At 43.7% G+C, this 52,106-nt stretch overlaps 3 protein-coding genes across 3 annotated transcripts; 2 read left to right on the top strand and 1 right to left on the bottom strand.

Annotated features, from left to right (window-relative positions):
* The first annotated feature begins 7,316 nt into the window (after window positions 1-7,316).
* On the top strand, window positions 7,317-30,319 carry TDRKH (tudor and KH domain containing). Its single transcript, XM_060007285.1, has 13 exons — window positions 7,317-7,321; window positions 24,141-24,247; window positions 24,860-25,049; window positions 25,769-25,908; window positions 26,019-26,340; window positions 27,225-27,385; window positions 27,574-27,746; window positions 27,977-28,041; window positions 28,320-28,471; window positions 28,703-28,804; window positions 29,066-29,162; window positions 29,367-29,454; window positions 29,628-30,319. The coding sequence occupies exons 2-12, from the start codon at window positions 24,185-24,187 to the stop codon at window positions 29,417-29,419; spliced, it is 1,518 nt and encodes a 505-aa protein (XP_059863268.1). The 5' UTR covers window positions 7,317-7,321; window positions 24,141-24,184; the 3' UTR covers window positions 29,420-29,454; window positions 29,628-30,319.
* A 1,862-nt stretch (window positions 30,320-32,181) lies between these two features.
* Window positions 32,182-38,060, bottom strand: OAZ3 (ornithine decarboxylase antizyme 3). The gene is given in 7 exon segments (XM_060010878.1): window positions 32,182-32,324; window positions 32,982-33,067; window positions 33,557-33,732; window positions 34,483-34,557; window positions 34,559-34,619; window positions 34,914-35,080; window positions 37,971-38,060. Coding segments are annotated over 7 exon segments (798 nt in total).
* Window positions 38,054-44,617, top strand: MRPL9 (mitochondrial ribosomal protein L9). The gene is made up of 7 exons (XM_060030009.1): window positions 38,054-38,199; window positions 38,359-38,515; window positions 38,984-39,108; window positions 39,314-39,364; window positions 41,313-41,414; window positions 43,896-43,979; window positions 44,093-44,617. The coding sequence occupies exons 1-7, from the start codon at window positions 38,059-38,061 to the stop codon at window positions 44,216-44,218; spliced, it is 786 nt and encodes a 261-aa protein (XP_059885992.1). The 5' UTR covers window positions 38,054-38,058; the 3' UTR covers window positions 44,219-44,617.
* Window positions 44,618-52,106: the final 7,489 nt, after the last annotated feature.

The following is a 52,106-nucleotide window of genomic DNA, read 5'->3' as shown; positions in this document are numbered from 1 at the left end:
GCCCTTGATGGAGAAAGCAAGAGCACTCCTAGAAAATGACTAACAAAAGCAAGAATCTGCAGCTGTCAAAGGGGAGAGACCCAGAACACAGCAGGACTAGGTTTGAAGGAACAAGGTGGGAGGGGCACTGCAAGCTGTAGTGAAAAGTGGAGGGAAGAAGCAGCAGCAGGAAGCACCTGCCTTTCCACCGTCCTTCAGCAGTTTCCCCTGGTTCCGTGTTCAGTGCAGCCCCGGTGGGAAGCTGTCTTTGGATAGAGGTCGCTGTCTTATGGAGACCCCAGATGCAGAGGCAGAGTGGGAGGAGGAGATGCTGACTGCCTCTGAGTGTACTCCAAAGAAAGGCCAAAGCAGAGCTAGAAAAAGTAGAGATGCTGAGAGCTCAAGGGACAGGGCAGCAGCGTCAGCATCACCGGAAGGGGAGGAGTGAAGGGAGAGGAAAGGAGCAGGGAGGAGGGGCCGAGAAGTGGAGAGTCACGAGGTCCCTAGGAGTCAGTCCCTCTCCCTCTCCCTCTCCCTCTCCCTCTCCCTCTCCCTCTCCCTCTCCCTCTCCCTCTCCCTCTCCCTCTCCCTCTCCCTCTCCCTCTCCCTCTCCCTCTCCCTCTCCCTCTCCCTCTCCCTCTCCCTCTCCCTCTCCCTCTCCCTCTCCCTCTCCCTCTCCCTCTCCCTCTCCCTCTCCCTCTCCCTCTCTCCCCCTCTCCCCCTCTCCCCCTCTCTCCCTCCCTCTCTCTCTCTCTCTCTCTCTCTCTCTCTCTCTCTCTCTCTCTCAGCATCTGCACAGCGTCCTTAGTTCCCCTCCACCCTCAAGAGCCCCCACCCACCCCTCACCCAACAATATGCAAAGCGTCATCAGCTTCCTAGCCATTCCTGCTGCCCTTGTCCTTGCCCTGAGGAGACTCATTAGGAAATTCCCAGCCCAAACTGTCCCTGACAGGTGAGAGAAGCTGGCACCATATGGGGGCAGCCAGACTTCACCAGCAGGCAAGCTCTTCGGTGGGGCAGAGGTGGGAATCTGGGGGCAGGGGGCTGTGGGCAGAGGTGAATGTGAGAGAGAACCCGGCAGTTTGGAGAGCGAGGCTGGAGAATCACACAATCTTGAGCATCCGGAGCCTCCAACCTTGCTCCTGGCACCGTGCACACACAATTCCCTTAGCATTGCAGCAACCTCCCCTCTCCAGTTTATTAGACAGCCCAAAGGTTGTCTAATAACCTTGGGGCACAGCCCTCTCCCTCATTTCTAAAATCTTCCACCAGTAGCTTGTGAGATTGGGACTTGTGGGGGTCAGGTGCTAGAGGTTCTCATACTAGTTGCCCACACTGCAATTCAGAAAAGGGCAGAAGCAGCATTGCTGTTCAGAGAAATCTACTCTGGGAAGCCCCCGAGGCAGTGGGGAATGGATGACATGTGTCTGGATTGGGAGATGCTGCTGCCTGAGTCCCACAGCCGCCAGAGCAGCCCAACAGAAACAGAATGTGAGTTGCTTATGTGATTTCAAGTTTTCTAGTATCACATTAAAAAAGCAAAAGAAACAGATACAATTAAGTTTAATACTCTATTTTATTTAACCCAGTGTACCCAAACTATGATCATTTCAACATGTTATCTATATAAAAATGAGTAATGAAATATTTTACATTATTTTTTCATATTAGGTCTTTGAAATCTAGTGTATATTTTACACTTACAACACATTCCAATTTGATAACTAAATTCTCACCAGAAATATCTGATCTGTAGTTAGGTTTCATAAAATTCACTGTTGAGAAAGTCAATTCACACATCCAAGTTGCTCCATATTAAAAGTTTTCCAATAACTAAATCAAGTATTGGTTTTAACATTTAAATTAATTGAAATTAAATAAATTTTAAATTCTACTCCTCAGTCACACTAGCCATCTTTCAAGTACTCAGTAGTCACATGTAGCCAGTGGCTACAATATTGGACAGCAGAGCTCCAGACACTGTAACTCTGGGTGTAGACTAGGGCCTCCTCAGCAGAGGTGGGCAAAGTGTCCCTTGAGAAGCACATTCAACCTAGAGGAAATGCCTGTGGGGTTCCCCTACTACCACCCCTTGCTCTCCTGACATGGCCTTTCCAGAACACCTTCAGAGAGGGACGCTAGTTACCGTAACAAGGTTACTGCAATGAGCACTTCCACAGCTTGTCCAATCATCAGAAAGCCAGCCCCTTACCCCATGTGCCCGGAAAGGCTGCCCTTAGCTCAAGGGTGTGTGTGTGTGTGTGTGTGTGTGTGTGTGTGTATGTGTGTGGACAAGTGTGTGACGGCAACCAGGGACGCAGGCGGGTGGTGTGTGCACATGTGCAGGGATGTTATGGTCCACATCAGAGGCAATCCAATGGCAGCTCTCCCCTGGAGGGACAGTCGTGGAGATAGAAGAAAAATAACATTTATTCTGTGTTAGTTGATTACATGTATGTTTTCTTATTTAATCCTCACATCAACCCTATTAAGACAGGGAATCTTGGCTGATGGAACTAAAGGTCAAATAGATTAACTTGCTCGGGTACACAGAGCTGGTTAGTAAGGGAGCTGCTTCTGGACTCAGGGCTAACTCAAAATCCAAATGCTTTCCACCACACTGCCATACTGCTCAGTCACTGTCTGCTCTTATAACCCCCTTCCCCAGGGTCTCTCAGCTGCAGGAACTGACCTGTGAGAAAGGTAGAATCCAGGGGTCATCCCCAGCCCCACCCACTCTGAACAACTCTTTTAAGGGGAATGGGGTCAGTTGTTGGTCCTCACCTTCCTTCAGTAACTCTAATGCACCTGATTCAGGAAGCTGAGGATTGGTTGTTAGTTTTTAATCTTTCTTCTCAGTCTCCCCCAGCATCCGTCTCTCAGAGAGAGGCAGGAGACTCTGGGTAGGACTTTTGCTCTTAGCAGTGAGTGTGGTGATGATTCAGGCCGGCGAGCACGTGAGATCAGAGGACTCCTGCGTCCTCTTCCTCCAAACTGCTTTGTAAAGGGGAGTTAAGGAAGGAGACTTAGAGCTGGATGTTGGTGGCCAGAGAAGCTGAGGAGAATGTCTCTCTCCTAGGACACCCTGCCACAATTCATCAATCTGATGGAAAGACGAAAGAGTAGCACCAGTATAATTTCTGATACTAAGGCCCACATTCCCAGTTGCTGGTTTCTGGTGAAGAGACTTGAGTGACGGGGGAAGAAGGGGTGATTCCTACAATGGACAAAGGGAGTGTGCTGTTTTCCAAAACCTCAGATAGCTGAATATCATTTGAATAGTTTACACGTTATCCAGGAAGGGAACTCTGTAAGCAGCCAAGGCTCTAAACAAGGCTACTGCGTTTGAGAACCCCTCCCTGCCCAGCCCTTTAGCTAAAGTCTACTTTCCTGCTTTGGCTTACCGAGTGGAAACACCTGCCCACTGCACTCTCCGGACAACCCACACTCTATGTCAATTAGTTTCACCTACTGCCACCTGCACCTTGTTCAGAACACCCTTCAGGGAAACAGAACTGGACTCTTCAGAGCGGGAGATGAGAATAAAGAAATCACAATTCACCCAATCCTAGTCTCTCACAACTCAATCTTTGAATCCTGGTTTGGGCTCTTAGAGGGGGAATGAGATGACAAATCCCAAATACACAGTGACTTGAGAGTGATCATCTCACCTAAAGTTATCCTTTCTACTCCCCAGTCTCCCTACCCAACCAACTAAAAGTCCACCCTCCTTCAGAAAATTTCCAGGAAAAGTGATTACACCTGGCTTTTCACTGCTCTGATTAAGAAATTAATCCTGTGGTTTAATTTTTAATTTTAATCCCTCTTTTTGGACTTCCACTTCATTTCCTCTTCTTTGCTCACCAGCTCCCATTGGAGCTGGAAGATGATGAGCCCATAAAGTAGGCCTGTGCTTTTTATTTATTTATTTATTTTTGCGGTACGCGGGCCTCTCACTGTTGTGGCCTCTCCCGTTGCGGAGCACAGGCTCCGGACGCGCAGGCTCAGCGGCCATGGCTCACGGGCCCAGCTGCTCCACGGCATGTGGGATCTTCCCGGACCGGGGCACGAACCCTTGTCCCCTGACATCGGCAGGCGGACTCTCAACCACTGCGCCACCAGGGAAGCCCGGGCCTGTGCTTTTTATAGCAACAATGGACACTCTTCCTTAGGTCTGAACTACTCTTTACCTTTTTAAAAGTAAAAATAGCTATAGCAATCAAGGCACTCAAATACCTAGAAATAATCTTAGAAACTATATATGTAAATTTTACATGACAAAAACTTTAAAACGCTACTGATGGGACATTAATGACTTACACATGTTTATAGGAAGATTCTATATCATAAATATAAAAATTCTCCCTTATGTAATCTAAAAATATGTGATTCCACAAAATAACATTAACAGTATACTCAGAAAGGAAATTGTGGTATATTCCCAAAATATAATACTACACGGTGATGAGAATGAATGGACTAAAACTATACACAATAATATAGCTGAATGTCACAAAAATAATGTTGAACAAAAGAAACCAGACACAAAAGAGTACTTACTGTGTGATTCTCTTTGTATAAAAAACAAAACAAGCAAAACTAGTTTCTGCTACTAGGAGTCAGAAGCAAGTTTACCCTTGAGGAGAGTAGTGACTGGGAAGGGATAATGTTCTGCTTTTTTGATCTGGGTGTTGGTTACACAAATGTGTTCCATTTTTTAAAATTCATCAACATGTATGCTTTTCATCTGTGCACTTTTCTGTGTATATATTGTACATCAAATTTTTAAATTGTGGTAAAAATAACACATAATGTACATCAATTTTAAAAAACAGTATGGTACTAGAACACGAATAGAGAGATCAATGGAACATGAAAAACCCAGAAATAGACCCAAATACATGACAATTTGGATCTTAAGGGTTGGACAAGACAAAACTGGATCACTATTTCACACCTTAACACCAAAATAAATTCCAGGTGAATCAAATATTTACATATGCAAAAAGACACTATAAAAATATTTAAAGAAAACATAGGATAATTTCTTAATAATCTTAGGTCATAGGACGCTTTTCTAAATATGATATGAAACCCAGAAGTTATCAAAGAAAATGCTGACAAATTCAGCTACATAAAAATAAAAAATACTTGCATAACAAAAAAGTCACCATGAAAGTAAAAAGACATACGACAAACTGGGAAAGGGGAAAAATATTTTCAACTTACATATGAACAAAAGGCAAATATTAAAAGTCCTGACAACCAAATAGAAATATGAACAAAGTGTATGAACAATTTACAGAAAAATAGAAAGCAATTGTCACTTAAGCATATTAAAAGATGCTCAACCTTATAAGAGAAATGAAAATTTAAATTGCAGTGAGATGCCATTTACACTATCAGACTGTCAAAAATCAAAAGGTTTGATAACAGGCTGTATAAGCTTGCTGATGGGAGAGAAGATTGGTAAAACTTGCATGGAAGGCAATTTGGCAATACTAACCAAAATCCTTTTCAAACATTGTTGGTGGAATGAAAATGAGAAAAATCTTTGTGGGAGAAAGAGAATTTGTGAAATTGTATCTATCCAACTGAAGAAACAATACAAACACTTCTCAGTGTTTGCAGCCCTAAGTATTTATTGTACTGATATACAAGAGCCAAACAAAATATACTTGGGTATCAATATAATGTTAAAGGGACTGATTGAATATATCTTAATACATCCCTCAGGCTTACTATGAAACTTAACTATTAGGCAGTTACCTACGTGCTGCTATGGACAGATATCTAGACCATATAAAAAGAAACTGCAAAATAGTAATGTATAACATGTTACCGACTGGGTAATATATATAAATATATTTAATGTATACATGTTTACTATAGAATATCCTGTGAAAAATCCACAAGAATCTGGTAAAACCGGTTGTTTCTTAGGGAAGACAGACCTTTTATTCCTTTGTAGAATGTGCATGTACTACTTACTCAAAACACATATATATTTTTCAAATTAACACAAAACGAGAAACTGAGGCCCACTGGCATGTCCTTAGCTGACCAGAGATATAATCTTGCATTCACTCAACAAACATTTACTGCGTGCGTATCATGCGCCAGGCATTGTGACAGAAGCTGGTGCGAAAAATCCCCGCATTACAAGGAGCGCTCAACCCCTGTCAAGGGTCAGCCCCTAGTGCGTAGCGGGGCCTGGAGGCCGGGAGGGGCCAAGGGCCAGCTCGCGAGGCTTCCGGCGGCTCGGAGTCCGTAGCAGGGTCCAACCGTCTCTAACGGTCCAAGGACCCAGACAGCGGCTGGAATGCACTCTTCCAAAGCAAACCGCCGTCTGCAGAAACCCTCCCCTTTTCTCGCCCCCACAGAAACGGCCCGGTGGCTTGTGCCTTCGCGCCTGTTGCCCCGACCCGTCTCCCTTTAATCCCCAGGAAAGGGGGGGCCCCTGATGACCGCCCTACCCACAGCTCCCTTACCACGGGGTGCTCCGAACTCGGGTCCCTCTCCTGCTGCAGTGTCGGTGCTCCTCGTCTGTTCATTCCTCGACAGAGAAGTAGAGTGAGCCCCTCACTCTCTGCCGCGCAATTCCTTCCCCTTGGCTTTCTCTCCATCTCTACGAAGCCTATTTAATGTTTTCCCGCAAAAAAAAAAAAATGTTTTCTGTGTCTCCTGAGTCCCTGTCACAGTATGGGGACCGATCGAGGCAAAAGATCGCAGAAGAAACAAGTGGCGGATCATCGCCCATCAGGAGGCGGCTGCCCCAATGGTCAATGGGTTGTGGGGTCGCACTGGCTTTGTACAAAGGCACTAATTTTGTGCGAACGGTGATGCGGCTAAGTGATGCCACCCCCTCGCACCTTGGGAGCGCGATTTTTCCCCACAGGCTTAGGAGATGGAAGCCTCCTCGGTAATTGGCCTAGAGATTGGCAGGGAGTACTACGCGAGCCTCTAATTGGCTGTTTAATACTCAGCAGGTGCAATCTCAATTAACGATGTCGGCTTTCCCTGGAGCCTATTGGCTGACCTGGTGGGCCGGCTTTGAATTCCATCCGGGTAATTGGGTAGCAGCACGCAGCAGCGCCGTCGCTCAGGGGCAGCCCCCGCGAGGATTGGTTATGGGGGGGAAGACTGATTGGTCAGGCTGCGAGCCGGGCATTGATTGGTGCGGACGGGCTGCGGGGGCGGGGAAGTGGCGGCTGAAGCTAGGACCGCGGGGTTCCGAGTGGCGGTGCGAGTGAGAGGAGGCGACGGCGTCTGGCTTGAGGTGTGAGGCGAAGCGCGCGACGGCTGACTCGAGGAGCAGTAAAGGCGGGGACCGGGAGCGGAGGTTTGGGGAGTGAGGGAGGCTGGGCCAGGGGCGCCAGTGGCAACAAGGAGGCGGAAATGTGGGGCTTGGGGAAGGGAGGCGACCCCGGACGAGGCGAGGGTGTGGGGAAAGCTTTACCCCACCCCGAGGCTAGTAACCGTATCCAGGGGAAATGCGCTCGTCCTGGGATTAAGCCAAGACGGACCCTTGCACCAGTGCGGGAGGGTTTGCCCCAAGCCAATCACCGTCAGTTTATCAGTTTGCCTTTTATTTTCCACAGATTTTTCTTTAATTATCTCTGATAGGATGACTATTTACAGTCATCAGAGTAAGGGGGTTTTGTTTGTTTTTCCAACTTCCCTCTTTAGTTCTTAATACAGATAGAATCGTGGGTTTTGGCTCAAGACTCCCATGTCAGAGCTACTCTTTTTCTCAGCTTGCGAGAAGTGGGTGGAGGCTTTTTTCACGCACTGCTTTAAAAATAAATGTGGCAAGGATGAGAAAATCGAATGAGCTGCTTCAGTTCAACAAGCCGATCACCATGTTTTAGGTACTTTGTAAGTTCTGGTTGTTAGGAGATACTGGAGTGATAGATCCTTACCCCCATGGAGCTCACTTTGTGTTTTGAAATGCATATCAGATAGTTGTTAGCAACTGTTTAATACAAATGTCAGGAAACTTCAAAGTTAGCTTTTTCTGAAAAGCGTTGTCTAGCCATATTTCTCAACCTTGAAATGACCCACATGTCTCCTCTTTACCTGGTTTCCCCTAGGAGCTGTGCTCTTAAGTTCTAGTCTCTTCTTCACATTCAATTTGCAGTAATAAAATCAAACATAAGCTAGCATTTGGTACTATACAGTTATTCCCATTTTCATCATATTTCCCACTTTTATTTTTCTTAAGAGAAACTTAACAATATGAAAGGATATGTAAATTGTAAACAAAACTATACTTGATTAATATTAATCAAGTAGATTTTTTGTGAGACATCAGCTGATAACAAAATTAGCACAGAGTTCATTTGTAATATTTGAAGAGATGTTAGTAAAATTTAGGTTTTGGTTCAAATAGAAGTCACCCGATAAATTCATCCTTGTCATGGACATTCATCTTCCTGCCACCCACACTCCCTCCACCACCAAAACATCAGTATTCTATCTCAAATGCTACCATCTACTCAAATGAGAAACCTGGTAGCCAGCTCCTTGGCTCACCCTCTAACCTTTCCATAAATCAATTGCTGGGTCTTGTGTGTTCTACCTTTGAAAACTCTCTGAACTGTCTGTCTACTTCTTTCCATCTCTATCACTGACACCTGGACTAGCCTCTGAATTGGTCTCCCTACACCTGCTGTTGCTGCTTTCAGTTCATTCTCACTACAGACATAGCCATTAATCAAGAATTACAAGCAATGCATGTGTTATGAAGGAATGGTTGGTGTACTATGGAAACCAGTAGCAATGAAACCCAATTCAGTATAGCGGGTCATACTAGGGTCATTCTGTCCTCTCTCTGAGATGGAGAGAAATACATTTTGAGGTGTTCCAGGGACCCTTTGGAAAACCTCAAAGTTAGCTAGAGGTCAGACGAACTTTCTTTAGAATTTGATCTTCTGCGAAGTTTGTCAGAAATATCAAAAAGTTTTAAAACACTTGGTCAAGTAGGATCATAGGTCACTGTGGAACAATACTTATTCACTGAATCAAAGTGACAAAGATCTCAAAGGCAAATACAGGAATGTATTTCCATTCCTCATACCTTCTTTTTCCTGGAAACACTCCTCTTTCCTTGTATACTGAAATGTTTTGCTTATTCTAGTAGCTTAAATTACGTATATTAATTAGAAATCTCAGCTCTTTAAACCCTAATTTTTAATGAAAACTAAGAAGTAAGCAATTATTAACTGTCTTTTACATTAGCATTCTGTAGATTAGCAAGCTTATAAATAGTATTTATGGTTTCCAGAAAACACGTGCTTTTTTTTATAGTAAGTGTCTTAGTGTGGCACCAAACATATTAAATAGTTTCAGATATCTTTAGTTTCTTTGTAAAAGGAAGTCTGTGTTCAGTAACTAATGCTTCAGTATCTCATTTTATTTGGGAGTTATCTATTCAGTAGACTTACATCATTTAACTTAATTTAGCAAAACTCTAAAGTTTCAAATTATCGAAATCTAGAGAGTATTTTAAATAGACATTCCCAAAGATAATTATTCCTAAAGAGTTTACCTAAAAGTTCTTATCTCATTTACGTCTGTTTTATTTACTTAAAAGTTTCATCATATCAAGTTATATTCTTGCCAGCAAACTTTGCAACAGATATAATAAGGTCTTGTTTGATTTCCAGTAAACCTAGGTACAATAAAGGTATTATACTTAATGTTGATGATTCTAAAGGTATATATTGTTAATTAAACCAACAAGCTTAAGCTAACTTTAATACCTGATATTAATTCAATACTGAATATTTCCCAGATTGTTACCGGAAAACTGAGTTCACCTCTTGGTGGCTGTCAAGCCAAAAAACACAACCAAGCCAAAGATCGGGAGAAGGAAGGATTTATTTCTTGCAGCAAGTGAGGAGAACACTGAGGATCTTTTCTAAAGCAGTGTCTCCCCAAATAGCAAAATAGGGGAAGTTTTAAGTAAGGGTACATGCATATTCATGAAGGGGTTTGGGTGGTTGAGAGTCCAAGCTTTAGTTGATTGAAGTCGGGAGGGTCAGAAAAAGTCAACATCATCATCCCTTAGGTGCCAGTTGATCTGGTGGTTCAGTGCTTCAGGCTAATCTTTACCACTGAAACAGAACCAGGAGTCTTTACAACTGATATATTATCTTTGCCATCATTACTTCTCTTGCCTGAAAAGTCATTGTTTCTGCATTCTTTTGTTCCCTTAAAATCATTAATTACTGAGACCTGTTCAATGACAAGCATTGTGGCCAGGCTTGGATCACATAATGACTTGGGCCAAAAATGGCTTCTCTACTGTCCAGAAAACCATGCCTGGGGACCTCTTACCCTATCTGCTTACAAGATCATGTGAATCCGAAATTCCTTCCGGCCAGTTTCTTTTTTATTTCTAAGTATTTATATAAGTGCTTAATTTTCTTTAAGCCAGTTAAATAGAGTTCTTGTACAAATTAATTTTGGCAGTACAACACATCTACAACACACATAGATAGATAGAAACAGATACCCCATAGTTTTCATTCCAAAATTTCAACCATGAATCAGCGACAAAAATATTAAACCCATCAGTAACAAGCTGTTGGATTCAAATTGGGTTTCTGGCACATGGAACAAATCAAAGTCACCTGTTTAGATGGCTAAACCTTTTTACTAATACTTATGGAGACACAGTTAAGATTTTGTCATTGACAAGTTCCAAATTACCTACACCCTTCCTGAAACTTGCATTTTATCTTTTTTTTTTTAATTGAAGTATAGTTGATTTACAATGTTGTGTTAGTTTCTGGTGTACAGCAAAGTGATTCAGCTATACATATGTACACATATTCTTTTTTCATATTTTCCATTATAATTTATTATAGGATATTGAATATAGTTCCCTGTGCTATACAGTAGGACCTTGTTTATCTATTTTACATATAGTAGCTTGTATCTGCTAATCCCAAACTCCCAATTTATCCCTCCACTATCTGCTTTCCCCCTTGGTAACCATAGGTTTGTTTTCGAAGTCTGAGTCTGTTTCTGTTTTGTACATAAGCTCGTGTCATATTTTGGATTCCACATTTAAGTGATATCATATGTTATTTGTCTTTCTCTTTCTGACTGTCTTTACTTAGTATGATGATCTCTAGGTCCATCTATGTTGCTGCAAATGGCATTATTTCATTCTTTTTTATGGCTGAGCAGTATTCCATTGTGTATATGTACCACATCTTCACTCATCTGTCGATGGACATTTAGGTTGTTTCTGTGTCTTGGCTATTGTGAATAGTGCTGCCTGTATCTTTTTGAAGTATGGTTTTCTCCTGATATATGTCCAGGAGTGGGATTGCTGGGTCATATAGTAGTTCTGTTTTTAGTTTTTTAGGAACCCCCATACTGTTCTCCATAGTGGTTATACCAATTTACATTTCCAATAGCAGTGTAGGAGGGTTCCCTTTTCTCCACACCCTCTCCAGCATTTATTGTTTGTAGACTTTGTGATGATAGCCATTCTGACCAGTGTGAGGTGATACCTCATTGTAGTTTTGATTTGCATTTCTCTAATAATTAACAATGTTGAGCATCTTTTCATGTGCCTTTTGGCCATCTGTATGTCTTTGGAGAAATGCCTATTTAGATCTTCTGCCCATTTTTTGATTGGGATGTTTGTTTTTTTGATATTGAGCTGCATGAGCTGTTTGTAGTATAGTCTGAAGTCAGGGGTCCTGATTCCTCCAGCTCCTTTTTCTTTCTTAGGATTGCTTTGGCTATTCGGGGTCTTTTGTGTTTCCATACAAATTTAAAATTTTTTTGCTCTAGTGAAAAATGCCATTGGTAATTTGATAGGGATTACATTGAATCTGTAGATCGCTTTAGGCAGTATAGTCATTTTGACAATATTGATTTTTCCAATCCAAGAACATGGTATATTTTTCCATCTGTTTGTGTCATCCTTGATTTCTTTCATCAGCATCTTATAGTTTTCAGACTACAGGTCTTTTGCCTCCTTAGGTTTATTCCTAAGTATTTTATTCTTTTTGATGTGATGGTAAATGGGATTGTTTCCTTAATTTCTCTTTCTGATCTTTCATTACTAGTATATAGAAATGCAAGAGATTTCTGTGTATTAATTTTGTATCCTGCAACTTTACTGAATTCATTGATGAGCTCTAGTAGTTTTTGGGTAGCATCTTTAGGATTTTCTATGTATAGTATCATGGCATCTGCAAACAGTGACAGTTTTACTTCTTTTCCAACTTGGATTTCTTTTTTTTTTAATGTTTTATTTATTTATTTTTTACTTATTTTTGGCTGCATTGGGTCTTCATTGCTGCATACGGACTTTCTCTAGTTGAGACGAGCAGGGGCTGCTCTGCACTGTAGCGCGCAGGCTTCTCATTGCGGTGGCGTATCCTGTTGCAGAGCATGGGCTCTAGGCTCGCGGGCTTCAGTAGTTGTGGCACACGGGCTGAGTAGTTTTGGCTTTCGGGCTCTAGAGCACAGGCTCAGTAGTTGTGATGCATGGGCTTAGTTGCTCCACGGCATGTGGGATCCTCCTGGACAAGGGATCAAACCCGTGTCCCCTGCATTGGCAGTGGGTTCTTAACCACTGCGCCACCAGGGAAGTCCCAAATTTGGATTTCTTTTATTTCTTTTTTTTCTCTGATTGCCATGGCTAGGACTTCCAGAACTATGTTGAATAAAAGTGACAAGAGCGGACATCCCTTGTCTTGTTCCTGATCTTAGAGGAAATGCTTTCAGCTTTTCACCATTTATTACGATGTTAGCTATGGGTTTGTCACATATGGCCTTTATTATGTTGAGGTAGTTTCCCTCTATGCCCAGTTTCTGGAGAGTTTTTATCATAAATGGGTGTTTAATTTTATCAGAAGCGTTTTGTGCTTCTTTTTGAGATGATCATATGTTGGGTTTTTTTTTAACATCTTTACTGGAGTATAATTGCTTTACAATGGTGTTAGTTTCTGCTTTATAACAAAGTGAATCAGCTATACATATACATATATCCCCATATCCCCTCCCTCTTTCGTCTCCCTCCCACCCTCCCTATCCCACCCTTCTAGGTGGATCATATGGTTTTTAGTCTTCCATTTGTTAATGTGGTGTATCATACTGAACAATTTGCAGATATTGAAAAATCCTTGCATCCTTGGAATAAATCCCACTTGATCATGGTGTATGGTCCTTTTAATGTATTGTTGGATTCAGTTTGCTAGTATTTTGTTGAGAATTTTTGCATCTATGTTCATCAGTGATACTGGTCTGTCATTTTCTTTTTTTGTGGTAGCTATGTCTGGCTTTGGTATCAGGGTGATGGTGGCCTCATAGAATGAGTTTGGAGTGTTCCTTCCTCTGCATTTTTTGGAATAGTTTCAGAAGGATAGGTCTTAACTCTAAATGTTTGATAGAATTTGCCTGTGAAGCCATGTGGTCCTGGACTTTGTTCATTGAAAGTTTTTAAATTACTGATTCAATTTCAGTACTGGTAATTGGTCTGTTCATATTTTCTATTTCTTCCTGGTTCATACTTGGAAGACTATACCTTTCTAAGAATTTGTCCATTTCTTCTAGGTTGTCCGTGTGTTGGCATATGGTTGCTTGTAGTAGTCTCTTATGATACTTTGTATTTCTGTGGTGTCAGTTGTAACTTTTTTCATTTCTAATTTTATTGATTTGAGCTCTCTACCTTTTTTTCTTGATGAGTCTGGCTAAAGGTTTATCAATTTTGTTTATCTTTTCAAAGAACCAGCTTTTAGTTTCATTGATCTTTTCTGTTCATCTCTCTTTCATTTATTTCTGCCCTGATTTTTATGATTTCTCTCCTTCTACTAACTTTGGGTTTTGTTCTTCTTTCTCTAGTTGCTAGGTGTAAGGTTAGGTTGTTTGAGATTTTTCTTGTTTCCTGAGGTAGGATTGTATTGCTATAAACTTCTGTCTTAGAACTGCTTTTGCTGTGTCCCGATTTTGGAGCATCGTGTTTTCATTTTCATTTGTCTCTAGGTATTTTTTGATTACCTCTTTGATTTCTTCAGTGATCCATTGGTTGTTTAGTAACATATTGTTTAGCCTCCACTTGTTTGTTATTTACAGTTTTTTTTTTCTTGTAGCTGATTTCTAATCTCATAGCGTTGTGATTGTTGTGGTTGGAAAAGATGCTTGATACGATTTCAGTTTTCTTAAATTTACTGGGGCTTGCTTTGTGGCCCAGTATGTGATCTATCCTGGAGAATGTTCCATGTACACTTGAGAAGAATGTGTATTCTGCTGCTTTCAGATGGAATGTTCTATAAATATCAATTAAGTCCATCTGATCTAATGTATCATTTAAGGCCTGTGTTTCCTTATTGATTTTTTGTCTGGATGATCTGTCTATTGATATAAGTGAGTTGTTAAAGTCCCCTACTATTAGAGTATTACTGTCGATTTCTCCTTTTATGTCTCTTAACATTTGCTTCATATATTGAAGGGCTCTTATGTTGGGTGCATATATATTTACAATTGTTATATCTTCTCCTTGGATTGATTCCTTGATCATTATGTACTGTCCTTCTTTGTCTCTTTAAGTCTTTATTTTAAAGTCAGTTTTGTCTGATATGCATATTGGCTACTCCAGCTTTCTTTTGATTTCCATTTACATGGAATACCCTTTTTCATTCCCTCACTTTCAGTCTGTACATGTCCCGAGATCTGAAGTGGGTCTATCGTAGACAGCACATATACGGGTCTTGTTTTTGTATCCATTCAGCCAGTCTATGTCTTTTGGTTGGAGCATTTCATCCATTTACATTTAAAGTAATTATTGATATGTTTGTTCTTATTCCCATTTTGTTAATTGTTTTGGATTTGTTTTTGTAGGTCTTTTTTCTTTCTTTCCTCTTTTGTTCTCCTCTCGTAATTTAATGACTATCATTAGTGTTGTGTTTTGATTGCTTTCTTTTGTGTGTGTGTGTGTGTGTGTGTGTGTGTGTGTGTGTGTGTGTCTATTGTAGATTATTGGTTTGTGGTTACCATAAGATTTTGATATAGCAGTCTATATATATATATATATATATATATATATATATATACAAGATTGTTGTAAGTTGCTGGTTTCTTAATTTCAAATGCATTTCCAATATCCTGCTTTTGTACTTTCCTCTTCTCACGATTGCTGGTTTTGGTATCATATTTGTGTGTGGATGATTTCCTACATTTACTGTATGTTTGCCTTTACCAGTGAGCTTTCCCATTCATAATTTTCTTGTTTCTAGTTATGGCCTTTTCTTTTCCGCCTAGAGAAGTTCCTTTAGCATATGTTGTAAAGCTGGTTTGGTGGTGCTGAATTCTTTTAGCTTTTGCTTGTCCATAAAGCTTTTGATTTCTCCAAATCTGAAAAGAGCCTTGCTGGGTAGAGTATTCTTGGTTGTAGGTTTTTCCTTTTATCACATTAAATATATCGTGCCACTCCCTTCTGGCCTGCAGGGTTTCTGCTGAAAAATCAGCTGATAACCTTATGGGGATTCCCTTGTATGTTATTTGTTGCTTTTTTCTTGTTGGTTTTAATATTTTCTCTTTGTCTTTAATTTTTGTCAGTCTGGTTACTATGTGTCTTGGTGTGTTCCTCCTTGGGTTTATCCTATATGGGACTGTCTAGGCTTCCTGGACTTGTGTGTTTCCTTTCCCATGTTAGGGGAGTTTTTGGTTATTATCTCTTCAGATATTTTCTCAGTCCCTCTCTCTCTTTTTTTCTCCTTCTGGGACCCCTGTAATGTCAATGTTGGTGCATTTAACGTTGTCCCAGAGGTCTCTTAGACTGTCCTCATTTCTTTTCACTTTTTTTCTTTTTTCTGTTCTGTGGCAGTGATTTCCACCAATCTGTCTTCCAGCTCACTTATTCATTCTTCTGCCTCATTTATTCTGCTATTGATTCCTTCTAGTGTATTTTTCATTTCAGTAATTGTTCATCTCTGTTTGTTCTTTAAATTTTCTAGCTCTTTGTTAAATGTTTTATGTATCTTCTTGGTCTCTGCCTCCCTTCTTTTTCCAAGATTGTGGATCATCTTTACTATCATTACTCTCTTTTGTCTAACTTTCTGTGTTTGGCCTCTGTTCCTCAGGCTGCAGGATTATAGCTCCTCTTGCTTCTGGTGTCTGTCCCCCGGTGGGTGAGGTTGGTCCAGGGGCTTGTGCAGGCTTCCTGGTGGGAGGGACTGGTGCCTGCCCATTGGTGGATGGAGCTGGGTCTTGTCCCTTTGGTGAGCAGGGCCATGTCAAGGAGTGTGTTTAGAGGTGGCTGTGGGATCAGGACGACTTCAGGCAGCCTATCTGCTGATGGGTGGGGCTGTGCTCCCATCCTGTTAGTGTTTTGGCCTGAGGCGTCCTAGCACTGGAGCCTGCAGGCTATGGGATGGGGCCAGGTTTCAATGCCAAAATGGTGACCTCTGGGAGAGTTCACAATGATGAATATTCACTGGGGCCTCTGCCAACAGTGTCCTTGCCCCCATAGTCAGCCACAGCCAACCACTGCCTCCCCAGGAGACCCTCCAAGACCCACAGGTAGGTCTGGCCCAGGCTCCTGTGGAGTCACTGCTTTGCCCTGGGTCCCAGTGCATGTGAAACCTTGTGTGTGCCCTCCAAGAGTATTGTCTCTGCTTCCCCCATTCCTGTGGAGCTCCTGCACTCAAGCTCCACTGACATAGCCAAATGCACTAGGGGCTCCTCTTGATGCCATGCCCACAGGCTGGGGAACCTGACATGGGGCTCAGAACTCTCACTCCTGTGGGAGAACCTGTACGATATAATTATCTTCCAGTTTGTGGGTTGCCCACCTGGTGGGTATGGGATTTGATTCTATCGCGAAAGCATCCCTTCTACCATCTCATTGTGGCTTCTTCTTTGTCTTTGGATGTAGAATATCTTTTTGGTAGGTTTGAATCTTTTTTGTAGATGGTTGTTCAGCAGTTAGTTGTGATTTTGGTGTTCTTGTGAGATGAGGTAAGCTCAAGTCCCTTTGTTCCACCATCTTGTCTCCCCAACACCCTTTAGACTTTTTAATGATGGCCATTCTGCACAGTGTGAGGTAGTACATAATTGCAGTTTTGATTTGCGTGAAATTTGTGTTTTAAAAAGATGGTCCGGGGAATTCCCTGGCGGTCTGCGCTTCCATTGCAGGGGACCCCATTCGATCCCTGGTCAGGGAACTAAGATCCCACAAGCCACAGCAGCCCAGCCAAAAAAAGAAGAAAAAAAAAAAAAAAAAAGATGGTCCAGGTAAGAGTTCCTGGAGAAGATCAAATAGAATATTTGCATCTCAAAGGCATAGGAGGAGAAAGGCAAGTTCCTCCTAGGAGGACTTTGTTCCTTAAAGGCTAGAATTTTGTTTTTCAATACTTACAAGCCTCGGGAATTCCCTGGTGGTGCAGTGGTTAAGAATCCACCTGCCAGTGCAGGGGACACAGGTTCGAGCCCTGGTCCGGGAAGATCCAACATGCCGCGGAGCAACTAAGCCTGTGCGCCACAGCTACTGAGCCTGCGCTCTAGAGCCCACAAGCCACAACTGTTGAAGCCCGCAAACCACAACTACTGAAGCTCACGTGCCTAGAGCCTGTGCTCCGCAGCAAGAGAAGCCACTGCAATGAGAAGCCCGTGCACCACAACGAAGAGTAGCCCTCACTTGCTGCAACTAGAGAAAGCCCACGCACAGCAATGAAGACCCAATGCAGTCAAAAATAAATAAAAAATTAATTTAAAAAGAAACAAGCCTCTTAATAGGTGAGGCTGGGGAGTGGTGAAAGGTTTGGTGGGTTTTGTATTGTTTCTGGAGCCACATCTCTGTTCCTGTAAAGAGTAGAATTTTAAAACAAGGACAGTTGTTTTTAATTCCTCAAAGAATTGGGTGGCTACCTCAATGAAAGGACTGACATACCCATTCACCTCTGTTGGAATTTTACGTTCCCTCATTTAGCTTAGGGGACAAGGACCCCCCCAGTAAAATTCCTATCAGGCTCTGAATATCAGCTATGGTCAGTTTAGTCAGACCGGTGGCCTCCCATCTTGGTAATCCATTTACAAACACTTTTGAGGATCCTTCCTGGGTTTAAGAAATTCTTTAACTATGGCCTGCAGCCTCAGATGGTCCCATTTCTTTTTCTTTTTTTTTTTTTTGAAGTATAGTTGATTTACAGTGTTGTGCCTATCTCTACTGTACAGCAAAGTGGCTCAGCTTTACACATATATATTCTTTTTTTAATATTCTTTTCCATTATGGTTTATCCCAGAAGACATTGTTTATCCATTCTAAATGTAATAGTTTGCATCTACCAGCCCCAAATTCCCAGCCCATCCCTTTCCCTCCCTCTCTCTCCTGGCCTTGGCAACCGTGAGTCTGATCTCTATGTCTGTGAGTCTGTTTCTGTTTTGTAGATATGTTCATTTGTGCCATATTTTAGATTCCACATGTAAGTGATATCATATGGTATTTGTCTTTGTGTTTCTGACTTACTTCACTTAGTATGATAATCTCTCGGTCTGTCCATGTTGCTGCAGATAGCATTATTTCGTTCTTTTTTACGGCTGAGTTGTATTCCATTGTATATATGTACCATATCTTCTTTATCCATTCATCTGTCGACGGACATTTAGGTTATTTCCATGTCCTGGGTATTGTGAATAGTGCTGCTATGAACATAGGGATGATGCAAGTATCTTTTTGAATTATAGTTTTGTCTGGGTACATGCCCAGGAGTGGGATTGCTGGATCATATGGTAATGCTATTTTTAGTTTTCTGAGGAACCTCCATACTGTTTTCCATAGTGGCTGCACCAACTTACATTCCTCAGGTGGTCCCGTTTCTAAAGGTAACCATTTAATAGTGTCTTCAGAGTAGAAAGGCAATTCAGATAGAGGATTACTAGAATGAGTACTCAAAAGGAGGATAGAGGGGAGCAGTAGTTAAAGTTTTAGGTACCATTAATCTTTCATTAGCCTTCTACAACAATTCTTTCAATGAGGCTATTTTGAAATTTTGGAGCTTTTGGGGGCTTCTGCATATCAATTAAAATGGGTACAATAGTTTAAGATGAAAGCTCTCTAAAATTTTAACAATTTAGAAGTTTTTCCAATTCAGAGGATCCAAAGCTTCAAAAAGCTAGCCCTATACAAATATTTCTCCCTGCTAACCTAATTTGTAAAAGAGAAACTCTTACCACTGTTTCCAGTAGACCCTGCAGGCAGACATACAGGAGACTGCCAGCTTTAACTGCATGCAAAAAAATCAGTTTGGGAATGCAAAAAGAGAACCCAATCTTGGCCATTTCCTGGTGGGGTTTCCTCTAATTTCCAATTAAGTACTTGCAAGCATACATAAACCCAGCTGGTATTCCCATAGGTGGCTGTCTGTCTGCACAGGAGCTGTTTGGCCTTTGAGACACGATTTGCCATTATTAATTTGGTAACCTAAATCAGATATGAGATATGATCTGAACAGCATTATGGGGACAGTGTGGTGGATCAAAAGTGTGCTGCTTCTGAGTCTAGCTCCCCAAGAATGTTACGCTTTATGGTTGGGCAGGTACTTCTGCCAGTGGGGAGGTTTGGTCAATGCATGGTGCAGATACACAATGCACAGTAGAGAGAGGAAACCAAAGGGCAGAGAAAATTTTTTTTTATGTTTAAATTATCCTTGACTTGCCTTAGAATATGAAATTTTATTTCATCACATGTGATTTATTTTTTTATTTTTCTCCTTTTTTTTTTTTTTGCGGTACGCGGGCCTCTCACTGTTGTGGCCTCTCCCGTTGCAGAGCACAGGCTCCGGACGCGCAGGCCCAGCGGCCATGGCTCACGGGCCCAGCCACTCCGCGGCATATGGGATCCTCCCGGACCAGGGCACAAACCCACGTCCCCTGCATCGGCAGGCGGACCCTCAACCACTGTGCCACCAGGGAAGCCCACGTGTGATTTATTAAAGTGAAAAACAGAATGGTTGTAAGTGTATTGATGGACTAGGGAGTAAGACTATGAAGACGGAAGTGACGTGTCAGAGTGAGGATACTTAAGAGGGTACATCCTGTTCCCCTCGTAGGGGGTAGGTTTAGAATATAAGGCTGTGAAGATGGTAGGCAGAGATGAGATTATAAAGAAACTTTCATGCCACTGAGCTTACATATAGGCAGCAGAATTGCTGAAGAATAAGAGGATGTGTATTCATTCAACAAATTATTATTGACCAAATATTTATTGAGTGGCTACTGTGTGCTAAGTACTGAGGAACAAAACAAAACAAAAAAATTCCTGCCTTTGGGGAGTTAACTTTCTAATGGGGAGGCAATCAAAGTGAACACCTTCCAGATTATTATAATGAATGACTTTTAATCATAGTGAAATGGAAAACTGTGGAAGGATTTGAGCAGATGAATAGCATTATTTGACTTACTCCAGCTGTTGTGTTGGGAATAAACTGGACAACGGCAAAAGCAGGGACGTAATTAAGAAGCAGTTGCAATAATCTAGACAAGAGATAATGGTGGTTTAGAGCATATGGTGGTCATAGCAGTGGAGAGGTTAAAAAGTGGTCAGATTCTGGATCATTTGAAAGTAGAACAAATAGGATTTGCTGACAGGATGGATGTGCTGTTTGAGGGGAAGAAGAGTAAGATTTTTAGCCTGAGGAGCTGAAAGAATGGAGTTGCCATTAACTGAGATGGCAAAGACTACAGGAAGAGGGTGAGATCAGGAGCTAGGTGTTGCATCTGTTAGGTTTGAGATGCCTATTAAACATCAAATGGAGACATCTCATAGGCAGTTGGATATACAGACCTGGAGTTCATGGGAATGGTTCTAACTAGATCTGTGAATTTGGGGATTAAATCAGCATATAGATGAGGTTTAAAGCCAAGACTGACTGAGACTTGATGTAATCCCCAGAGAAGTGAGGTAGAACAAAGAGGGCAAAGGACAGAGCCCTGGGGCACTCCAGTGTTTAGAGGTTAGAAAAAGGAGCGGGAACCAGCAAAACAGACTGATGGAGCAGCCAGAAAGGGAGAAGGAAAACCAGGAGAGAGTGATGTGAAGCCAAGGGAAGAAAGTGTCAGAAGAGGGAGTCACCAGCTGTGCCAGACCCTGGGAGGGGTGGGGGCTAAAGGGAGGACTGAGAATTGATCATTGGATTCAGCAAGTCCAAGTCACTGGTGACCTTGACAAGAGCAGTAAGAGTGGATTCGAGAAGAGAAATCGAACACAGAAGTATTGACGCTCTTTGAGTTTTCTTATAAAAGGAAGGGAAGAAATGCATTGTATTTAGAGGAGTAAGTGGAATTGAGAAAGGATTTTCTTTAAGAAAGGAGAAGTAATAGCATGTTTGTCTGCTGATAGAAAGATTCAGTAGAGAGGAAAACATTAATGATGCAGGATAAGGAAGGAGAGCAACATTTATATGGAGCAGAGATAGTTCATCAATGACTACAGGAAAGAAGATAGAATATTTAGGCACAGATGGAGATAGGTGGGTCAGTTTGGAAGTTTGTTAATATTTTCTCTTTCTTAGTGAAATAGGAAGCAAAGACATCAGTTGAGAGGGAGGATGGAGAAGGAAGCACTAGAGGTTTGAGAAGAGGCAGTATGAAATAATTGGGAGGGTGAGAAAGTACATGGAATAAGGAAATAGAGTGAGGGACATATTGAAATATGCTAGGCAGGGCTCCCCTGGTGGCGCAGTGGTTGAGAACCCGCCTGCCAATGCAGGGGATATGGGTTCGAGCCCTGGTCCCGGAGGATCCCACATGCCGCGGAGCAACTGGGCCCGTGCACCACGACTGCTGAGCCTGCGCTCTAGAGCCCGCGAGCCACAACTACTGAGCCCACACGCCACAACTACTGAAGCCTGTGTGCCGTAACTACTGAAGCCTTCGCGCCTAGAGCCTGTGCTCCGCAACAGGAGAGGCCACCGCAATGGGAGGCCCGCATACTGCAACGAGGGGAGGCCTGTGTACCGCAACGAGGCGTGGCCCCCACTCACTGCAACTAGAGAGAGCCCATGCGCAGCAACGAAGACGCAACACAGCCAAAAATAAATAAATAAAATTAATTTAATAAATAAATTAAAAAAATATATATGCTAGGCAGCAAAATGAAGACACAGTGTCAGAGAGAGACTAACAGCAAGAAGGCCATTGCAGTGGTCTAAATGAGATTTGATGAGCTTCTGAATCAATTCAGGTACAATATTGGGCTCATTAGCATATAGGTAGTAGTTCAAGCTTCAAGTATGAATAAAATTGCCCAAAGAGAGCAGACTGACAATAGCAATGGATAGAGGCCACTGGAAGACAAGCTCAAAACTCAGAAGACTCCTCCAGGTAAACAGGAAGAACCATGGGAAAGAGGGCACAGAGGTAAGATTAGTTAAGGCTTATATGTGCCATCTAGGTTGATTACCTGGGAAGTTGTAGTTTTGATGAAGGAACAGGAGAGAACCCCATTTCACTGTTAGATGAGGAGTAAGTAGAAATACGGAGTACAGATAGTAAATAGACCACACTTGCAAGAAAGAAAAGTAGAAGTAGCAAAGCCTGAAACTGGGCCTGGAAAGCCATTCCTTGCAGAGAGAACAGCTTCTGGAAAGACCAGGAGGTATAGAAGTGCACATATAAGGAATTTTAAATAGTTTGATATGAAAACTAAATTTTTAAAAATATTTGATTCATTTCATTTTTTGTTCCTTTGTCTTTTAAAACTGATCAGTGTATAGTTCTCTTTGGCGGAATTGGGGAGGAAGAAGTAACCTATTTAGTTGTATGTATATGTGTCCCTTAGCTAACTTTAAAAAAAAAAAATACCGAGACTTTCACATGAAGTAGACTTTGAGACTGCTCAAGCTCTTGAAATGGGAAATTAGGCAGTAATATTCTTCTTAATATTGTAATGTGTTCCCATTCTCTACCTGTCATAAAATTTGTATGAAAGCTCCTTTTCCTTCATTTGCTTATTTTAGGAGGCAGCAGAAAATGTCCACTGAACGGACTTCTTGGACAAGTTTGTCCACTATTCAGAAAATAGCACTGGGCCTCGGGATCCCAGCCAGTGCAGTGGTTGCCTATATCCTATACCGCAGATATAGGGAAAGCAGAGGTATGTGAATCCATGACTGTACATACGGAAATGTTTAAACTATGTTCTGGCCTTGTTAAATTGAAATGAAAACTTTCCTTCCAGGCTGGGTATCATTTGTTGGGATGTAATTGGCTTTCTCTGAGGGATCTTTTTTTTTTTTAATAAATTCATTTATTTTTTATTTTTGGCTGCATTGGGTCTTCGTTGCTGCGCGCGGGCTTTCTCTAGTTGCGGCGAGCGGGGGCTACTCTTCGTTGTGGTGCACGGGCTTCTCATTGTGGTGGCTTCTCTTGTTGCAGAGCATGGGCTCTAGGTGCGTGGGCTCCAGTAGTTGTGACACATGGGCTTAGTTACTCCGCAGCGTGTGGGATCTTCCCGGACCAGGGCTCGAACCCGCATCCCCTGCATTGGCAGGTGGATTCTTAACCACTGCACCACCAGGGAAGTCCCTGTGAGGGATCTTTGGAACAAAGTTTTTTCTCTTCTATGTTAATGTGAAGCTAGTCTGTGAAATAAAGAACTCATTTTATCATTCTTTTGATCTCTTCCCTTCAGCAACACCAGCACTACAATGGGTTCTTTCTTTCTCCTTCTTTTATACCCATACACTTGTTTATATTTTCCTTCTATTGTTAGAAGGCTAACTGTCCAGTCCAGTTTCCCCACAGGTTGGACCTAGGGAGTAGGACCTAGAGAAATGATTCACATACAGACGAGAGAAATTCTGAACCTAGTGGGCTCCTCAGGCAACTTCTAGCCTTCATTCTTCTCCAGGAGTCGTGTCTTGGGGGAAGTAGTTTGCCCAGAATCCATCACTCCTTCCTTGCAGAACCAAATGACTTTCCGTGTTTTAGCATATGAAAACAGTAGCCCAGAGAGAATGCCCATCTTCTGGTCTTTCAGGACCTTTTAATTCCCACTCAGATGCTACTTCTCCTTCTCTTTATGGCTGAAATCCTCAGTTTATCTCTTGCATCCACATCTCTTTGATAGCTAGATTCAGGGGAGGGCAGGTAGTAGCTTTGGGTATTATCTAAGTATGATCTGACGATCTATGCAGAAGAGCGGCTGACATTTGTTGGGGAGGATGACATCGAGATAGAGATGCGAGTCCCCCAGGAGGCTGTGAAGCTCATCATTGGCCGGCAAGGAGCCAATATTAAACAGGTAACTGTGTGAGCAGGCAACGGCTTTCCCAGGGATTGATTCTGCTTTCCCTTCTTTGCCCCCATTCAATAAAACCCACTCACACCATGTATATTTTAAACAGAAAAAATACAGGAACTTATTAGGTAACTGCTATTTTCCTTCTAGAGATGAGTACTTCTCCCTAGAGAATGGGTGACTTAACTTGAAATGGGGATTTTTAATTGGATGATTCTCAGCCTGGTATAGCTTGAATCATTCCTTTCTACTATGGAATTATGAACTCTCATTAATTGACAGTAACTAATTAATTGCTCCCTGATTCTTTTTACCATCTCCTGTTGTTCAGTTGGAATGTCAGTGAAATAAAATAATTGATTCTCTAATCCAAATTAGGGGGAAAGAGTGTTCTAAACACAGAGAAACTGTTTTGGATTAACTGCTATTTGGGGTTACCTTTGTCTCTAATCTCCTTCCATAAGTACACGTAATTGAGGACTGCTTATAGCACCCTGATTTCACTGATTACTGTGTCCAGTTCCGTCTACCTCCAGGGTTAGGTTTAGAGTATCCTTAGCTGACCCAGATGAGAGCTCATCCAGAGTGTACTACCACATATCCTTTTCTCTGCAGCTACGAAAACAGACAGGTGCTCGGATCGATGTGGACACGGAGGATGTAGGAGATGAGCGGGTGCTGCTTATCAGTGGTTTTCCTGTTCAGGTGTGCAAGGCCAAAGCAGCAATTCATCAGATCCTGACTGAGAGTACCCCAGTGTCTGAGCAGCTCTCAGTTCCCCAGAGATCTGTGGGCAGAATCATAGGTACCACTGGACAGCTTCCTCTGCTGTTTCCTTTTTTGTTTACCTTTGCCTTTCTTTCACACCTTCCCAAGGGTTTCTCCTGACCTACTTCGCTTCACCTTGCTGAGAAAAAAAGGCAGGGACATTGAGACCAGAGCTTTACTTTTTTACAGAAGTAAAATCAGTGGTAAAGCAAAACTCATTATCTCAAGAAGTTGTATGATCTGAACCTTACAAATAGGTTCCAGAAGGGTTCAGGTAAATGTATTTACCTCAGATTTTTAAAGGGAAGCTAAGGATGCTCATTTTATCCCAAATCTTTCAAGACAGTGCTCTAGAAAGCACCTATTATGCCTTCCCATGGAGCATTCCTTACGCTGCTGGAAGAGGCAGAGAAATGTCCTGTTCCTGGTCCAGTGTTTCACACACCGTGTAGGGTATCTTCTAATGAAGTGGGGATGTAAAGTATGCCGAGTGGCCAAAAAATGCAAGTGACATGACCACATTAACCTAGCCAATGTGTAGAATTTAAATAAAATGGATAGAGCAAATAATCCAGTATTCCCCTTAGTATAGTGCAGATTTCAGTAGCTCCTGCTTTCCATTCACTATCTTCCATTCTGTTTAGTTTGAAAATGAGAACTGACTCTCCCCTCCTAGTATGTACAAAACAGTGGTGTCTCTAGTAGTTCAGGTTACTGAGGAGGGAAGGACAGGTTTTTATGTATTATTCAATGCAGGGAGAGGCGGCGAGACAATTCGTTCTATCTGTAAGGCCTCGGGAGCCAAAATAAACTGTGACAAAGAATCAGAGGGGACATTGCTACTATCAAGACTTATAAAAATCTCAGGAACACAGAAGGAGGTGGCAGCAGCTAAGGCAAGTAGCTGATAGATTTGAATTGTATCTAAGAGTGAGAAGAACACTTTACTCCATCCCAGGTCAATATCTGGCCACGTAGATATCATCCCTTGTCTTATTTTCCACAGCATTTGATACTGGAGAAAGTTTCAGAAGATGAAGAACTTAGGAAGAGAATTGCTCATTCTGCAGAAACCAGAGTCCCACGGAAGCAGCCAATCAGCGTAAGAAGAGAGGAAGTGACAGAGCCAGCTGGGGCTGGAAAGCCAGCTTTATGGAAAAACACTGGCACTAGCTTGGAGCAGGCTGCACCTCTGGCAGTTCCTCCCCGCAGAGGAGGTGGCGACACGTCTGTTGTAGGACCAGAAGAACGTTCCTGCAGGAAACCTAATGATGACAACCTTCAGAAGTTTGGAGCCCAGACCAGTCCAGAGACATCCATGTTTGAAAGTATGTAAGAAAGAGGGAACCCATGAGCCATATGGAAGATAGAAAAAGTGGCTTAGATAACCCAAAATAGGAAACAATAAAAAAAAATTTCTATTTTCTCGACTACACTTACAAGTCTTTAATCACAGATAGGACTTTCTGGCAATATTTTACTTGGGATTAGTACTAAGCACAAATACTTTTTTTCTGAATACAAACCAGCTAATAATTTTAGAAAACAATATAGAAATATGCTAGTTCACAGGAAACTAGTCTGTGAGTAATAGATCAAATAATTGAATTACATGGTATTCTTCCTCCAGACCTATTTATTTAAATAAGTAAAATACTGAGTCCAGTTTTTTTCCTGAATCATTACTGTTTTAAAAAATCTACCTCATTCAAGAAGAATAAAAAGGCTGTGGGCTGTTTCTTCTATGTATAGGTACTAGGATGGGCAGGGAAGACCAGGGCCCCTAAGAGGTTCATAGACTTGTCCAGGGTCACATAATGAGTCAGTGGTAGAAAGGGATCTGGAACAGGCCCACATCTGTCCATGTATCTTCTCCCTGGTCCATGCTGCAGCTAGCATATGGGGATTTCCCTTCATTATAACTGGTGGCTGATTTGAATATGTGGCAGATGACTAAGAATGTGACCGAACTCTTATTACTCAGATACATAGAAAGGAACAGAACATAGCTTAGTATTTTTCTTCAGGATGTTCTTGTATGATGCATCTAGTTGTCACTCTAGCCATTTTTAAATGGTGGTAGCCACTGGGTATTTGTACCTCTCACCCTCCTGATGCAGTCTTCCCATTTCAACCAGAGATGATTCTAGTAATGGTCACCATATTAGGTAATAATGATTCTGCAGCTTAACTTGCTTATCCCTGTGGTTAGTCCCCAGTCCAGACTTCAGTTTCCATGCTGATGAATTCCTAGAAGTCTATGTCTCTGCCTCTGAACATCCTAACCACTTCTGGATCCAAATCATTGGCTCCCGCAGCCTGCAACTGGATAAGCTTGTCAGGGAGATGACCCAGCACTATGAAAATAGTCTGGTGAGTTGCCATAGGGACAGGGCAGGGGTTTGATGGAAAGCGGGCATATCTTTTTCATTGTGACATATTCTCTTCCCTTTTCTGTGGAGCAGCGGCTTGTTCTTCCTTCCTTCTGGTATCCACGGTTTACTTTTTGGCCTACCCCTTCCTAACTCTGCCCTCTCCTGCCTCCTCATCCCCTTGTGTAGCCTGAAGACTTGACTGTGCATGTAGGAGACATTGTCGCAGCACCTTTACCTACAAATGGTTCCTGGTATCGAGCCCGAGTCCTTGGCACCTTGGAGAATGGGAACCTGGACCTCTACTTCGTTGACTTTGGAGATAATGGATATTGTCCACTGAGGGACCTCAGGGTGCTCAGGTCAGCGTGGGGGACAGGCTGGAGTCAGGCTGGAGTCTCACTTACTGACTCAGTCCTGGCCGTAGGGTGGTGAGCTGTTGGCACTTATCACCAGGGGGCGTTGGAAGAGAACCTCTTTACAGTGCTCAGATGATTATCATCTTCTGCAGGGCTAACTGCTGTCTAGAAGCCAGGAATATAAGAAGGCCCTTCTGGCACTAGGATTCTAATTTGAATTTCTTTCATTTTAGGAGTGACTTCCTAAGCCTTCCATTTCAAGCAATAGAGTGTAGTCTGGCACGGATAGCCCCCTCAGGTAAATTAGTCCTATTACCTATTGACTTTGCCTCCATATAGAATAACTTTCATAGAGCACGTGGGAGGGAGTCTCACATTCCCAGGCTTTTTGAGTTCTGGGGGCTCAGGTGCCTTTTCATCACCAGTGCTAGAAAGCAACGGTCAGAAACGTGCCTGGCAGTCAGACATCGGTGCCTTTTGAAGTAGACAAAGGTAGTTCCGGTTTTCCTCCAGGACATAATCCCACCCCCGTCAGCACTGACCCCTTCTTAGGCTCTCTCTACAATTTTTTATGAGGTGAACAATGGGAAGAGGAAGCTTTGGATGAGTTTGACAGACTCACTCACTGTGCTGGGTGGAAGCCCCTGGTGGCCAAGATCTCTAGCTACGTCCAGTCTGGGATCTCAACTTGGCCCAAGATCCACTTATACGACACTAGCAATGGGAAGGTAAGACTGGGGTTCACACGTTGCTCACTGTCTCTTCAGTGTATTTATAGCCTCATTTACTTTTTCTGTCCCAGAAACCCTTATTTGATGATATTCCTAACTCATAAGATCCTGCTTACTGAACCACCAAAGGAATTTTTTAAAGTATCAATCCTAGCTCTTCTGCCCTATTTCCTCTGATTTGCCCTTCCTTCAGAGAGAACATCGTTCCCTTTTCATCTTTCTTCTCAGAAACTTGATATTGGGTTAGAGTTAGTTCGTAAAGGATACGCAATTGAGCTTCCTGAAGACATGGAAGAAAACAGAGCTGTCCCAGTAACGTCGCCCAATGTGGTGAGTGAGCATTGTAGTCATTCAGGGTGCTGCTTTGGGGCAAATCTGGTGCCTTGAGACAAGAGGGCTTCTAGTCGTGCATGAGAGTTTGTAGAGCGTTCTCTTCTCTTAAGGACTCTGAGTTGCTCCACTAGTTGGTCAGAGAAGACCTTGTGTGCCTCAGCAGCCAAACCGGATTCTGTGAGCAAAATGATGGGGCGGCTTCTCCTTTCCCACCAGCCAAACACATTCTTCCTTTTTCTCTTGTTTTCATCCCTTCAGGCCACAGAAACAGATGTCTCTCTCCGCAGCACGGTCACTGAGACCAAGAAGAGTCCTGGAGAGATGGCGCATACCCTGTCCTGCCTCAGTTTATTAGGTACAAACAGCATTTTCTCCCTAGAGCATCTCTGGACGTTACCATTTCTTAATCAGCCTCTCCAACTAGGGAGGTTGTTAAGACTTACCTCTTAACCCAGGTGGTCATCGAGCACCAAGAAGCCCATTTTTTCCCCTGAGCCTCAGTGGCAGTGCCTGCTAAATTAGGGCAGTGTCTGACTTTATCCTCATTTCGCCTACATAGAAGCTGCCTCTGTGTCTGGTGATGATAACCTTGAAGATGACTACTTAGTCTGAAGTCACCTTCAGTTGCCTCAGCCATCCACTTTGCGGTAAGTAGAGCTATCATCTATCTGTAGCAACAGGAAAGTAATGAGGGTGACAACAGGGGCCTTGCCTCTTCCCCATAGCCCATCTTACCACTACTTCTCTGCAGCTGCTTTCCTGTAGCTTTACTTTCAGACTGAGCCCTTTCAAGCTTTTTGTGTCTTTGTGTCTTTGGCAGGATTTGGCATAAGATTTGGTGCCTGGAGAGAGGAGCCTGTGATAGAGATCAGTGCAGTTCTTCCTTCATTATATACACGATCTGGCTTGCTGTGGACCAAATGCATTTGCTCCTTCCACTGGACTACCGGAAAGTGTGAGGGGTGGAGGGAGACAAACACATGCCCCTACTCCCCTGCCACCCCTGTGCCACTTCCAGTGTTTGAGTCCTGCTGTGCTACTTCCAGCCTGCTCAGTGTGCAGCTAGCTCCCCTCGACCACTCACAAAGCACACTACTGCTAGGCTGTGTCCTTTGGAGGCTGGGAAACAGCCAGGGTTTGGTTATTGGAAATGATGATTCTGCAGACTCCTAACTCACCTCATCAGGTGACTGGTTAAGGAGAGTTTTTTAAGTGGTGAACTCAAAGACTGCAGTTGAGTCGGGAGGCAAAGGCAAAACTCAGCCTAATTGTATTGAAAAGCCTCAGGAAGTGGGAAGAGGATACGCCTCCCAGCCTCAACTGCTGATATGTTATTGGAGACAAGGTTTTTGAAACAGTGCTCCAACTATTTCCCAGTAAACTTTGGTTAAAATACAAGTAGACAAGGAGAGAGGTGACTCAGGAAATATTCTAAATTGCTGGTATAGTATCTATAATATATATGTATACACACGCAGCCATGGAGCTCATGGAGCTGTTCAAATCATTTGGGGTTCCTTTGCTGAATAAAGTTCTCAAGAAAATTATTTAAAACTAAATGCTGGTTGAATCACAAGGTGGAAACGAGTCTGTGGGTATCTTGTGAACTGAAATCTGGTGAAAATTGCCAAACACCTCACACAGAGGGGCCCATCTATGAAACATCTGTCCCTCTCACGCACAGATCATATTCTTGCCGTAAAGCAACTTCAGAATTAATCATTCACTAAGACCCCACCTAAAAGGAGTAGACTAGGATTCTAGAAACATGGGTTCTAGGGATAGATCTTTGCTGTGAACTTATGGGGCCTGTTTCCTTATAGCATCTCTCCGTTTCTGACAGTATTTTGAGGATCCAGTGAGAACTGTGAAGGTATTTGGAAGTAATGTGGGTGGTAGAATGATGACAAATGAACTTTTTTTTTTAAAGATCAGCAAGGTAAAGTAGAAGACTTAAAACTAGTATGTAAGGCTATCATATGCAGGATTTTTTAAATCTAGGAATTAATGACGTCCACCCCTATACACATGGTAACTATATTTTCCCATAGACACAATTTTCAAATTTTATTGTCTTAGAAAAGTCTCAGTACCAAGTAGCAGAAAGGCTTCCGTGAAGGAGCATCTCTGAGTAGCTTGGGTAGTCCCACAGGAATCAGTGAAGGGCTGCCATTGATATGACATTTCAGACCTTGGCTGCACTCACTCAGTGAAGCAGGCTCGGCCCTGGAATTGGAGCTGCTGTACAACAGGGTCATGAGGCCAGTTAGTCCCCAGTTTCCTCAGCCTTTACGCCTTTTTTTTTTTTTGGAATATTTATTTTTTTAATTGAAGTGTAGTTGATTTACACTGTTGTGCCAATCTCTGCTGTACAGCAGAGTGACTCAGTTATACACATATAGACATTCTTTTTTTATATATTCTTTGCTATTATGGTTTATCACAGGATATTGAATATAGTTCCCTGTGCTATCAGTAGGACCTTCTTATCAGCCTTTACTCTTGAGGGGTCCCCTGATAGAAATCATTCATAGGACTTCTTGCTCTGGAAAATGAGTAGTGTCTCATTCTTTTTTTTTTTTTTTTTTGCGGTACGCGGGCCTCTCACTGTTGTGGCCTCTCCCGTTGCAGAGCACAGGCTCCGGACGCACAGGCTCAGTGGCCATGGCTCACGGGCCCAGCCGCTCCGCGGCATGTGGGATCTTCCCAGACCGGGGCACGAACCCGTGTCCCCTGCATCGGCAGGCGGACTCGCAACCACTGCGCCACCAGGGAAGCCCGTGTCTCATTCTTAACTGTAGTTTGTTACTGTGTATGAAAGCCTGTTCCTTTAATATGGCCTTTAAGCCTTGTCAGTTTACATTGCATTCTGATGGGTTCCCTATTCCAGTATAACTCTCTACGTTTTCTGCTTCCTGGGATGCTCCTCCCCTTGAGCCAATGCCACAGGAACCATGTACCTTCTCTGATTTCCTCCACATCAAAGGAAAGGAAATAGCACTTGTCTCCAATTTGAACCAAAATATATGGGTGAAAGTCTCCCAGTAAGGCTTAAGTCTTCCTGAATTCCCTAGTGCTTGGTTTTGCTCCTGGCAGGTGCTCAGATGGTTAGAATAAATGGGGAAAGGCAAAAACTGAAAATCCTTGGGTCCTTTCTCTCTCTGGCTCAGGCCCCTTTGATCTTTTCAGTCATCAAATGTTTATCTATCTATCCTACAATGAATTCAGCTCTGTGAGACTCAAAGAAACAGTGAACATTTGAGGATTGCACTACCCTTTATTCCTAAGATGGAAGGTGTTCTGAATCACATCCTGGGCCCCTGGTTCTCATTTATCAAGGCTCCGAGCCCTTCACAGAGTAAGAATAAGCATGTTCAGGGAGTTTCACTGGGCAGGTGGCCTAGGTCCCTTTCAAGGGGATACACCATAAAGATGACATTGTTCCAGGGAGGAAGGGCCGGGTGATCTGGTCTGACCACTTCAAAGCCCATGTAGCTGAAGGCCCGTAGCAGGGCACCTGTGAAAAGAGAGAGGAAATTAGAACACTCTGAAACTCAGTACAGCTGTTCCCCCAGCCTTGGCTTCTTCCAGTAGGGAATGACTTGGGGGGTGTGGGAAACAGTGTAGTGCAGGCAGTGGGATGATGTGCTTTGGAGTCAAACAAACCTAGACTCTAACCTGGCTGGAGTTTACTATACCAGGAAGGTATAGTAAACTCTTGACCACCTTTGTCTTTTATCCAATGAAGTATAAACTCCTTGAGGGAGGAGGTGTAGTTTCTGTAATGTGTGCCTAGCATCTGGTTAATTATATTCCTATCCTCCTGGCCTAATGCCTGACCCTTTCACTCTATAGGTGTTTAATACACTTGAGATCCTTTCTGTTCTACCAGCCAGATCCCTTGAATGGCTTCTTTGTAATTTCACCAGTGCTCCTTCAGTCTAGATTCTGAAATCTACGTGCAGGGCCTTCCTGATAGTCTAGTTGTGACTTGAATGAACGGAATGCTAGATGCCTTAATTTCCTTGGCGTGGAGTAGGGGGTGGGTGTTGAATCCCTGAACTGCCTGAGCATGCCCTTTTTTAAAGAGTGAGGGGAAGAAGGTCTACCAAGGAAAAGTCACTTGTCAGCTGCTTCAGCACAAAGGGCCAGGAAGGACAGAGCAGATTCCCACCTCTGTCATTCCGGTTGTTTTGGAAGTTTACAAGCACAGAATCCACATTGGTCTTCTCCTCCACATACTCCAGTGTTGCAGTCAAACTAGGGACCAGAGGGAAAATGGTCAATGTAATGTTCAGCAAACTCAAAATCCAGAAAGATGCCTACTTGCAGCAGAAGAGATCTTATTAGTTTTTCCTGACCCAAGCCAGGAAATGAAAGTTGCTAAACTCGTTTTGATAGATTTTTTTCTCTGAAGCCAAGGGATTATACACTACTGGACTGACACCATGCCATGGAAGGGGCTTGGGGTGAAGGGGCCACTCTATAAAGACAAACAGCTAGAGAGCACTTCCTTTCAACTATTTATGCATTCCCACTTGTGTTTCTGAATCAGTTTAGCAACCTCCCATGGGCTGTTATCCTTTGAACCCCAGATCCTGGCTCAGCTCACAGGCTTGTTCAGTGGTTTGAATGTATCCAGCTCCTGAATAAGCCCTCACTGGTTAGCATGCCCACTACCTGATTATGACATAAGAGCGAAATCCCCTAACCTCTTTGCTCCCCTCTCCCCCATACAGGCTCAGTCACCTTTCCCGGCTGCCTTGATCCAAGGCCCGGTATGGGATATCTAGGAAGAGTCTGTGGTCACAAAGAAGGCCGTGCCAATGGGCAGAGGTCTGGGGGGTGAGGCGGAAGTGGAAGTCTAACTGCACCGGGTCCTGGTGAAGCAGGGGGTCGGTAGCCAGCACCGTCAGGTTCCCAGCCTAGAAAAGGAGTAAAAATGAGAGTAATATTCTCCTATTTCTGTGCTCACCTAACCCTCAAATCATATCTCAGGCCAGTTTGGGTGTGTCTGTGGAAGCAAGGCAGGGGCTGATGGAGAGCCTGGGAAAAGTGGAGCCAAGGTCTTACTCAATATCCCTCAGTCCTGGGACCTAACTCTGTTCCTATCATGGAGTTCTCTTCGATACAAATAATTTGGAATCTGGAGTCAATGGAGTATTACTGCCTGCTGACCTCGCTCAGTGTGCTCTAACGATTCAGAAACGTATTTACATCAGAGAGCTTAAAGCTGGGCCATCTATTTACTGTCTCACTGATAATACTCTTCTACTTTTCTCCATCATATGTTTTCTCTAAATTCTCCCATTTCTTATTTAAAATGCATAGCTCATACCTAGGCATGTTATTGAGATATGATACAAAGGCAAGGGCAGGAGTTCTGGGTTCTAGTCCCAGAACTTAGCATCTAAACAGCTTTATGTCTTAATACAGTCTATCTTTGTTTCCCCTTTCTCTTTTCCCATCCTGCTTTTCACCACCAGCCCTAAGACCTTGCCTTAAGATCTCTGGACCAGAGAATCCTTGTCTATAAAGTAGCTTTTACACATGAGCTCCGAGGTCTCATCTAGCTCTAACTTATGATTTATTTTCCAACTAGCTAATGTCCCTTTGCAAGATATCATTACCGCAAGGGGCTGCCATGTCACAGCACCAACTCCCAGTCCACTTACCGAATACAGTTCTTTAAGCTCGTCTTGATCACCCTGCTCGCTGCTTCTGCCCCTGTGAAGGCCTACTAGGGACTCAGGAGCACTGAAGACAGCAACGGGGTCGGAGTGTCAAGTGCTCCTGTTCCTTATAAGTGATGCTGATTGGGAAAAAGAGGTCCAAATTAGTTTATTTCTGAGTCTGAGATGGGGAAAGACTCTTAACTTCCAGGTACACAGGGTCAGGCTCTGGCACCATCTTCTGTATCTTATGTGAACCAACCCATCTGTTTCCATTTTCCCAAGCCAGCCAGATAGAAAACGTTTATGAAGCTCCATGCAGGCCTTCTACCCTATTTTGCTATTATCATCTTTTGCCACTTGGGAAGTTCTTTCGAATTCTTTTTTCTTTACAGTGTATATAAACAACTACAAGTAGAGATGAAAACAAGTACCTTTTATAACAAGGCAGCATCTTCTCCCGGAGGGTGATCCGGTATTTGTAACGGTAAAGGTAATAGGCGTATGGTGACCAGATCGGGTAGAGGTAGTTCCGTGTTTTTCCCCTCTTGATATAAGAAAGGGAGTAGATAAAGGGGCGCGACCTGTTACGAGGCAGTTTCTTAGTTCAGTGCCTCCCCGAGGCAAAGTGAGGTTCAGGGATGGGTGGCAGAGGTTTAGGCAACTGGTGCCATTGTGACACGGTGAGCACTATGACATGGACAAAGCGTTAGCCCTTACACCGCCTCAGGACTCCTCTCTGCTGCTCCCTACCCCGTCACCCTCTTAGGTAGCCCCAAGGCTCCTGTTCAACTAGTATGCACTTCACAGCTACACCAGAAGTTAAAATACTTTGGCTTCTGTAGTGGTTGGTAAACAGCCCTGGCTGACCACTTGTGCCCACACAATGTGGGCTCCTCTCTGGCATGTGCATGTGCAAACACACACTTCAGCAACTAAAGGGTTGGGGTCTGATACTGCAGGAAGCTTCTAAGGCCCTGATCCAGCATCTGACCTGACTGGTTGGTTCCTGGTTCCTATCAGTTAAATATTTTATCATCCCTACCTTTAATAAGCCAGTGGTGCTACCCATTGTTGAACTTTCTCATTGCCTTATAGGGTAGGAATTGCAAACTAAATGCCTGCAGGGACCTGGACAACTAATGGAAATTAGTGGAGCTGCTGGGTGGGACTGAAGCCAAATGAAAAGCTCACACCCTGGGCTTCCCTGGTGGCGCAGTGGTTGAGAGTCCGCCTGCCGATGCAGGGGACACGGGTTTGTGCCCCGGTCCGGGAGGATCCCACATGCCGCGGAGCGGCTGGGCCCGTGAGCCTGCGCGTCCGGAGCCTGTGCTCCGCAATGGGAGAGGCCACAACAGTGAGAGGCCTGCGTACCGGAAAAAAACAAAACAAAACAAAAAGCTCACACCCTAAAAAAAAGTGACACAATAGCTCCAAACAGCTGCCATGCAGGAATGCAGACTCAGTGGTACCAGATCATATGATTTTTCAACAGAAACTGGAAAGATTGATTTTTGTGATAAATTTCTCAAATTTTAAAAAGATATTGGCTACTAACTTAAAAAATAAAAATTGTTGATTAAAAAAATCAACATGGTGTGTAAAATTTGGTTCTGCGGCCACCAGTTTGAGACTTCTGCATATTCATTTATTCATCCATTTAACAAATATCTATTGAGGGCCTACTATGAGCTTAGGATACACAGTAAACAAAACAAAGATCCCCTGCCCCATGGAACTTCTAACAGTGAAAGAACAAACCTAAACACTAAGCACAAGAAAATGATTTCATATGTTAGATGATAGCTGCTATGGAGGAAAATAGAGTAGAATAAAGAAGGATCAGGAGTGTGAAGGAGGTGGCGCAGTTGCAGTAATAAATAGGGTGATCTAAATAGGCCTCATTGAAAAGGTGACATTTAATCAAAGACCTGAAGGGGGTGAGGGATTTAGGCCAAGCGAGCATCTGAGGGTAAAAGCATTCTGTGTCAAAGCAACAGCCAGTGGAAAAGCCCTAAAGAGAATGTGTCAAATGTTTTCCACAAACAGCCAGGAGTCCACTGTGGGTGGAGTAGTATAAGCTATAGGGAGAGTAGAAAAAGAAGAGAGCTAATGGGGCCAGGTCATTGTAGGGCCTTATAGACCATTGTCTGGCCTTTTTCTTTTACTCTGAGTAAAGGGGGAAGTCATTGCAGGTTTTGGGTAGAAGAGACATGATCTGACCTGTGTTTTTAGAAAGATTCTGACTGTTGTATTGTAAATAAACTGTAGAGCTTTAAACGATGTTTGTTAGGAGACTATTGCAGTAATCCAGGAGAAAGATAGTGTCTTATTCCAGGGTGGAGCACTGGAGGTGATGGGATGTGGCTGGATTCTGGAAATAGTATAAAGGTAGCACCTACAGGATTTCCTGGCGTAGGAGAGAAGTTGAGTCCAAGAACTGAAAGAATGGAGTTACCATCAACTGAGAGGGGAAAGGCTGCAGGTGAGGCACTATGGGGCAGGGTATAGAGATGGATTTAGTTTGGAGCATGTTAACTTTGAATTGTCCATTAGACATGTAAGGGGAAGATGACAGGCAGTTGGATATTCATGTCTGGAGTTTAGAAGACTAGGGTGAAGACAGAAATTTGAAGTCATTGGCGTATAAATGGTACGTTAAGCCATGAGACTGAATGGGATCACCAAGAGTGTGTACATTGAGAAGAGTAAAGATCCAAAAACTGAGTCCTGGGGGCCCTCTGAGAAGTGGGGAATAAAAGAGAAATCAGCAAAGGAGACTGTGAAGGAAAATAGTGAAGTAGGAAGGAAATAAAAACAAATTGGTGTCCTGGAAGCTAAGAAAGTGTAATTAGGAGGAGGGACTAATGGTCAAAGGCTGTTTATGTGTCAAATAACAGGATGTATAGAGCATCTTTCCATAAATCTCTTCTGCCAAACAGACCCTATTCACTCCATTTATATGGTTTACTCCCCAGTACTGAGACCCTCCACGGAGGGAACCGTCTCCCTTTTGATTTAGAATTCTTTAAACATGAGCCTAAATACTGCAGTGTCACGATTAAGGATTAGACGACTTCCTGGGGCTTGCAAGTTTTCCAGAGGATCCGATCCTTCCACCACTTTTAGGCAGGTTTGAAGTAAGGAAAAATGAGAGCAGCACCCTCTCCCCTCAGCATCCAGCTATCACAGAATGTCAGAATTGGAAGTGCCCTCAGAGAGCTATTAGAGCTCAGTCGAAGCCCCCATCTTAAAGACAAAGTGAAGCCAAGAGGGAAAGGGTGTCTTTCCCGGTGTCAGTGCACCTAACAGTCACTCCACTATGTGTCAGTGGCTATGGGTGTCCCTCCCCCGAAAAGAAATTGGGAGAAGGGAGTAGAGGCATGCTGAATCGTGGAGCATTCATCCCAGATCTCCGGTCTCGAGGCAGCCTAGTCGCAGCCCAATCCGGGCCCGGGCTTCCCCTGGGCTCAGCTCGGACAGAGCCGCGCCGGCTCAGGCGCGCCGCGGGCACCCGGTGGGGGCCTTTCCTGCCGCCGGCGCCGGGGGCCTTCTACGCCTCCATCCGCGCCCGAGAACATGGCGGCGGCTACAGGCAGGTCTCTGCTGCGGGCGGGCACTGAGCGGCTGGTGCGAGGAGGGGTTTGGGAGATCCTCCGGCCGCGACTTGAAGGGGGCACCTCCGGCTCGGAGCGCGACTTCAGCCTGTCTCACAGTCGGGTGAGGGCCGGGTGTGCGTTCTGGGGCTCCTTGACTGGGGCGTGTTGAGACCTGGTGGGGCCCCGGCCTGCGGGTGGTGGGCTCTCCTTGAGGGGCCGGCGGCCAGAGGAGGAGGCTTCTCTGTGGAGACTCGCTCACCCTCGCTCCCCCGGCCGCCAGGGCACGGTCATTGTGGAGCGCTGGTGGAAGGTGCCGCTAGCGGGAGAGGGCCGGAAGCCGCGCCTGCACCGGCGGCACCGCGTCTACAAGCTGGCGGAGGACACGAAACACCGGCCCAAAGACAACCTGGAGCTCATCCTCACGCAGTCGGTGGAGGGTAAGGCCCAGGCAGAGGTGCTTCCTGTCTCAGGCTGGTCCTGTTTGGCATCAGCTTTTTTCTGCCCTTTTACTAATTTGGGGGAATGACCAGTTCATATTTGAGAAGAGGAAGCCATAAAAAGTACTGTGATGGTGACATAGGGCTCCTACATAGAAAATCAGAACATGAATGCAGCAGCATCATTAACAGTGTGTGGGGAGAAAGAGACCTGACAGTATGTGCCACAGGTACTGAAATCCTGTGATGGGACAGTGCTTCACTTTGTACAGGGAATATTAAGTTTCTAAATCAGGTCCTAAAGAAATGAATTAGAAATCTCTTAAGTGTAGTCCTAGCGAATACTAATATTTCTTCTAGGAAGAATAAGCACTGTGAGAGAATAAGAGGTCTTTTTTCCTTTGATCATCTCCTTTTTTAGGGACTGCTCGATAATTCTGATCCAGTGTCTCTGTTCTCTGTTGGCAGAACTTGGAGTCCGAGGTGACCTGGTCTCAGTGAAAAAATCTGTAGGCCGTAATCGACTACTTCCTCAAGGACTGGCTGTATATGCGTCTCCTGAAAACAGGAAGCTGTTTGAAGAGGAGAAATTGGTGAGCCCGGAAGACGGCAGAGGGACTTGGAGGAATTAAAACCTTAAGATTATCTCTAGCAACTTCTTCTAGCCCCTACTTCATTTTCAGATGAAGTAGGGGCTAGAACAGGAATTCAGAAGCCCAGCCTATGCCAAGCATAGCAAGAGTTTGTTATTAGTTACCACAAACTCATTTTTCTTTCATCTGTAACTTTCTTTTCTAGCTGAGACAGGAAGGAAAATTAGAGAAGATCCAGACCAAGGAAGGTGAGACGGTGAGTAGAAACATAGAAAATCTTTATTTATGGGTCACCTACAAAGTCACCAACCTCTTCCTGAAAGACTTCTTGATTTCCTTGAAGTCTCCTGATTTTAAGCACAAGGTAGGGGCAAGGGAAGTGTTGTGGTTACCATAACTGGTATTGAGATATCCTAGGATATCCTGACCTGTTGGGTGAAGTGCTCTAGTTTATTGAGGGAGGCCCCAACCTGGGTACCAGGGGACCCATGGAAAAGTGAGATGAGGACTTTGCCTTCGGGGTTGTTTACAGACAAGTTGGAGAGAAAATAGACACATGAGAAAGTGATAAACTCAAGGCAGTAAATTATGAGTGACATGGACCAAAATGGATTAGGGTGATTGGGAAAGGATTTTTTTCAGATGGGATTGAATTAGGCCTTATGGGATTAGTAGGCTTTGGATAGACCAGGAGGGTGGGAAAGGTATTCTTAAGGGAGAAAAAGTAGATAGTTAAGGCACGTGTTATTGTTGTTTAATTTAAAAAAAAGTTTATGCAACTTTTAAAGGTTACACTTCATTTACAGTTATTATAAAATATTGGCTATAGTCTCCATGTCGTAGAATACATCCTTGTAGCCTGTCTTACACTCTATATCTGTGCATCTGTTTCTTTTTTGTTATATTCACTGGTTTGTTGTATTTTTTAGATTCCACATATAAGTTATCATACAATATTTGTCTTTCTCTGACTTATTTCACTTAGCATAATGCCCTCCAAGTCCATCCTTGTTGTTGCAGATGGCAAGATTTTGTTCTTCTTTATGGCTTAGTATTCCATTGTGTGTGTATGTGTATGCACATACATATTTTTTTGTGTGTGTGTATATACACATATATACTACACCTTCTTTATCAGTTCATCTGTTGATGGACACTTAGGTTGCTTCCATATCTTGGCAATTGTAAATAATGCGGCTGTGAACATTGGGGTGCACGTATCTTTTCAAATTAGTGTTTTTGGTTTTTTCAGACATATACCCAGGAGTGGAATTGCTAGGTCATATTTTTAGTTTTTTGAGAAACCGCTATACTGTTTTCCACAGTGGCTGCACAAACTTACATTCCCACCAACAGTATATGAGAGTTCCCTTTCTTCCACATCCTCTCCAACATTTGTTATTTGTGTTCTTTTTGATGATAGCCATTCTGACAGGTGTGAGGTGATATCTCAGTTCAAGCATGTTTTAAAATAGAAAGTAGACCAGTCTAGCTAAAACAGAGGACTTCTATTAGGAAATATATGACTGGAAAGAGGGTTGGGGCATAATTTACAAAACATCTTTAATCCTCAGCTAATGAATTTATACTTTGTTCTGTAAGCAGGGAGGAATTGTTATGGTGTAGGGGTGGGATTGAAGGGCCAGAATATTGTGTTAAAACAGTCTGTGAAAATCATTCCATCCTGAGATACACCAGCAGCCCCCATTGGTGAGCCTAACCTTGGTTTGGGGGGCGGTGTTTAAAAAGTTTTAAAATTTAAAAAAAATTTTTCTTTCTTTCGGCTGTGCCAGGTCTTAGTTGCAGCATGCAGACTTCTTAGTTGCAGCGTGCATGTGGGATCTAGTTCCCCGACCAGGGATTGAACCCGGGCCCCCTGCATTGGGAGCACGGAGTCTTACCCACTGGACCACTAGGGAAGTCCCTGATGAGCCTAACTTTGACATGGCCTGTTTCTCCTTGCTTAGGAATAGCCACATATAGGCAGCATTTCCTTTCAGAGCATCGCTAAAACGTCTTTCCATAATATCAGCCTTGAGACAATGAGAATTTTTATCTTTCGTATTCATCATCTCACCCATCTTGGCTATGAGGCAGAAATTGTGCATAGCCTCTCAGACTGTGTGCCCCTTGGCCTCTTGCTAACATGTTTCCTCTCCTTTGATTACAACTCTAACCTATCTTCTGTGTATAATTCCTCTCAGACAGTGAAATTTCTCAGAAGATGCCACCTGCAGGTAGGGATGAAGAACAATGTCAAATGGGAGCTAAACCCTGAAATAGTTGCCCGCCACTTCCTCAGAAATGTGAGTATTCCCAAACACTGCTGTACCCCTGAGGGTGGAAACTACCCTTGGGAAGAAGAAGCTACCCCAGGATTGATCCCTCTGTTAGGAAAGGGTATGATCATCCAGCTGGAGTTATGGAAAGCATTTTTTTTTTTAATTGAAGTATAGTTGATTTACAATGTTGTGTTAATTTTCTGCTGTACAGCAAAGTGATTCAGTTATACATATATATACATCCTTTTTCATATTTTTTTATTATGGTTTTTTACAGGATATTGAATATAGTTCCCTGTGCTGTACAGTAGGACTTCGTTTTTTATCCATTCTATACATAATAGTTTGCATCTGCTAATCCCAAACTCCCAATCCATCCCTCCCCCACCTGGCAACCACAAGTCATTTCCCTCCCACGCCCGTGTAAACCAATCAAGAACGCTTTCCCTAAGTTGGATAGCCTCATGTAAATCAATGCAACCTGCCCCTTGGCAACCACAAGCCTGTCCTCTACGTTTCTGAGTCTGTTTCTGTTTCATAGATCTTTTTTCTAATATAAATTTATTTATTTATTTATTTATTTATTTTTGGCTGCGTTGGGTCTTCGTTGCTGCACGTAGGCTTTCTCTAGTTGCGGTACGCAGGCTTCTGATTGCGGTGGCTTCTCTTGTTGTGGAGCACGGGCTCTAGGCACGCAGGCTTCAGTAGTTGTGGCACGCAGGCTCAGCTGTGGCTTATGGGCTCTAGAGTGCAGGCTCAGTAGTTGTGGCGCACGGACTTAGTTGCTCCGTGGCATGTGGGATCTTCCCGCACCAGGGCTCGAACCCATGTCCCCTGCATTGGCAGGTGGGTTCTTAACCACTGTGCCACCAGGGAAGTTCTGTTTCATACATCATTTATGTCATATTTTAGATTCCACATATAAGTGATATCATACGGCATTTGTCTTTTTTTATTTTTTTTGCGGTACACGGGCCTCTCACTGTTGTGGCCTCTCCCGTTGCGGAGCACAGCCTCTGGATGCGCAGGCTTAGCGGCCATGGCTCACGGGCCCAGCCGCTCCGTGGCATGTGGGATCCTCTCAGACCAGGGCATGAACCCGCGTCCTCCCCCATCAGCAGGTGGACTCTCAACCACTGCGCCACCAGGGAAGCCCTGGCATTTGTCTCAGTTCACTTAGTATGATAACCTCTAGGTCCATCTGTGTTGTTGCAAATGGCATTATTTCATTCTTTTTTATGGCTGAGTAAGTATTCCATTGTATATACGTACCACATCTTCTTTTTCCATTCATCTGTTGATGGGCATTTAGGTTGTTTCGATGTCTTGGCTATTGTGAATAGATCTGCCGTGAACAGAGGTGCATGTATCTTTTTGAATTATAGTTTTGTCCAGATACATGCCCAGGAGTGGGATTGCTGGATCATATGGTAGCTCTATTTTTAGTTTTTTAAGGAACCTCCGTACTGTTTTCCATAGTGGCTGTACCAATTTACATTCCCACCAACAGTGTAGAAAGGTTCCCTTTTCTCCACACCCTCTCCAGCATTTGTTATCTGTAGACTTTTTAATGATGGCCATTCTGACCAGTGTGAGGTGGTAGTTCATTGTACTTTTGATTTGCGTTTCTCTAATAATTAGCGATGATGAGCATCTTTTCATGTGCCTGTCAGCCATTAGTATGTCTCCTTTGAAGAAATGTCTATTTAGGTCTTCTGCTCATTTTTCTGATTAGGTTGTTTTTTTGTTGAGTTGTTTGAGCTGATAGTATATTTTGGAAATTAAGCCCTTGTCAGTAGCTTCATTTGCAAGTATTTTCTCCCAGTCCATAGGTTGTCTTTTCGTTTTGTTTATGGTTTCCTTTGCTGTGCAAAAGCTTGTAAACGGTCTCAATTGTTTACTTTTGCTTTTATTTCTATTGCTTTGGGATACTGACCTAGGAAAACACTGGTACGATTTATGTCAGAATGTTTTGCCTACATTCTCTTCCAGGAGTTTTATGTTGTCCTGTCTTAACATTTTAAGTCTTTAAGCCATTTTGAGTTTATTTTTGTGTATGGTGTGAGGAAGTGTTCTAACTTGGCTGATTTACATGTGGCTGTCCAACTTAGGGAAAGCGTTCTTGGTTTGCAGGGGTGTGGGAGGGAAATAACTAAGGATGGTCACATAGATTCTGAAGACTGATAGGAGAAGATGGTGGGATCATTTATTTTCTCTAGCTAGGGAAAACCTGGGGAAATGTGACTCACTGGAGAATTTTTACTTTTGTGGGTGAAGTGAGTTTGATCTCAAGCCCTGTGTCTCTTTGTGAATCCACCTCCCTTTCTGAGAAATTAGGACTGAGTTATTCTGCCACTATTTATGGCGGTTTGTGCCTTTCCATGGGATCAGCCAGGGTAAACCTCCCCGTTTTATTCACCCCTGTACAGGAAAATCTAGAGGTTGCCTGGAGTGGCAACCATGTAAACAGAGTTCCCTTTGGCTGTGATTGATTTTTTTTTGCAGCTTGGTGTTGTGGTTGCCCCACATGCATTAAAGTTACCAGAAGAGCCTATCACACAGAGGGGCGAGTACTGGTGTGAGGTGACGGTGAGTGTTTCACATCCTGTCTCCTTTTTCTCACTGGGTAGAAAGCTGGGATTGGATGGTGTTAGTTCGTATCTGCCCCACTGATCTGAAGATTACTGTTATTTTGTGTACAGGTAAATGGGCTTGACACTGTGAGGGTACCTATGTCTGTGGTGAACTTTGAGAGGCCCAAGACCAAAAGATATAAGTACTGGTTAGCCCAGCAAGCTGCCAGCTCCACAGGCTCCCAGACCATCTGAACCTGTTCTACCTCGAAAGCAGCAAAGCAGAATCAGAGAGGTGGAGCGAAGATGATGGGCCAGCACCGTGATGTCACTCCCAGCTCTGACCAAACACGGAATTTTAGAAAGCATATGGAGACAGCGACAGCAGACTAGACTGAATATACGTTGAATTGTCCATATTTGCCATCTTCAGCGGTTATCACATCTAGCGTTACTGGGGCAGGCCTACTCCAGAAGTACCAGGCTGTAGATTTGATAAGCTAAATATTAATAATAGACCAAAAGAGTCTAGATCTATTTAGCCTCGTCCTACATTGGAATTCATTGGAATAAATGATAGCGATAGCTCATTCTCATCATCCAAACTAAATGTTTGTATCTGAAAAAAAAAATAAAGAGGTTGTGTTCTTTTTAGGTGTTGTTTACTGGACTGAGTAGACTGGGGACAGGACCTCTATGTGGGATGTCCTCTTGAGCCACTGGGGTTTACTGCTGAAAAGGAAAAAAGAGAATACACTTGCAGGCTACAGCCCACAGTTGCTGTGGACAAATTACTCAACAAGTTGATACGCCTTACGGTCTTAAAACTTATTAGGTACGCTAATACAGCCCTCAGTACAAGCGCAGTGGAGTCTGAATAAGGCCTAAGGGAAATTGTCGGAGAAAATGATGCTGGGATGAAAGAAGTTTAAAAAGGGAACTTCTGTTTTATTTCTTCAGCCACTTCCTGAAATTTTGAAAAAGAAAATACCTTGGTTTCCAGACCAAGGTTAAGATATGGGGCTAGTTCGTAGGTAATTACGGAATAGGAGATGAGGCAAGTAGATAGTTCAAGGTCCATTCCTGGAAAAAAGACTAACTGTTGACAAGTGGATTGTGCCAGAGTCACTCAAATAAATATGAGATTTTGCAGTTTAGGAAGGATAAAGACGAGACCATTGACTCTACTGCTACCCTTACCAGAGAAATTGGTTTCTATCAATCATCCTATTTGAGCTCACCTGCCTTGCCAAGCCAACTAACTACTTTCATCTGCAGAAAGCCATCCCTGCTATTGAGCGTTCTGTCGTCAATAGTTGCACTAATATCTGTATCCAACCTCACACTTGCCAGAACTCTGTGACAGGTCGAGCACTAGTATTGTTTGCAATTGCCATTTGATTGTCAGATTTGCCATCAATCCCTGCTGTCCTTGAAATGGAAAGCTCACTTAACACTGCATCTTTCCACACCACCACCACCATGATGACGCGCTCTGAAACTGAGCACAGGAGCAACATTCCACATAGTGAATCTCAAAAAGTGTTCAGATACTTGTCATGAGGTGAGTTCCTGGTAAAACAGACTGAGTTGGAGATTTAGGTGCAGGAAGTTTACTGGGGTGTCCTCTAGATTAACACCTGTTGGGGCGTGAAGGAAGCAAAATTCGGTAGAGGGAGAAGTTGAGCTGACGCAGTCTCAACAAAGGCCTTAGTCCCCCAGGGAGCTCAAGCTAGGGTGGCTTGAGCCATCTAGATGTGTACCATGTGGAGGCAAGTGGCCAGACCTATAGAACCCCATGCTGACCAGGAAAGGGTCTTGGGTGAGGTGACTGATTTCAGACACAGGCAGTACCCAGAGGGGAACTCAGATGAGAGCTGTGCGCATTCTCAGCAGCTTGGGAAGTGAGGGCTTCGGTGCTGAAGGGAGCAATCTGGGCAGCACACCATAGTCTCCACTACAGTCCACTTCTTGTGCTGTCAGGTCAGTTTGTTCATAAGTTCTAAAACGATCCCTTCAGGATCCTGATGGGCTTCCTTTCCTGGGAAAACTTAGAGGAAGATCTGGGACAGACTACAGCCCCTGCTGCTGTAGCTTAAGTCTACAACTGGTACTTACCTCCTACTACCCATTCTAGATTCTCCTACCCTCCCCCCAATTTATACTTCTGTTAGTCCACATGGGTTACCTGATTAAGTCCTCAGAGCCCAGAGTTGGGATAGGAGGTATAGTTTTCCCCAGTTGGGTCACTGAGAGTGATGATAATGGAGGGCTGCTCCTACATCCAGCCCCTGTTTCCCAGACCCATATATTTTACTTGGGGATAGCACTCTAGGTTGTCTGTTGATCCAGGGTATATACTGCATCCTGGAGGACAGTGTCTCATCTTTACAGGGTGTCATCTCCAAGCTGGTGTCTCAGCTGTGCCTTTAACAAGAAGTTCCATTATTGTATCAGGTGGGTTGCTTCTGGATGGTGTGGTATATGACCATGGATCCTATGATCATGTACCCAGTGCTGTACCTCCTTGCTATAACATGGTCTCTTGTTCCAGTGCACTGTTATGCAAGATCTCATGCCAATGGATCAAATATTCTGTAAGCCCTTGGATGATGGTGGCAGGAAAGGTAAACCCATACCCATAATACACATCAATTTAGGTCAAGATGGAACAATACCCCTTCCAGGGTAGCAGGGAGTCAATGTAATCAACTTACCACCAAGTGGCTGGATGGTTTCCTTGACGAATGGTGACATGTCAGGGACTTAGTGTTGGTGTCTGTTGCTGATGAGTTGGACAGTCAGTCACAGTAGCTGTAGCTAGATCAGCCTTGGTGAGGCCATGATGTTGGGCCCATGCATAGCTTCCATCATGGCTTCTCCATTCACAGGCCCATTTTGCCATCATTGGGATGCCAATGACCGAGACTGGCTAACATCAACTGGCTAAGTCATTCAATCTACTTGGTTGTTTGGTGACTTTTCTGTGGTGGGTGTTCTCTGGTGGGAATTAACATGCAGTACAAAGATCATCATACACTATACCCATTCCCAAGTAAACTACATACCTTTTCCTCAGGCTTCCCTGTCTTCAGCCTTCACATTTTTCTTCTAGGCTCCTGATCCACCAGCCAAGCCATTCACCATTGTCTGTGAGTCTATGTTCTTTCCTCAGGTAGGTGTACTGCCTGAAGCCCTGCCCATTGGGAAGATTTCCCCTCACTGTCTTTCAAGCCTACCCCAAAGTGGGGCCATAGTACCTCCACAGTATTTTCAGCTTACTTCCACCTACAGAGACAACCCATATATTAGCCGAGCCCAGCCTTTTGTCATATGGTCATGAGGGATTCCTCCACTCCATGTGGCTATAGATGTGAACTGAAAAAGCAGCAGCAGTGCAATAGTGGTGGGTAACAGGGGTCTGGCCACCTGCTTATGCAGCTTACTTTGACCTTCCAGCCCAGCTTATGCCCAGTGCTATGCATATCACTTTCATCTTATGAAGCGCTGCTGATGGACCCATCCAATCTTATGACTTGGGTCTGACAGAACCCAGGTCATAACAGGCATTTTTGGCTACATGATCACTTGAAGCACTTTGTTTCAACTAGGACTCAGTAGCACAACAGGAGCTATCTTTTCAAAGGTATATAATACCCTTTCAGAAGGCATGGCCTTGCTCAAGCACGGTAGGGGTCTATGTGTGACTTGCTGTTGCGGCTTGCCGTAAACAGCATGTGGCATCTTTTCCCATCACTGACGCCTTTAATAGGGTGTCTTGTGGACCAAGCAACAGGAACATGTGCACCACGGTCTGGACCTGCTTCAGAGTCCTCCTGCTCTAGGCCTCACTATCTTTTGTGGCACCCAATATATGAGTCAGAGCAGTATTCCCAAGTGGGGAATAAGCTATCTGTAGACCTTAAAGATGTTACCCAGGCACTGTGCCCCCTCTTAGTGGTGAGATGTATGAGATATAAAATTTCTCCTTTACTTTGGAGGAAATGTCCTAGCATTGTCCAAACTACTGAATCTCTAAAAACTTCCCTGAACATTTGCAGGGTTTATGTACCACCACTTGAGAATGTTTATCCTATGAAGGCCTCCAGTGGACTTGCTATTTCTTGCTCATCCTGTACAATTACCATGATGTCATCAATAGAGTAATGTGGTATTCTGTGGAACGTCCAGATGGTCCAAGTCTCTTCAGATTATATTACGACAGACGTGGGAGCGTTCACATGTTTCAGGTGCAAGACTGTAAATTGTATTTTATTGCTCATCTCAATAGTGAAAGCAAACTTTGCTCCTCGTTTCTTATAGAGATGGAAAAGAATATATTGCTCAGATTAACGGTCACCTACTGGCTACCTGAGGCTGTTAATCTGCTCCAGCAAAGAAACCACATTTGGCACGGCAGATAAAATTGAAATTACTTGACTGAGATTACCATAATCCACTGTCATTCTCCAGGAACTGTCTGGTTTTAGCAGAGGCCAGACTGGTGAACTAAATGGCATTATGGTGGGGACCACCATCCCTGCATCCTTTAGGTCTTCAAGAGGGGCACTAATGGGATATTTTTTAATTCATTATTTTAGCCTGAGATGGTGGAGGCAATTTCAGGAACTTCATATGCTGGCCTTTCTCACTATGATAGCTCTTAACCTGTCATGGTTAATGTAGGTCTACCAACTATTAACTATGTCCATCTCAATTGTCCAATTAAGGACAGGTGAAATGACCACTAGGTGGATCTGTGAACCCAGTGGACTTACTAAGAGCCAGACCTGGGCCTGGAATACATTTGTTACCTAGCCCCATACACTGCCACTCTAACAGGGGGCCATGATGATGTTTCAGATACTTGGTTTCAAAGTCAAATAGGACCCTGTATCCAACAGTCTTGAAATAGTTGGATATTCCTCTTTCTCCAAAGTGTATTATGCAAATAAATGGTCATAAGTCCCTACAGGATAGGACTGGGGGAATTATTACCTTATACTCTTGACATGATGTTTCATGGTCCTTTCTCTTGGGGACCTAACATCTTTCATTAGTTGTTTCCAGCTGAAAAACTGACTTAGAAAGATTTCCACTTCTACCCATAAAGGAATTACCACTACCTAAATCGCTCTCCCACTATAAATAACTATAAAGCCAGAAAAAAAATTTAAAAAGAAATGTTTATAGGGAATTGCCTGTCTGTCCAGTGGTTAGGACAACACGCTTTCACTGCTGTGGGCCAAGGTTCGATCCCTGGTCGGGGAACTAAGATCCTGCAGGCTGCACAGTGCAGCCAAAAAAAAAAAAAAAAAAAGAAAGAAATGTTTATAGGTATTGGAAAGCAGGTAGGGCAGAACACTGTTAACTGAGAAAAAGGAAACAAATGAGGTGAGCCCTTTGACTGCCTGAGTTTACAGCCTAGAGGTAGTTTCCTGCACTGTACTGTTGTGCGCAGTGCAGAAGGGGGAACCCAAGTAAAGCCAGCAGTCTCAGTGAGTGGAGAAGACAGATTAGAGTTGATGGAGGATAAGTTGGCGAGAAATTGAGAAGCAGAACACTGTAGATGAGGGAATGATACAGAGAGCTTTGAAGATCTGCGGCGGGGTCCCCTCAAATCTTTGTCTGAATACTGATCTGTGCATGCATCAGGTGAAACTCTATGAGGCCGGGCGTGGGGGAAACACCAGAAAGAAGTAAGCCAAACAATTCCCAGAGCTCACACAATATTGGAAATGTTTTGTGTTCCTGACAGCCAGTGTGGGTAGAGCACCAGGTGGAGTCCTCAAAAGGACATTAGAATAAAGGCTACTCTGGACCATCATGCAAAGCTTGAAAGCAAGCCTTGAAAGGATCAAACTAATACCAAGTATGCCAGAACCAAGACCAACACTCACGAAAGAAATGCAACAAACATAAAATCTAACACTAGGGACTTCCCTGATGGTCCAACGGTTAAGACTCTACACTCCCAATGCAAAGGGCCTGGGTTCGACCCCTGGTCAGGGAACTAGATCCTGCATGCCGCAACTAAAGATCCCACACGCCACAACAAAAATCCTGCACGCAGCAACTAAAAACCCAGTGCAGCCAAATAAATATTTGTTTAAAAATCTGGGACTTACCTCGTGGTCCAGTGGTAAAGAATCCACCTTCCAATGCAGGGGACGCGAGTTCAATCCCTGGTCAGAGAACTAAGATCCCACATACCGCAGGGCAACTAAGCCCACGCACCGCAACTACTGAGCCTGTGTGCCGCAAACTACAGAGCCCACGCGCTCTGGAGCCCATGCGCCACAACTAGAGAGAGAAAACCCGCGCACCACAACTAAAGAGACACCCTCGCACCCCAATGAAGAGCCCATGCACCGCCACAAAGATCCCTCATGCCACAACTAAGACCTGATGCAGCCTAAAAATAAAAATAAACAGCTATATCTTTAAAAGAAATAAACACTAAACAACATAAAATTCCCAATGTCTGACACCCATTTAAATATTACCATAAAAAAGAGACATAAAGAGAGACAGGAAAATGTTACCCCAAACCAAGAGAAATCTTCCTAGAAATGACAGTGATGGTGGAATTAAAACAGTTATAAATATGCTTCATACATTTAAAACTAAAGGCAAATAAAATATAATGAGAGAAATGGAATATAAGAAAGACCCAAATGGAACTTCTAGAGATGAAAAATACAATACCTGACATGAAAAATACACTGATGGAATTTTACTTCTAGGAAGGTAGAGCAGATATACTTTCACCATTCCTAGTACAACTATAAACCCTAGAAATTATACATAAAACAAACATAAGATAACTTTGAGAGGTGGAAAGAAGAAAACAAACTGCCTAGGAATGGCAGGACCCAACAACACTGCAGTGAGTCCCTTGGGTTTTCTTTTTGCCTCATTTATCCCGGACTTTGAGCTGAAGAACCAGCAATTTGGAAATGCCAAATTGGGCCACAAATAAAATAAAAATAATAATAAGCCTCAATAAAAGCCTGCTCCTGCTAGCCAAAGGAAAGGGGCAGCCTAGCAAGAAAACTTTTAGACAATAACTGCTCCACTCTAGCCAAACACCACAGACAACACTGTGGTCCTACTGCCCACCATGCCAAGGCTGAGTGGGGAACCTAGACTTCCATCCTCACAAGGTTATAACACAAGGTTATATGTGGCCCAAACACCCCTGCCAGGTGGTGTCACAGAAGATCAAATAGGGAACTATGACTTTCTTCCCCACCAGCCAGTAATGAGTCCTCCTACCCCTCCCTGGTGTCAGTAAAGACCATGGTGTCAGCGGGGAACCTGGAATTCACTCTCACCCGGCAGAAAAGAGGCACACTTCTCTGCTCCTACATGGTTAAGTCAGAGGAGGCCTAGTATAGAGTCAGCACTTTCACCATTACCCAGCAGTAATGAGGCCACATCCACCATAGTATCAGTGGAGACCATGCAGGGAGCTGGAACTCACACCCCCACCTAACAGTAAAGAGAAGCTCTATGTCCCTTGGTTGTCAATGGAGGTGAAGTGTGAAATCTGAAATTCTACCTGGCAGCAATGAAGACCTACTTCTCCCTTCTATGCCAAAGCAGTGTAAGAGAAAGTCAGTTAAAGCAGAAGTCAGTTAAAACAGAAGTTTCAAATTAAGATTCAGAGTCTCGGATCTTCCGGGAAGATGGCGGAAGAGTAAGACGCGGAGATCACCTTCCTCCCCACAGATACACCAGAAATACATCTACACGTGGAACAACTCCTACAGAACACCTACTGAACGCTGGCAGAAGATCTCAGACCTCCCCAAAGGCAAGAAACCCCCCACGTACCTGGTTAGGGCAAAAGAAAAAAATAAACAGATACAAAAGGATAGGGACGGGTCCTGCACCAGCGGGAGGGAGCTGTGAAGGAGGAAAAGTGTCCACACACTAGGAAGCCCCTTCGCGGGTGGAGACTGCGGGTGGCGGAGTCGGGGAGCTTCGGAGCCGCGGAGGAGAGCACAGCAACAGGGGTGCGGAGGGAAAAGCGGAGAGATTCCAGCACAGAGGATCAGGGCCGACTGGCACTCACCAGCCGAGAGGCTTGTCTGCTCACCCGCCAGGGCGGGCGGGTCTGGGAGCTAAGGCTCCGGCT

The sequence above is a fragment of the Delphinus delphis genome, chromosome 1, assembly GCF_949987515.2.
Source record: "Delphinus delphis chromosome 1, mDelDel1.2, whole genome shotgun sequence".
Classification (NCBI taxonomy): Eukaryota; Metazoa; Chordata; class Mammalia; order Artiodactyla; family Delphinidae; genus Delphinus; species Delphinus delphis.
The sequence above is the reverse complement of the archived record's forward strand: the minus strand, read 5'-3'. Positions and strand labels throughout refer to the sequence as shown.

Excerpts from the sequence above, each read along its gene's own strand:
- MRPL9 (XM_060030009.1), top strand. The coding sequence starts at position 38,059 with ATGGCGGCGGCTACAGGCAGGTCTCTGCTGCGGGCGGGCACTGAGCGG. Across the intron at positions 41,415-43,895 it reads CCCGCCACTTCCTCAGAAAT|CTTGGTGTTGTGGTTGCCCC; the intron begins GTGAGTATTCCC and ends TTTTTTTTGCAG. Across the intron at positions 43,980-44,092 it reads AGTACTGGTGTGAGGTGACG|GTAAATGGGCTTGACACTGT; the intron begins GTGAGTGTTTCA and ends TTTTGTGTACAG.
- TDRKH (XM_060007285.1), top strand. The coding sequence starts at position 24,185 with ATGCGAGTCCCCCAGGAGGCTGTGAAGCTCATCATTGGCCGGCAAGGA. Across the intron at positions 28,042-28,319 it reads GGCACGGATAGCCCCCTCAG|GTGAACAATGGGAAGAGGAA; the intron begins GTAAATTAGTCC and ends ATTTTTTATGAG. Across the intron at positions 28,805-29,065 it reads CAGTAACGTCGCCCAATGTG|GCCACAGAAACAGATGTCTC; the intron begins GTGAGTGAGCAT and ends TCATCCCTTCAG.